The sequence below is a fragment of the Lepisosteus platostomus genome, unplaced genomic scaffold (genome assembly GCF_059453375.1).
Source record: "Lepisosteus platostomus isolate fLepPlt1 unplaced genomic scaffold, fLepPlt1.hap1 Scaffold_32_H1, whole genome shotgun sequence".
Lineage (NCBI taxonomy): Eukaryota > Metazoa > Chordata > Actinopteri > Semionotiformes > Lepisosteidae > Lepisosteus > Lepisosteus platostomus.
This window is the reverse complement of record NW_028291660.1, coordinates 306,887-367,834: the sequence shown is the minus strand read 5'-3', so window position 1 is coordinate 367,834 and position 60,948 is coordinate 306,887. Positions and strand designations below refer to the sequence as shown.

The window sequence follows — 60,948 nt, the reverse complement described above, 5'->3', positions numbered from 1 at the left end:
GCAAAAAATCGAACTCAGGGAATTTCTTTTGTCCTCCTTTGAATAGAAAGCTGTGTAATTCAGTGTACGGGCTTTCTCATGCAGTTTCATGGTTCTTGTAACCCAAATCCTACACTGGCCTGAAGTGCCCCCCCATTTCACAGCATTTTTCAGCTGATTTAAAATGTACCTAAAGGAGGAGCATTATTGAAGACCATCAATTACCAAGAGCTTTTGTCAAAGGTTTTGGTGGTCATTTTTAATGACCACAGAGCGCTGTGACCTCGGTTTTACATCTCATCCAAAGGACAGCACCCTTTTACAACACAGCGTCTCCGTCACTATGCATTGGGACCCGCACAGACCTCAGGGTGAGCGCCCCCCCGCCGGCACTGTTACGTCCCAGTGTGTGTTCTGTGTGTTTTTCTGTTATGTCCACACTGCTGACCCTTGATTGTTCTCCCTTCCCCATTGGCCAACCATCACACCACTGTTTCAATATGATGTCATCATCAATCAGCCTTCAGCCAATCAGAACACATTTTATTCACTATATAACATGGAGGCTTTCAGAAAGAAAAGGCCTTTTGTTTGACTTCGGTCCCGTTCGGTTTTGGTTTTCGCTTCGCTTCGCTTCGCTTCTTGTTATTGCTTCGGCTTCGTTTGTTGGTTTGTTTTGCTTTGTGTTTGTGTATTTTCGTATAGCTTCGGCTTTGTTGTTTTGTTGGTTTTACGTTAGTTTCTTTGTACTTTTGTTTGTTTGTGTGTTCATCCTTGATTTGTCTTTACCTTGCCCAAGTGTTACATGTTCAACTTACAGATGCAGCCATTCAAAGTGCGCGGTACAGACACCGCAGTACAGATACCGCAGGTAAGATGACACGCGATACCACGGTGCGTGATTGGTTGACCGACAGGGGCACTCGTGGTCCGTTGGTCTGTCGTAGAAAGACTTACTGTACTGTAAACGTCTTTACTGTGCCCGTTGTAGATATTGAATTTTACCACTGAAGGGAAATCTTAGTAGCTGAGCATAAAAAGAATAGGAGCATACTGTAATGCGTGTGAAGGCCATAAACGATATTAATTTTGGAACGTAAACATACAGTATATGGCTGGTCTTGGTACTTTAAAGAAAAAAATACGCACCAGTATTCCATTTCTCCCTAAACATTGTAAGCTTCGAAGTCTTTAACTAACGTGATACCGGAGTCAACCAGCATACTTTTAGAATTTGATTAAAAGGGAATATAATATGGAATCGCGTATCTAAAGAATTTAATAACGGTATGATTATATCCGTGTACTGCGGCAGGACTGTGTAAGGCTGTTTCGCCTGCCTGATCATGCGAGCTGTCTTGTAGCCTACTGGTCTAGGTGCGTGACTACCAGCTGGCAGGTTGTGTGTTTGAATCCAGCTGGTGCTGGACTTTTCATTTTTATTTATTTATTTTTTAATCGCGTAACATAAACATATTACCGTATGCAAACTGTACTGTATACAGTATGTATATGTATATTTAATGTCTTAACTGTGCCCGTTTAATTGAATTTAAAAAAAATATTTAACACGAACATGAAGCTGTTTACATGTTCCGCCTGAGAACAGTCACCCGTTGCTACCCAACGCAGAATGGTGATTGGCTGACACCATCTGACACCCCTCTGATTGGAGAAAAAAGACGTGCTGGTGTGCTATACCAGGAAGAGGATTTCTTTCAATTCTAAACGTGTATTTTAAAAGTTTAAGAAGTAAAAACCTTACAGCGTACACAGATTTCTAAACTGATCAGGATCGTTATCTTTGTCTCATGCATAATAATGTTCACCGCTCTGTCCAGCAAATTAATAATAAACTTTATTTTATATAGCTTTTTAAACGAATAAGTAATTAGATTGCTCATAAACCTAATCACTTGCTTTTTCTTTTTATTTATGCTCAGATTTCAACTATAGATCGTATTATTAATAACCTGCTCAGGCAGGCGCCCTTGCCACATCTGGTCGGCCCAAAGTATAGGTGGCTCAAACCCGGGACTTCCGCATCTCTCTGCAGAGACCTAGCCCCGTGAGCTAGAGAGAGATCTCTCCACAGCCCAGTAGCTGTGGTCCTGCTATCACAGGGAAGGGCGGTGACGTCACCCGCTCTGGTACGCCGGCTCTTACACAGTGCCTGTCGGCCGTAAGCGTTACATTACTGCGCCCCATAAGAAATCGTTTGTCCCCGTTCAAAAGAGATTGTGCGATGTCCTGCAGCGTTCGCAAAGCAAACCTTTGACAGTTTGAAAAGAGAAATTTATTCTGCTTCCTGTGCGTGCAGTAGTTACAAAGTTGAACGTCTTTACACGATCTGCTGCACTTTTCAGTGGGCGGGCTTTGTCAAACGGCTTGGAAAAACGCACTGTTTCGGCTCGGGAAACATCCCAGTGGGCATTGATTCGTCGAATATACGTATATTTACGGCGAAAATACGGCTATACGTATATATACGTCGCCTCGACGTATAATCAACGTCGAATTGCAACTGTAAAATCGACGACATGAATAAACGCATATATAACGTCGAAAACACATCTAACACAGTGCCTGAGGCTTTTTACTGTATGTATCGTGTGTGCCGCAACTAGGAGTATACGGCACTCTGCACAGTGTACGAAGTAAATTATTTTCGCAGTAATTAATTTATTATATTTACTATATTTATTATACACGTGTAAATTAATTACTGCGAAAATAATTTACTTCGTACACTGTGCAGTATCAGCGGTATTGCAACAACAATATTGTATTTCGTTGCACTTTGAAAACCAAGTAATAACTTAACTATACAGTACGTGCAAACGTTTCGTATGTTGCTGTCGTGAATGCCTGCGTACCCATAAGTATCTTATTTGCCTTGAGTCTGTCTACAGTATATCTGTCCCACTACCCCCCTCCCTCCCTCAATTCAATTCAAGGTGTTTTATTTGCATGACAGATGGGTACAAGCAGTTTTGGGTATGTATATTGTAACGCTTACTGCTGACAGGCACTGTGTAAGACCCGGCGTACCAGAGCAGCGCACCGAGGAAGCGTTTGCATTTATAACTTAGTTTTTAAAATTAGTCAAGCAATATGAACTCCCGGAGTGCTGGCTGTGACGAATTAAACCGGTCTCACAGGTATTCAAAGTAGGAAGTACAGTGTTAAGTGGTAGCTGGGCTACTCCCTCAATAGAATCGCTTTAAGGAAAAGCATTTTCAGAGAGCAATCACGCTGTGTTTATGTAGAAAAAGCGATTAGGTTTATGATCAATCTAATTACCTATTCGCTTAAAACGCTATATAAAATAAAGTTTATTTAGAGATGAATGATCAGTGTCGCAGTTTAAATAATGGGAGTCAGGAAACTAATACACAGCGCCACCGGATTTAATAACGCAATAAAAACGCTATAAAATAATGTGACTAGGCACAGAAAAAGTTTACAGCACAGTACAATAATAAATGCTGACCATGACTTTAGAAGCATAAATTACCTTACACTCAATTTAAACACAAGCTGTCTTTCTGTATGAACCTCTAAGCTGGTTCATACAGAAAATGTAGAAATGCATTAGCCTGATTATGATTAAAAAACACATAATTAAACACGCGTTTGCGATTTAAATCACAACACGATTTAAATCAATATAAATGTTTATATTGTAACGCATACTGTCCAGCCTCCATTTCTCTATAAAAATTTACTCTGTTGCACACACACACACTAGAAGCAGGAACCGCTGTCAGAAGGGAAGATATGTTCAAAATATCGCAAATATCGATCATGTTGCGATATTTTGAAATATAAAAGTCAATTGATTGTCCATAATATCGCTTACCTATTTTTTCGAAGAAATGTTTGTTAAAAGAAAAGTCCAGCACCAGCTGGATTTGAACACACAACCTGACAGTTGGTAGTCATGCACCTAGACCAGTCGGCTACAAGACAGCTCACATGAACAGGCAGGCGAAACAGCCCTACACAGCCCTACACAGCCCTGTCGCAGTACACGGATATAATCATACCGTTATTAAATTCTTTAGATACGCGATTCCGTATTATATTCCCTTTTAATCAAATTCTAAAAGTATGCTTGTTGACTCCGGTATCACGTTAGTTAAAGACTTCGAAGCTTACAATGTTTAGGGAGAAATGGAATACTGGTGTGTATTTTTTTCTTTAAAGTACCAAGACCAGCTATATACTGTATGTTTATGTTCCAAAATTAATATCGTTTATGGCCTTCACACGCGTTACAGTATGCTCCTATTCTTTTTATGCTCAGCTACTAAGATTTCCCTTCAGTGGTAAAATTCAATATCTACAACGGGCACAGTAAAGACGTTTACAGTAAGTCTTTCTACGACAGACCAACGGACCACGAGTGCCCCTGTCGGTCAACCAATCACGCACCGCGGTACCCCGTGTCATCTTACCTGCGGTACGTGTCTGTACCGCTCACTTTGAATGGCTGCATCTGTAGCTGATCACTGTCAGTCAGGGAGCTCAGAGCTGAAAAGCCTGTTTGAGAGACAATTCGCTGTCGATCAGTTCAATATGTTCCGTACCAGCTCGGCACACCTGAGATCATCTTGGTAGCTGTGTAGCTCAGATGAGTGAGAGCGTGTGTGTGTGTATCACCGTGATTGGATGCCGGTCCTTCTCAGGTCACAGTAAACCTTCTGCTGCCTAACTTCCCTAATTTTGGGGATCCCTTTGAAAAAGCAAAGGAAAACTAAACTGGCTCTTCATCAGCGTGATCGACCCCACCCAGTGTGCCCCAGTGGCCTAATGGCTAAGACACTGGCCTCCTAAGCCAGGGATTGTGGGTTCGAGTCCCATCTGGGGTGCTCCTGTCCCATTTTGAGTGTACAAATGTCCTTGTGATTTGCAAAGCTACAACCCCACCTTACTCAGTGAGCGTCTCTGCTTTTCTCTCACATACAGTTGGGAGAAATAATTTTGTAAACAGCCCTTCGGAATGATGTGGATTTCTGCATGAATGGCTCCTAACATGTGATCTTATCTTTATCTAAGTCATAATAATTAATAAAGAGAGTCTGATTTAACAAACAACACACGCCCAACATTTGACATTGCTGTTTCTTTATTGACCAAATGGTTTAAACAATCAAGGTCATTGATGGAAAAAGTACGTGAACCCTTATATTAAGGAGCTAGTGGAACCTCCTTTATGACAAAAACCTCAACCCCCACTTTCTGTAGCGGCTGGTCAGACCTGAGCAGCGGTTAGGAGGTATTTTGGCCTATTCCTCTATGCAAAACTGTTTCAGTTCATGTATATTTTTGGGATGTCTTGCGCTGAACGGCCTGCTTCAGATCATGCCACAGCACTTCAATGGGATTGGGGTCAGGACTCTTACTTGGCCATCCCAAAATACGGAATTTCTTCTGTTTCAGCCACTCTGTTGTTGATGTACTCCTTTGTTTTTGTCATGCTGCATGACCCAGCGTCTTTCGAGTTTTAGATCACAGGCAGACACCCTGACATTCTGCTGTAGAATTTCCTGATACATCTTGGAATTCATCGGTCCCTCGATGATTGCAAGCTGTACAGCCTCCGCCATGCTTCCCAGGTGGGATGAGGTTTTGGAGTTGGTGTGCAGTGTTTTGTTATCTCCAAACATAACGCTGTGCACATTTACCAACAAGTTCAACTTTTGTCACGTCTGTCCACAGAACATTGTTCCAGGAGTTGCTGTGGAACATCCATGTGGTCTTTAACAAACTTGAAAGGGGCAGTGGTGGTTTTTTTGGGGGGGAGAGCAGTGGTTTCCTCCATGGTGACCTCGCATGATCACCACTCCTGTTCAGATTTCTTCTTATGGTGGACTCATGAACACAGACGTAAGACAAAGTCAACCACCTGTTCGCTAGATCCCATCCCCACTCAGCTAGTCAAAGATTCCCTCGAAGGACTGGCAGGACCTATAATTAGTATGATGAATGCATCGCTTGCATCAGGCGTTGTACCTGATCAATTTAAGGTAGCGGTTGTTAGACCGCTCCTTAAGAAGTCAAATTTGGATCCACAAGTTCTTAACAACTACAGGCCTTTCTCAAAGGTCCCATTTCAATCTAAAAGTCTTGAGAGAATAGTTGTTGCCCAACGTCAATCGTATCTGGATTCAAATAATATACTTGAGAAATTTCAGTCTGCTTTCTGAAACTGCATTAACAAGAGTCGTAAATGATATTCTCTTAGCTACTGATGCGGGGAATGCAACAGTGCTTGTGCTTCTAGATCTTAGAGCTGCCTTTGACACGGTTGACCTCTCTGTTTTGTTACACAGGCTTGAGTTTGAGGTTGGCTTATTTGGAACCGTCCTTAAGTGGTTTACTTCACATTTAACTCATCGTTTTCATTATGTTCAAATATCTAATAATTGTACTGCTTCATCAACGTCACCAGTTCAATTTGGGGTACCAGAGGGATCAGTGCCGGGACCAATATTGCTCTCTCTCTCTACATGCTGCTGCTAGGTAGGATAATCCGAAAAAATAATATGAACTTTCATTCATATGCTGATGACACTCAAATAAACATTTTGTTTACACCAAACGACAACTCTTCTATTATCACTTTAGTTAAATGCATTAATGAAGGAAATACTTGGATGTGTGAAAACGTTTTGTTACTCAACTCTGAGAAAACTGAGGATCTGTTGATCGGAGGCAACAATACTGATAGGACTACTATAACTTCAGCACTTAACTCAGAGGATTTAAACATTTGCCTCAAAGAGACAGCACGTTACCTAGGCGGCATATTAGACACAAGGCTCTTAACAACTTGCATTGTTAAGTGCCTTGGGAAGCCCTTGTTGTGAAAGGCGCTATATAGAAATACATTGATTTGAACTGAATTGACAATGTAAAATGTTGTGTGTGTTGTTTGTTAAACAAGACTGTCTTTATTTATAAAAAAATAAAAGGAATTTGCTAGGAATGCAAACGTTAGGTTGCGCTTCTTCATGCTGCATCGTCGGCATGAGTGGAGCTTTTTAAACGTCTGTACTTACTGCGCCCCATAAGAAATCGTTTGTCCCCGTTCAAAAGCGATTGTGCGATGTCCTGCAGTGTTCGCAAAGCAAACCTTTGACAGTTTGAAAAGAGGAATTTATTCTGCTTCCTGTGCGTGCGTGCAGTAGTTACAAAGTTGAACGTCTTTACACGATCTGCTGCAGTTTTCAGTGGGCGGGCTTTGTCAGATGGCTTGGAAAAATGCACTGTGTTTCGGCTCGGGAAACATCATGAGAAGTGTCCTGCATGTTTTCTGTGTATAGCTGTCTTTTAACGCATACAGAATTCATTCGAAATCATTGGATTCTCCAATTAACAAGGGTCCCTTAAAGGATGAGTCAAAGTAACGTCTAATCGGATTAGTTTCCTTAGAGCTGGTTCAGAGTTTGCTCAAGAGTTTACCTTTCACAGATGCGCAAAGAAGTATGTTGGGGGCGCACGCTTCAAGGTGCCTTACAGCTGTAGGGAGTGATTCGAGACGATTCGTGGCATGTGCTCGTTCCCATATACCATACGCCCCGGGGTGCAGTGCTAGGATGACGTACAATACCGCTTGGGCACGTAACGGCGTTATATGCAAGTGCGGGACGTGAGGGTTTTCGTTTGTTCGTTTTGTTTTGCTCTGCTTTGCTTTGTTTCGTGGTCAAGAGGCGTAAGGTAAGTCGTAATCCAGGGAGAACACTGGTGGCAAACAGTCCGAGGTGAGAGGCGAGGTCTAAAGTCGAAAAGGCAGAAGGGGAGTCCAATATCCAGAATAAACGAGGTAATGGAAAAAACGCCAGGTAGAGCTCTCAAGGAGTAGACTCAATACCAGCGGGAAGCAGGTAAAGATGGTAAAAATAGCACTGTGTACCGCACGGTGGAGTGTGTGCAGGTGGGTTAACTCGTGCGGCGGCGTTTGTTAATAATCACCCACTGCTGGTGCTGATTAGATCGCTTAAGAGTTGGTCTTAACTGCCTGGCGGTCATGACAAGCTCCTCTTTAAGCTGTGGTTTAGTTTTGCATTCATGTGTTTCTAGAGCAGTTATTTATGGGGGTGGGTGGGTCTTTCACAGAGGCTCAGGACAAATCCCCTGCATGAAAGTCTACTGTGTGCGTTCAAACAGGTCAAGAGCCAGGCAGGAGGACAATGGACAGAAGAAGCAACGAACTAAAAATAAAAGAACGAATATGAAAAAGCCACCATCTTTTTCTTTTTGACATTTTCCGACTTTCATGCAAGCCAGGACAAAGTTGCTCGTAGCTACTTGTGGATTCAAATACTCTATCGAGTGCTTTGATGAGTTTTTGCAATTTGATTGTCGTCCTGTCAGCCTGTTTCTGTTTTTTTTTTCAATCTAGTGATGGAAAGTAAGAGGGAAATGATGGAGTAATCAATAACCGCTCCGGAAAAATGGCAGAAAGAAATGGCCCGTCACTAAGGACATTTGTGAAGCAGAGGAGTGACATCACCACAAAGGCGACTTATTCTGCTGATCGTTTTGGTGCATAATGATTGAGGCGTGTTAAGAGAAAGGTAGCTGCGTCAGCATGCTTAGGCTGCAAAGGATAAAGCAAAGGTTTACTCCATGCTGAAAAGAGAAGAAATTCAAAATCAATCGGAATTTCAGCACGACACAACACTTTTTTCTGTTTTAAGGAGATGATATTTTAAACCTGATAAAAATAGTAGGAAACACAAGTTTCTTGCTGTGAAAATTTAGATGGGGAAGTGTACTACTAGTAGCAGTGTAGAGCTCTCTGTGGTGGAGTGCAAGCGCATGTTCTATGGGCCAGTGGCGTAATGCATAACGCGCCTGACTTTGGATCAGAAGATTGTAGGTCTGAGTCCTGCCTGGCTCGTGAGGCTTTTAAACCTCTCAGGTTCCTCGGTAACAGGTTGCCGTCATGTATATGAACTATAGAAAAGCATTTGCCACAACCCGTAAATTAGCACGCAAGTGCGGGCTAGTTAACACAGAACTGTATGGAGATCATCTCCAGCTCCGAGCTCAATTGCAATGAAAAAACACGCAGAACAGAACTGGAGAGCAGCTGAATTTGTGCTCAGTAGGGTGGGGAGGACTCAGCATTGCTATTGTTCTAATTGGCATGAACTGCAGGGGATCTGAATCAGAACATGTCAGTTAGTTCGATCATTGCGTCAATATGTAGGCCACGTTAATACAGAATTATTACTTTGTCTGTCTCGTCTTTGTATATAGCTGAATGTCCCTGACAATTTCATGTTAGTTTTTAAGAACGACATTGGTGCTAATATATACATATATAGCATATAAGGAACACGTAAAAGTTTAGTCCATGCTGAAAAGATAAGAAAACCGCCACAACGTTTCATCTTGGAATAAATCTTTACTTGTTGTTTTGCAGCCTACCCATTCTGACCTAACTCCTCCCTTGAAATTCCCTAACAGATAAGGGTACGTAACGGCTCATGCGATGCTCAGTTGCAATTTGTCCCAAAACAAACAAGAACAGCAGCTGAGTGTTTGAGTTTGAACATGCACTGTATTAAAGCAGCTTTTATTTCCATTGATAAATGCTAGATATTCCTACAGAGATTCTCCAGGTGAGTAAGCGATTCCTGTTTCTGTTTCTATTTCTGTTTCATATATATATACAGTATATATATATATGTTACATGTGTCTCTGCAATAGTATAAATGTGTTATACACTATCAGGGGCTGCTTTTTTGTGCACCTCATCTACAACAAGGGTTTTTTTCATTTATGTTTGTGGACCTTCACCATTTGAGGAAGTGAGTTAGATAAGAAAGTTACAGGTATGGTGAGCAATGACTGACAAAGGCACGTACTGCGTATTCCTTACAGAAAAGTAAGCAATTTGTTCTAAAAAACACCGGCTAAAGTCCAACATCGTTAGCAATCTTATTACTTAAATAGAATTAACATCAATAAACTGTAAGGTGCTGGTACATGCGAGTAGATTTGATCTTCTATTAAACAAAAATGCAATTACAGCTCTAAAAAGGTCAACCTAGACTTCTGTAACAGATCTGTTCAGGTCATCGCTGTTCCTCTGACCTTGTGAGTCTTTGGAATTTTAAACGTGTATTTTGCTTGCCTTTTATGTGGTCTGTGTACAAGTCACTGTGGCGTATGCGGTCCTACACAGCCTTGCTATAGACGTGACGAGCCTCCGCTATGTTGCAATGGAGAACAGGTTCAGTATGGAGCTGCCGAGAAAATTCAGCTGGAAAGCTCGTTGCAGAAAAGCATCGTTATCTGCGTCCAGCTGCAAAGCGTCACTCGTGGGTGCTGAAGAATCGATTTCCAAGGCAGTGGGTCTAGGCGATTTAGAGTGTTAAAGGTCCCAGCGAAAACAAAACAGCGCTGGTCCTTTTTCATGCACGCACGAGAGCAAATGCAAAGGACACCGTAGTCGGCAGGATTTGAGCCTGCGCAGGGAGACCCAAACATATTTCAAGTTTGTTGCCTTAACCACTCGGCCACGATTACAGCGAATACGCCAGCTGTTGGCTTCTTGCTACAATCGAACAGGGAGTGCGAGGCGGCGGCGGCGGCAACTTTTTTCAAGTTCGCTCTCCGTTTAAGAAACCTTTTACGCCATACGTGTAAGCAGACACACACCTCAGAGTACTTAAGGGTGGCTTCAAGTTGGAATGATAAAGTCTCCCCGTTCGGACATGAAAATAGAACTTTCTTAGACAGAAAGAAATCAACAACGGAGAGATGTGGACGACGATTTCAGTCACTGCACTTTGAATAGCATTTTTACTCGAGTTACAGGAGATGCACGAATGGCCCTTAACCTACGCTCTTACGAATGCCTTGGAACATTCAAAGAGAACAGCCCTCAAGTCCTGCGGTTTATTATAATGCTGTTGCGTGTCGATGCAGTATTTGACTCCGTCCTACCGTTGAGACACGGGGCGTACTGTAAATGAACTGCACCTGACAGCTTTAGAAAAACACCTGGGCTCAGTACGGTGCTGAGAGCTCAGCGTTGCTGTTGTTCTAATTAGCACGCGCTGTATCGGCTATGACCCGAACTTTTCAATTATTCCGATCAGTAAGTCAACACGTAGTCCACATGAAAGGTAGAAATATTCTCTTGTCTGTCTCTTCCCAGTGGGCAAAAGACGTATAATATACGTCTATTAAACGTATACCTTAGACGTCTAAATGTGGTCTACAATTCGTCTAGAATGAAATTCTAATATACGTCTAAAGTTATACGTCAATTATACGTCTATGTTTAGACGTTCATTATACATAAATGGTTGGAGTTCTATTATACGGATAAATTTAGAGGACTATAATACATATATGGTTGGAGTTCCGGATAACTTTAGAGGTCTATTATACGGATAACTTTAGAGGACTATTATACGTATATGGTTAGAGGTCTATTATACGGATAACTTTAGACGTCTATTATACGTATATGGTTAGAGGTCTATTATACGGATAACTTTAGACGTCTATTATACGTATATGGTTAGAGGTCTATTATACGGATAACATTAGAGGTCTATTATACATCAAAGATAGATTTTATAGGTGTAGAAACAAGTAAACCAAGCCAATGATTAGGTTTAGAAATTTATTCTGAAAATACACATTCACACCTGAAACATACGTATTTCAAATTATACATTGTATACAATCAATCAACAATCAACATATGGGCAATAATCATAAAAAACACAACTAGTCTTAAACTTCAGCTACAAATTCTGGTAACATGGCAATATACAGTATAGTAATGACAAACACAAAACTAATTACATTAACACACTAACTCAAAACCACATTTTGATTCAAATATACATTTTAAAATGTACAACTTCTATATTTCCAAGAAAAAAAAATATTACAATGGAAGTTAAGACGATTTTTGTCCACTATTTGCAAACCCTGTCTAATTGTCCTAACAGTTAGAACCAAAAACCTATTATTTTCAGAGTCCAGATCTCCTGGCCCCCTGCCTTGCATATGCATTCTTCAAGTAACACATTGCGTGCTCCTTTATTTCTTTTTCTGTTGATGTAGGGTGGGACTTCAGCACCACAGCTAGGAGAAAATTATATAATATTACTTCCCAAATAAATGATGATTAATATCTTCTTTAGTATAATCTAAAAAATGAACGGTTTACTAAGCTCAAAGCTGAAATAAATGTATAAAATTTGGCTTGCATCATAGCAGTTGAGCAATAAAGTCTGTCCTAATTACCCAAAGTTTGAAAGTACAACATAGAATAAGAATAAGAGAAACGGCAAAACGATTTTGTGTCATCTTCCCCATTCACACTATTTTATGTGCCATTTTTTTGCTTATTCACGTACTATTTTAATCAAAATAATATTAAGAAAGATCTGTATGTATTCAGATAGTATTATTATTGTTCATACTTACTCGTCAAAAGAGGATTGCTGAGATATTTGCAGATATACTTCTACGTTTGAAAAACGTGTCCAAAATGGTGACCAACGAATACTAGCAATGCATTGTGGTATATAACCGGAAAATATGCTGGGTTCGATATTTTCTCAACGTATGCGTTTATTAATGTTGTCGATATTATGGTTGAAATTTAACATTGATAATACATCGCGGCTATGTGCCCCCTGCTATGAGCTGATGTGCAATTTTAACGCATGCAGTTAGTAAGGATCGGTCACTGTTGTATGGTATTATATATAATGACATTATGGAATAGGATGGGGACAGGCCTGGCATCATGGGGGGAGGGGGGAATGTCGCCCCTTCAGTTTTGGGCAAAAAGATTTACCTAACTTAATTTGCGCCCTAAAAAAATAGTTGTACTTTGTCAATGGTCAGACAACACTAAATGACACGAACAGTCACTCAGTCTGTTTGATGGGCAGGAGGGCTATCCGTCCAGGAACTGCACATATCAGTGTCGTTATTGAGTGTCAACATTACGATCCTGTTTGCTCAGGTGGACCGATTCCTTGCAGTAGTTTATCATTATACTTAAAATCGTTATATAACTAGGACTAGTTATAGCAGTCTGTGCTTTCTGTTGGTTTTACAACATTTTTTTCTTAACGATTCAGAACGTCCATGTAGCTGCAAAAATGAACGCTTATGGTACTTTTCGCTCCAGGCAATACAAACCGTGAGAGTGACGAAAAATGTGAAACTGAACTTCATCGCAAATACCAGATTGCTAGTCGTTATCTTCTATCATGAAGCACTAATCAATGGCATAGCTGCGAGATTTCATTTGGGTAGCTGCACCGTACAGCTCCGTTTCAACCGAAATATCACTCCCCCCTCAGAATTTCAGACGCCCCCCTACAGATTTTTCCCCGGGCACCGCGCACTGATGGGGGACGGGGTGTCCAGGAAATGGTATCAACTTTTGTCAAGAAAATAAAAATAGAAACTCTATAGGCACTCAAACATTTTACTGTTTTTTTTCAGGCAGGTGGCAAGACCCCCTCAGCAAAACCCTTGTATGCCAAGCTGTGGGCATTGATTCGTCGAATATACGTATATTTACGGCGAAATTACGTCTATACGTATATATACATCGCCTCGACGTATAATCAACGTCGAATTGCAACCGTAAAATCGACGACATGAATAAACGCATATATTCAGAGACTGTGTTTGGAGTCTCTGACACTGCCCTCAAATGGTTTAAGTCTTACCTCACTGATCGCTGTCACTTTGTCTCTCTCAATGGGTACAGGTCTGAAATTGGTCTTGTCAAGTCTGGTGTCCCTCAGGGCTCAATACTGGGCCCCTTGCTCTTCAGCATTTACATGTTCCCACTTGGTCAGCTTTTAAGATCACATGGCCTCAGCTTTCATTTTTACGCTGACGATACTCAAATATACATCCATACCAAACCCGACACTGATGTGGCTGTCTCTATTCTATCTAATTGCATCTCTGACATAAAAATTTGGATGACTCAAAACTTCCTTCATCTTAACTGTGACAAGACTGAAGTCATGCTTATTGGTACCCCCCATCAACTTCGTAAAGCCAGTCCTGTAACCCTGTCTGTAGATGGCTCTGTACTTGAGCTCCAATCAAAATTGAAAAACCTTGGGGTTATATTCGATTCTGGCTTAACATTCGACCCACATGTACAGCATACTGTCAAAACATCTTTTTTTCACCTTAGAAATATTGCAAGACTACGCCCTATGCTATCATTAACTGTGGCTGAAAAGCTGATCAACATATTTGTATTCTCTCGAATTGACTACTGCAATGCTCTGCTCCCTGGGGTATCTAAATCTACTCTGAACAAGCTGCAGTATGTCCAAAATTCAGCAGCCAGAATCCTGACCAGATCTAGTGCAAGTGTTCACATTACTCCTATCCTGGAGTCCTTGCACTGGCTTCCGATCAAATTCCGCGTAGACTTTAAAATCCTCATGCTCACCTACAAGGCTTTACATGGCTTGGCACCTCAATACCTGTCTGAACTTTTATCGCCCTACTCCCCACCTCGCAACCTCCGCTCTTCAAATTCTGCCCTCCTTACTGTCCCCCAAGCCCGTCTACATTGTATGGGCGACAGGGCCTTCTCCTGCTATGCCCCCAAGCTCTGGAACTCCTTGCCCAAGGATATTAGAGAGTCACCTTCTCTAAACTCCTTCAAATCCAGACTCAAAACCCTCCTTTTCAGAAAAGCCTTTACTTAACTGGTTCCATTCTTCACCCCTCTGCTCTTCTTAATACCATCTTCCACGGTCTCCTCTATTGTTATTGTTGTATTGTTGTAATTATAATTGTGTCCTGTCTTGTGAAATTTTCTTATTTATTGTTGTAGTCTTTTTATTTATTGTTATTGTCATCCTGTAAAGCGCTTTGAGAAGCCACCTTTAAAGGCACTATATAAAATAAAGTTTATTATTATTATTATTATATAACGTCGAAACCACATCTAACACAGTGCCTGAGGCTTTTTACTGTATGTATCGTGTGTGCCGCAACTAGGAGTATACGGCACTCTGCACGGTGCACAAAGTAAATTATTTTGGCAGTAATTAATTTATTATATTTACTATATGTATTATACACGTGTAAATTAATTACTGCCAAAATAATTTACTTCGTAATTTACAATAAAAAGCCTCAGGCACTGTGTTAGATGTGTTTTCGACGTTATATATGCGTTTATTCATGTCGTCGATTTTACGGTTGCAATTCGACGTTGATTATACGTCTAGGCGACGTATATATACGTATAGACGTAATTTCGCCGTAAATATACGTATATTCGATGAATCAATGCCCACTGGGTTGTTTTTATAGAACTGAATGTCCCTGACAATGTACTGTTAGTTTTAATTGAAGAACGGCATCTGTGTTCAAATATACCAGACAAGTTTACGTAACTGCTCATGCAACACTCAGTTGTAATTAGTCAAGAAATAAAGTCGAACAACAGCTGCGAGTTTGATTCTGAACGTATGAGATTGCAGCGCCTTTTACTTCCATTGACAAATGACAGAGATTCGAAGAGAGATCCTTCAGACCAGCAAGCAAACCCACGGCTATTTCGGTTTTCTATCTAGGCAACGTTGGTGTCTGCAATAGCATACATGAAAGCGTGATGCAATTTCTGTGGCTACATTTGTTGCACGTCATGCGCAGTAAGAGTGTTTCTAACACCAAATACAAAGTCAACAATTAGCGATCACGCCTTCTCCTCAGTTAACCCACTGAAACCCTTGCTGTTAACAGTTCTTTACTGCGTGCTTTACGAGCACCTACATATTGTGTCGGTTCTTTCAGCTTTATTCATTAGGTTTTCAAAGGCATAAGCAGAGCACCAGAGGTGCGAAGGCAAAGTGTGTGGTTATCTGAAGAATTGATGTCCATGGCAGCGGGGCCAAGCGATTTAGCGTTGTTATAGTACCAGGAAAGGAGAAGCGGCACTTCGCCTCTGCCGCGCAGGCACAAGGCGACGTGCGGCAGACGCCGGAGTCGGCAGGTTTCGAACCTGCGCGGGGAAGCCCCAACGCATTTCGAGCCCATCGCCTTAACCACTCGACCACGACAAAAGCGAGCCCGCCGCCGCCGCATTCCTCCTATAATCAAACACGGACTGCGAGGTGGCTGCGGATACCTTTTTAAAGTTGCTCTCCGTTAAAAAAAAAATACCTTTCACAAGATACGTGCCGGCAGACAGACACGCCTCAGAGGGTTTAAGGCTGGCTTCACGTTCAAATGATAAAGTCCCCCCGTCCGGATGTCAAAATGCAACTTTGGCAGACAGAACAAACATCAACAAACCACAAATGTGGACAAGGATTTTACAAGCTGCACCACACTGCACTTTCAAAAGCATTTACGTTCGTGTTAGACGCAGGACTTGCCTTTGATTTGCGCGCTTACGAACGCCATGGAAAACGAAACAAAACTAAAGCCCTCAGCTCCTGCACGTGATTATAATGCCGTTACGTGTCGAAGCAGTAATTTACGTCATCCTACCACTGCAACACGGGGAATAGAGAGAAATGAGCACACGCTACGAATCGTCTCAATCACTCCCTAGAGTCGTAAGGCGCATTGAAGGGTGCACCCCATCATTAATCGTTGCGCCTCTGTGAAAGGAAAGCTCTTGGGCAGTCTTTGAAACAGCTCGGATGAAACACTTGATTGCTTCCATGTGCATCTGGAGCCCACTTCTTATTTTCACTTCACGCCGCCCAAAGCATTTCTAAAACAGGAGATTCGCGTTTGGGAATGCGCCCTGCCCTACAAATAAAACAGGTCTACGGGTCTGAAACCTGCTCCACGGAAAACAGCTCTGTTGCGCTTTTGATCAAAGGGAGATTCGCTGTTCTTACTTTTTGATGACATAACACCCAAAGGGGCTTCTTTGGAGCTGGATTCCAACCAGCATCCTTAAGTTTCTTGGCGGTATCCTTTACAGTCCTCTGTTCGGTCGACAAGGGACTGAAGGGGGCAGCTTTCCTCACACATACAGTGCAATGTACTGTAGTGTTCCCCTTCATTGAATTCGCAGTTCTGCATCAGACCTCTAACTCGTTTCCTTAGCTTGGATTTAAGCCACGAAGCAGGCTTCTACTGTATAAGGAATCACAAACTATTTGAGAGGCCACCATCCCAGGGGGAACTGACAAAGTCTATCCCTAAACACCTAGCGCGGTCTCTCGAGAGACTGTCAAAAATCGCTTTCTCCGTTTGCGTTGCAAGTAAGTGAAAACGCGGTCTCAACCCAGAGCCACTTGGCAGCAGCGACACGTAAATACCGTTACTGTTACTGCTCGATACCGACGTTAGCCTACTATACCATGTTCAGCCACCGCTAGAAAATGCACGGCTCTAGAACCGGAGCAAACGACAGGAGGGCCAACGCCGAACGGGCACACGTGTCAGACATGGAGCGCGACGAGAATGGGATTCGAACCCATGCGTGCAGAGCACAATGGATTAGCAGTCCATCGCCTTAACCACTCGGCCACCTCGTCGAGGGATCTGCGCTGTCCGGACATGGGTTGGCGCGCTCCAGATGATCTTTTTCTTTTTTTTCCCCCGTACTCGAGGGTCATTTTCCTGTTCCACATGCAATTTCAACATTTTCCTTGGGAGATGTCAAGCCAGCAAGCCACTGCTGTGGTTCAGTGGCCAGTGTGGAGTTCAGTGGCCCTGTTGTACACAGAAAGCACATTGAGCTCCTTGGACATGAAAAGTTCCAGATAAAAGCCATTTGTCACCCTTTCTCTTGGTGTTGATGTTGCTATTATATGTAAAGGTGGCAACTTGCTCAGCGAGCAGGCGGAGCACACACCGAATGCAGATGTGTCTGAGTGGTGTGTCCAAGTGGCTGTCAAAGGACAGCTCTCCTGGGGCGCCGTGGCTTAGTTGCTTAAGGTGCCTGTCTAGTACACAGGAGACCCTGGCTCCGAATCCCAGCGGTGCCTTTTTTGTTCTGTCTTCTCGAACAGAACTGGTCATTATGGACAACCGCCTACGGCTAGACTTAATTAAATGCAAGCATTCATTTCCTGTCTTGAACAACTTGTTTTTCTTATAATGGATGCAACTTGCAAAACATGAAATACAAACCTTGCTAATCAGCACTCGTGGCTGGCAAAAAAAAAAAGAAGTCAGCAATGTTTTTTTCTTTAACCTTAACCCTTCTAATGGAGAAGAGTTAAACGACCGAGTCTATGCAGCTTAAACGGTGCGCACGTCGGGTTCTTAGCTGAAAGGGTGGTAAATCACGCTCACCCCAGTCCTTAATCTTTTAAAGAGGATACAAAATTGAACCTAGTCGCCACATCACATACATCCTGTTCAATGATAAAAAGGTAACGTCTATCCTCACTCCAGAGTCAATCTCACGTTGAGGGCATATTTTTTTCCACTTTACCATGAGTCGGGCTCGGCTGCACAGAGGCGAGAGCAGAGCAATGAGGTCACGGGGACAGGGGAGTCACACGCTGGCTGTTTGAACACGCGGAAGATCACTGAGGGATCCACAGTATGTGGACCCTCCGTGCGCCATCAGTCCGCACTCCGGACTCTGAATCCTGCCATCCGAGTTAAGATCTCGGCGGAACCTGAGGCGCAGTTCCTTCTTAAAACGTAATCTGGTGAGCATTTCTAGAATCGTACTTGTATAGATGCAGCCTTTAATGTGTTGCTAGGTTAAAACTGATGACTTCTTGAACTTCAGTAGGCAACTGCCCTCTTGATTTCGGATTTAATTTCTTTATTACAGGGGCACTTTTATGAAGACAGAGTCATGTTCAGGTACTTTGCTTGATGGAGGAAGCTCATTTCGGACTCTGTGACCTGCTCACCTGGAAAGGTCTGCTGTACTACTACAAGAGAGAAGTAGAGTCTGGAAGAAGGGACAATTTTATGATGCTTTGGAAGATAATGTTTTTTTTTTCTTTGAAATCGAAATGAATCAGAATATCAGTGCAAAAGACAGACTCTTGGTTTGGTTTAAAGAGATATGGTTTTAAAACAGACAAAATGTAGAAAACAGGTGTTTCTCACTTTTGGAAAAGAATGGACCGGGGGTAATATTTTACTAGTTGCAGTGCTGATCTCACTGGGTTACAGTGGTGCAATGGATAATGTGTCTAACTACGGATCAGGAGATTGCAGGTTCGACTCTTGTCTGGCTCGGGTCGTTTTTAAACGCATCGGGCTACTCCCTAATTAGTCTGTGCTACTTACTGCATTGTAATCGTACCCAGTAAGAGATTTCCTTCATGTAAATGAACTGCACCTGACAGCTTTAGAAAAACACCTGGCCTCAGTACGGTGCTGAGAGCTCAGCGTTGCTGTTCTAATTAGCACGCACTGCATCGGCTATGAGCCTGAACTTTTCAATTATTCCGATCAGTAAGTCAACACGTAGTCCACATGAACGGTAGAAATATTCTCTTGTCTGTCTCTTGTTTGTATAGAACTGAATGTCCCTGACAATGTACTGTTAGTTTTAATTGAAGAACGGCATTTGTGTTCAAATATACCAGACAAGTTTATGTAACTGCTCATGCGACACTCAGATGTAATTAGTCAAGAAATAAAGTCGAACAACAGCTGCGGGTTTGATTCTGAATGTATGAGATTGCAGTGCCTTTTACTTCCATTGACAAATGATAGAGATTCGAAGAGAGATCCTTCAGACCAGCAAGCAAACCCACGGCTATTTCGGTTTTCTATCTAGGCAACGTTGGTGTCTGCAATAGCATACGTTGGTGCCGTAGGCTTTGGGAGGAAAACCTGCAGGATGGAAAGGTGATCTATAGCCTCATCTCTAGAGATGTTTTGTTGCTGTGGCATGTGTGTGACCCATATTAAAAAAAAAATATCGAAGCTGCCTCTAAATCTGCAAATGAAGATGAGTCGATATACCACTTGTTTTTCGTATAACTAGACATATATTCATTTGTTACTGATTTCATTCATTGAGCACGGGTACAATAGAGGTACAGCAATTCACTGTTTGACATGTCTGGTACAGAACCTACAGAACCTAGCAATTAAAAAAAGGGGTGAAACTGTCTTTAGACTCAGCATACAGTACCGAGGCCACCCATGACCAAATAAAGGCTAACCTCGATAATCAGCCTAAAGAACGCAGACTACAGCAAAACGACTGACTTTGAAAAGGGAATGAACGTCCGGAAGGAGTAGTGGAACTAGCTTGAGATGCTTCTCCGGACCCCTAACTAAAAGCCACCGAGAACCAGCAGCGGCGTCGACTCCTGTCGAACCGGGATCCTTCCGCAGCCACGCAGTTTGTGGTGTCCTAACCCTCCCGTATCTGATTTTGGACCAAGCACATCAGGGGAGAGCACGAACGCAGTCCCCCACTACCAGAAATTATGCAGTCGAGATTCCCACATTTGGGGAATTCGCAGGGGTCAGCACAGCCGGAGTGCAATGGCCGAGCCTCGCCCTGGGTGAACCGATTCGATTTCGATTTTTAAGAACTTTATTTTCTTTTCACAAAAAAATACAGGACATCACAAATCAGAAAGCTTTACATTAATATACATACTTAAAACAGTATATATGATCACATCTCATTACATTTTGACACGGTAACAGTTACATAGCAACAATTTTCTTTTTTTCTGGTGCAAATCACATTCTTTACTTAAACATGATAATGTTTTTCACAGTTTCTTGAGATATTGACCTATGCTCTCTATTTCCCACAGATTTTCTGCTTCCTCCCTCCCTTCTCTCCACAGATCTCTGAGGTAATAGTTCTCTCGGGTGATGAACAGGGCCAGGCTACCTGCTGCCTTGACTGGGACCTCGATGCCTTTGAACAGCCCCATGTTCCTCACTCTCCACAGGGCGTCTTTCCCACTGTTCACCACGGCCCAGATCCTGTCAAACACGTCGGGAGGAAGTTTGACAGGAGAGATGCCGTATATGACGAAAGCAGCGGTCAGGGTAAATTGGGGCAAGAGAGCCTGCAACCAATCTTCAAACTGTGCCCAGAAGGCCTTAGCAAAAAAACAGGACCACAGGAGATGGGTCACAGTCTCCTCCTCGCCGCAGCCCACCCTAATGCAGCGAGGGCTGGGGGTGAGGCCCCTACGGTACAAGAAAGTTCGTACCGGTAAGCACTGGTGGAAGACACTCCAGGCTAAATCTCTGTTAATGTTGCACAGAAATTTAGAGGATGTGTGTCTCCACACCTTCCTTGTTTGGGCTGATGTTAAAATGCCCACAGGGGTCTGCCTATTGTTCTGGGGTGCAACGAAATCTTCCAGTTTTTGGACGCTGACATCTCGGAGGGGAATATGGCCAATTGGGTGAGATCTTAGAAAACTTTTAACTGTCCCATAAATTGCAGGGCATGTGTCAGAGAGTGGGACGTCCAGCTTGGGTCTGACACCCCACACTCTGAACTCCTCCCTACCTACCCAGAGCCTGGAAAAATAAGTCCAGGTACGCGCTGCAGGTGCTGTTGCAAAGCCTCTCAGCACAGAGGCCAGGAAAATGCACAGCAGCTTCGTAGCAATATCTGGGACAGACTTCCCCCCTGAGGGTAGCGGCCTGTACATTATTTCCCTTCTGAGTCTTTCCTGCTTCCCACCCCATAGAAATTGAAACATCAATCTCCTCAGCACCGCTGCAACACGGTGTGGGATTGGGAAGGTAGAAGCCAGAAAATTCAAGACAGGCAAGAGCTCGGCTTTGATGACCAGCACCTTCCCTGTCATGGTGAGGTCTCGGTCCTTCCATTGCATCAGTTTTTTGTTTAAGATTGGCAATTTGTTCTGCCAATTTACTGTTCCCATCTCTTCTCCAAAATACACCCCCAGGACCTTAATTCTCTTCTCTTGCAGCCTGAGATCATGTCCTTCTTTTGGCTCCCTCCAGTTCTGATAAAAAATCTCACTCTTAGATTTGTTAATTTTTGCGGATGAAGCCAAAGAGAAACGATCACAGCACTGCAGAGCTCTGCTAATTGAGGCATTGTCAGAGAGGAGCAGGGTGACGTCATCCATGTATAGAGATGTCTTTACCTCTCCTCCCCCACTTCCAGGCACTGGTATCCGATTAATGGCCTGATCCTGGCGCAAGGCACAGGCTAAGGGCTCCATAGCCAAAACGAATAACAAGGGGGATAATGGGCAGGCCTGCCTCACCTCTGAACAGACTTCAAAGGGGCGTGATCTATTGCCATTAACCATTACTCTGCTGTTGCTACCTGTGTACAGCAGGTTAATCCACTTTCTCATGATGGGGCCAAAATTCATGTGCTCAAGTACCGATGTTAAGTACTGCCGGTTTAGGCGGTCAAAGGCCTTTTCTAGGTCTACACCTAAAATGCACAGAGGGAGGGAGCGATCCTCTGAGTACAGACAAACATCCCTCAACAAGGCCAGGTTGTCGCTCATCAGGCGTCCTGCTATCCCACAAGTCTGTTCTTTCCCTACCAGTGAGGCCACTACATTTTGTAGGCGCAGGATCTTAGTGTCCACGCCTAAGAGGCTGAGGGGTCTCCAGTTCTTTATGTCATTCTTTGCTCCTTTCTTAAACAAGAGAGAGATAGTGCCTTCTCTTAAGGAGTCAGGCAGCAATTCTGTCTTATAGCTTTCCTCGAATAGGAGCAGTAGCGGATCCTGAAGCAGATCCCAAAAGGTGCAATAAAATTCTTTAGGGAGCCCGTCAGCACCCGGAGTTTTCCCCTTCTGTAAGCTCTCCATACTCAGCTCTTCTACTGTCAAATCCCTCTCAAGTACTTCCCTATCTTCTTCACTCAAAACGTTTTCTAGCTTTGAGGTAAAAAAATGAAATTCTTCATCCTTTACCTCTGTAGAGCTGTACAGTCTTGAGTAGAAGGCCTCGGTGCAGGAGAGGATAGCACTCGGCTCTGTTCTCTCTCGTCCCTCCTCATCAACTACACTTTCCATGACAGACTTGGAGCCTACCACTTTCCTGAAAAAGAAGCGAGTACACTTCTCATTTTCTTCCAAGAACTGCACTCTGCTTCTTAACAGCACTCCTCGACTACTTTCTTCGGCTATGCTCCGGATGTCCTTTTTTAAAAGGGTGATATCCTCGAGCACATCGAAGCCACTGTGCAGCATCGTGTAGAGACGCTGCAGCTGCCTCTGTTTCCTGGCTAGCACTCCTCTCCGTCTGGCAGCAGCCTTCCTTCCCTCAGCCATGAAAAAGGCCTTTGTCCTCACCTTCACCTCCTCCCACCACTCTCCTACTGACCCGTACAGACACTGCAAGGACAGCCACTGTGATAGTTTCTCCTTGTAGCGGGATACTACCCCCTCGTTCTCTAGCAGCTTTGTGTTGAGTTTCCAGAGGCCTGGGCCAAAGACAGTCCCGCCCTGGAGTTCCACTCTACACCCTAAAGCCTGATGATCTGAGAAGAAGACAGGCTGAAGAGTGACCCCAACAACTTTCACTCTCTCTGAGACAAAGCAATAGTCAATTCTGGAGCTGCTATTCCTCCCTGACCATGTATATCCTGCTGTTGTGGGATATATACATCTATATGTGTCTGAGAGTTTAAAGTCTTGAACTAAGTTTTGCAGGGCCAGTGAGCTGGAATCCAATTTTATCGGAGAGCTAGACTGCCTGTCTGTGTGCTCTAAGATACAATTAAAATCCCCTCCCACTATCACGTCTGTGCTACTTAACAATAGGGGAGAGAGTGCCTTGAGTAGCTCCACCCTTCCTCCCACGTCAGTAGGACAATACACATTGATTAGCCGCAGGTTAACGGTCCCCCATTCCACATCCACACACAGCAACCTGCCATCTATGACCCTCTGAATACTTTTCAATTTGAAAGCCCATCCTTTGAAAAGAATGGCCACGCCAGAGGCTCTGTTTTTATTGTCCCCTGACCAAACAGAAGGCCCTTTATCCCACCTATCTTCAAAGCTTTTATACCTCTCTTGATAGGCTAAAGCACACTCCTGCAACATCAACACATCTCCCTCTCTCTGCTGGAGGTAATCAAAGACAGACTGGCATTTCACTCTGTCATTGATACCTCTGGTGTTAAGAGAAATTATGTTTAGAGCCATATTACATAAGAAAGTGGAACCAGTCTTTACAAAACACATTTCTCTTCGGTCTCACCTGTTACCTTCTTCTTTTTCTTTTTCTTCTTACCAATTTCCTGCCAGCCATCCTCTGAATGAGCCTTCATCAGGGTGGCAGCAGTAAAAGCGTTCACGGAGTCCATTTCAAGGAAGGGGGTAGAGGGAGGGGTGGAGGGGTTCCAGCTGTCCCCATCGCCATGCTCTCCTTCCTCCTCGCTCGGGGAGAAAACAGAGTCATTTTTGCACTCCGGCTGTGCTGACCCCTGTGAATTCCCCAAATGTGGGAATCTCGACTGCATAATTTCTGGTAGTGGGGGACTGGGTTCGCGCTCTCCCCTGATGTGCTTGGTCCAAAATCAGATACGGGAGGGTTAGGACACCACGAGCTGCGTGGCTGCGGAAGGATCCCGGTTCGACAGGAGTGGACGCCGCTGCTGGTTCTCGCTGGCTTTTAGTTAGGGGTCCGGAGAAGCATCTCAAGCTAGTTCCACTACTCCTTCCGGACGTTCATTCCCTTTTCAAAGTCAGTCGTTTTGCTGTAGTCTGCGTTCTTTAGGCTGATTATCGAGGTTAGCCTTTATTTGGTCATGGGGGGCCTCGGTACTGTATGCTGAGTCTAAAGACAGTTTCACCCGTTTTCTGATTGCTGGGTTCTGTACCAGTGCAGACATGTCAAACAGTGAATGGCTGTACCTCTATTGTATCCATGCTCAATGAATGAAATCGGTAACAAATGAATATATGTCTAGTTATACGAAAAACGAGTGGTTTATCGACTCATCTTCATTTGCAGATTTAGAGGCAGCTTCGATATTCGTTTTACAGACGGGTTTTTTTTTTTGAATATGGGTCACACACATGCCACAGCAACAAAACATCTCTAGAGATGAGGCTATAGATCACCTTTCCATCCTGCAGGTTTTCCTCCAAAAGCCTACGGCACCAACGGCGACCCCTGCTGGCCGGGAGAGGAAAAGCTTACAGCACCTGGTATTCCCAGGCAGTCCCCCATCCAAGTACTAACCAGGCCCAACGCTGCTTAGTTTCCGAGATCAGACGAGATGGGGTGTGTTCAGGGTGGTGTGGCCATAAGCGAAAGCCCCGGCGCCTGACTCGCTACTTGAAGCTGTGTGTGGCGGGGGTTCCGTGCCCCCCGAGCGGGACTGAAGGATCGTTCGTGTGCAACTCTTTGGAAAGGAGCTGCTTTCCAAATCGCATTGCGTGCCTGGATGTTGGCGAATGCGCTCCCTTGTGTTGGCTCGTCCCGCACTGGAGGAGGACAAACAATCTGCACGGAGGAGCACCAGGCAAGTCTTCACCAGACAAAAACCTCCAGTGCACAGCACTCTGGAAACATTTCGGGGCTTTCGCGTGTTTATTTCAGCACGTAAAGCGCACCGGTCCAACACGTCGGCCGGGCGCGCGGCGCCTCCGCCCTCTTGTGGCCTTGCGGCGTCAGAGCAAGAGGCTCCTTCTCGCTGCCCTTCCGCTGTGTTGCAGGGCCCCGAGAGGGAACCCGGAGCGCGCACTTTGTGGGGGGCGGGGGACCGCGTTCGCGCTCTGCCCCCGGTCTCTTGCGCGAGTACTAAATCTCACGGACAGGGAGGCCTCGTCATTAATTGTTACAGGTGAGACGGGGATTAGGAGGAGACCCCGACTGATGGGTAAAGGGGAGCACTAACACCAGAGGGACACCCCCGGCGTCTCTTTTTGAGAGACGCCCTGGGGTTTCCTAATGGCCAAAGAGGGTCGGGACCTCGGTTTGACGCCTCCCCCGAAGGACGGCGCCTGTTTGTGCAGCAGAGTGTCGCCATCAGGAGGCTGGGGCGTAAGAGAGCCACACAGCCCGCAGGGTGAGCGCTCCCTACTGGTCCCAGTCACACCTCTTGCAGGAGCAGCAGCAACCGGAGCTTTTCCGGGGTGGAATCTCCCATCCGGGTGCCGGCCAGGCTCACACCTGCTGGGCTGCCCCGGGGGTGAGCCCAGTCGAGAGTCGCAGGGCCAGATCTAGTCACCGGGGAGAACCGATACAAGTGAAGGATTGCTCGGCTCTCGGCACTTGAAAAGACCGACAAATGTCTCGTTCCCGCCGGAGCTGAATGTACCCGCATGTGTGGTGTCGTCTTCTTCCCCCGCCCCGCTGTGTTTGCTGTATTGTCTCTGAAGCCGGCCCCCCCGAGACGAGACGGGCTGTTCCTGTGCCCCAATTAACACTTTACAGGTGCCATTCCCCGGCATTGTGGCCATTGTCGGTGCTCACACGCGATAAGATAAGGCGGAGGAGAGCGGGGCATGCCCAGCGGCAGACATTCAAGGAGGGGGCAGTGCGAGGTGAGGTGAGGTGCGACACGCCGGAGCCCCGACGCAGCTAATGCGGAGCACTTGTTGGACTGGCATCGAAAGGACGTGTGCGAACGGAGCGAGCCTTCCCTGCGGCGGAGCGCGGGAACTTTCTCCCCCCCTCCCGCTGCAGGAGTTGTGTGCACTGCAGCGGTGCCGAGAGAAAAGCACAGAAGGCAGCAGGCTCTGGAGAGCAGGTAAGAGACGGAGCCTTGTGGGCAGGCGAGCAGGCCCGTTTTTTGGAAATTGCTGAAAAGGTTTGTTCGGTGTGTGGCAGGCGCACGTCGGGAGCTTGCGTGGCGATCTGCCGGTCTGGAGTTATGCAAATGAGGCCGAATTGCATCCCGGGACATGCTGCGAATGCGCAACGGCGACTGCAGATGTGTAGGAAACGGCGCGCTCGTTTCCTCGTTTTGCCCACACTTTTGAGTGTTAGTGTGGCGTGTGAGTGTGTGAAAGAGTGGGCCCAGCAGGAGGCGGTGGCGTGCGGGGCGAGGAGGTGGCCTAGGCTGCGTGATTTGTGCTGTGGGTGCGGGCCGCTTGCAGGGGCCTGTTTAACTCATACTTACCTGGCAGGGGAGATACCTTGATCAAGAAGGAGGTTCACCCAGGGCGAGGCTCGGCCATTGCACTCCGGCTGTGCTGACCCCTGCGAATTCCCCAAATGTGGGAATCTCGACTGCATAATTTCTGGTAGTGGGGGACTGCGTTCGCGCTCTCCCCTGATGTGCTTGGTCCAAAATCAGATACGGGAGGGTTAGGACACCACGAGCTGCGTGGCTGCGGAAGGATCCCGGTTCGACAGGAGTGGACGCCGCTGCTGGTTCTCGCTGGCTTTTAGTTAGGGGTCCGGAGAAGCATCTCAAGCTAGTTCCACTACTCCTTCCGGACGTTCATTCCCTTTTCAAAGTCAGTCGTTTTGCTGTAGTCTGCGTTCTTTAGGCTGATTATCGAGGTTAGCCTTTATTTGGTCATGGGGGGCCTCGGTACTGTATGCTGAGTCTAAAGATAGTTTCACCCGTTTCCTGATTGCTCGGTTCTGTACCAGTGCAGACATGTCAAACAGTGAATGGCTGTACCTCTATTGTATCCGTGCTCAATGAATGAAATCGGTAACAAATGAATATATGTCTAGTTATACGAAAAACGAGTGGTTTATCGACTCATCTTCATTTGCAGATTTAGAGGCAGCTTCGATATTCGTTTTACAGACGGGTTTTTTTTTTTGAATATGGGTCACACACATGCCACAGCAACAAAACATCTCTAGAGATGAGGCTATAGATCACCTTTCCATCCTGCAGGTTTTCCTCCCAAAGCCTACGGCACCAACGGCGACCCCTGCTGGCCGGGAGAGCAAAAGCTTACAGCACCTGGTATTCCCAGGCAGTCTCCCATCCAAGTACTAACCAGGCCCGACGCTGTTTAGCTCCCGAGATCAGACGAGATCGGGCGTGTTCAGGGTGGTGTGGCCGTAAGCGAAATCCCAGGCGCCTGACTCGCTACTTGAAGCTGTGTGTGGCGGGGGTTCCGTGCCCCCCGAGCGGGACTGAAGGATCGTTCGTGTGCAACTCTTTGGAAAGGAGCTGCTTTCCAAATCGCATTGCGTGCCTGGATGTTGGCGAATGCGCTCCCTTGTGTTGGCTCGTCCCGCACTGGAGGAGGACAAACAATCTGCACGGAGGAGCACCAGGCAAGTCTTCACCAGACAAAAACCTCCAGTGCACAGCACTCTGGAAACATTTCGGGGCTTTTGCGTGTTTATTTCAGCACGTAAAGCGCTCCGGTCCAACACGTCGGCCGGGCGCGCGGCGCCTCCGCCCTCTTGTGGCCTTGCGGCGTCAGAGCAAGAGGCTCCTTCTCGCTGCCCTTCCGCTGTGTTGCAGGGCCCCGAGAGGGAACCCGGAACGCGCACTTTGTGGGGGGCGGGGGACCGCGTTCGCGCTCTGCCCCCGGTCTCTTGCGCGAGTACTAAATCTCACGGACAGGGGGGCCTCGTCATTGATTGTTACAGGTGAGACGGGGATTAGGAGGAGACCCCGACTGATGGGTAAAGGGGAGCACTAACACCAGAGGGACACCCCCGGCGTCTCTTTTTGAGAGACGCCCTGGGGTTTCCTAATGGCCAAGGAGGGTCGGGACCTCGGTTTGACGCCTCCCCCGAAGGACGGCGCCTGTTTGTGCAGCAGAGTGTCGCCATCAGGAGGCTGGGGCGTAAGAGAGCCACACAGCCCGCAGGGTGAGCGCTCCCTACTGGTCCCAGTCACACCTCTTGCAGGAGCAGCAGCAACCGGAGCTTTTCCGGGGTGGAATCTCCCATCCGGGTGCCGGCCAGGCTCACACCTCCTGGGCTGCCCCGGGGGTGAGCCCAGTCGAGAGTCGCAGGGCCAGATCTAGTCACCGGGGAGAACCGATACAAGTGAAGGATTGCTCGGCTCTCGGCACTTGAAAAGACCGACAAATGTCTCGTTCCCGCCGGAGCTGAATGTACCCGCATGTGTGGTGTCGTCTTCTTCCCCCGCCCCGCTGTGTTTGCTGTATTGTCTCTGAAGCCGGCCCCCCCGAGACGAGACGGGCTGTTCCTGTGCCCCAATTAACACTTTACAGGTGCCATTCCCCGGCATTGTGGCCATTGTCGGTGCTCACACGCGATAAGATAAGGCGGAGGAGAGCGGGGCATACCCAGCGGCAGACATTCAAGGAGGGGGCAGTGCGAGGTGAGGTGAGGTGAGACACGCCGGAGCCCCGACGCAGCTAATGCGGAGCACTTGTTGGACTGGCATCGAAAGGACGTGTGCGCACGGAGCGAGCCTTCCCTGCGGCGGAGAGCGGGAACTTTCTCCCCCCCTCCCGCTGCAGGAGTTGTGTGCACTGCAGCGGTGCCGAGAGAAAAGCACAGAAGGCAGCAGGCTCTGGAGTGCAGGTAAGAGACGGAGCCTTGTGGGCAGGCGAGCAGGCCCGTTTTTTGGAAATTGCTGAAAAGGTTTGTGCGGTGTGTGGCAGGCGCACGTCGCGAGCTTGCGTGGCGATCTGCCGGTCTGGAGTTATGCAAATGAGGCCGAATTGCATCCCGGGACATGCTGCGAATGCGCAACGGCGACTGCAGATGTGTAGGAAACGGCGCGCTCGTTTTCTCGTTTTGCCCACACTTTTGAGTGTTAGTGTGGCGTGTGAGTGTGTGAAAGAGTGGGCCCAGCAGGAGGCGGTGGCGTGCGGGGCGAGGAGGTGGCCTAGGCTGCGCGATTTGTGCTATGGGTGCGGGCCGCTTGCAGGGGCCTGTTTAACTCATACTTACCTGGCAGGGGAGATACCTTGATCAAGAAGGAGGTTCACCCAGGGCGAGGCTCGGCCATTGCACTCCGGCTGTGCTGACCCCTGCGAATTCCCCAAATGTGGGAATCTCGACTGCATAATTTCTGGTAGTGGGGGACTGCGTTCGCGCTCTCCCCTGATGTGCTTGGTCCAAAATCAGATACGGGAGGGATAGGACACCACGAGCTGCGTGGCTGCGGAAGGATCCCGGTTCGACAGGAGTGGACGCCGCTGCTGGTTCTCGCTGGCTTTTAGTTAGGGGTCCGGAGAAGCATCTCAAGCTAGTTCCACTACTCCTTCCGGACGTTCAATCCCTTTTCAAAGTCAGTCGTTTTGCTGTAGTCTGCGTTCTTTAGGCTGATTATCGAGGTTAGCCTTTATTTGGTCATGGGGGGCCTCGGTACTGTATGCTGAGTCTAAAGACAGTTTCACCCGTTTTCTGATTGCTGGGTTCTGTACCAGTGCAGACATGTCAAACAGTGAATGGCTGTACCTCTATTGTATCCGTGCTCAATGAATGAAATCGGTAACAAATGAATATATGTCTAGTTATACGAAAAACGAGTGGTTTATCGACTCATCTTCATTTGCAGATTTAGAGGCAGCTTCGATATTCGTTTTACAGACGGGTTTTTTTTTGTGAATATGGGTCACACACATGCCACAGCAACAAAACATCTCTAGAGATGAGGCTATAGATCACCTTTCCATCCTGCAGGTTTTCCTCCCAAAGCCTACGGCACCAACGGCGACCCCTGCTGGCCGGGAGAGCAAAAGCTTACAGCACCTGGTATTCCCAGGCAGTCTCCCATCCAAGTACTAACCAGGCCCGACACTGCTTAGCTTCCAAGATCAGACAAGATCGGGCGTGTTCCGGGTGGTGTGGCTGTAAGCGAAAGCCCTAGCGCCTGACTCGCTACTTGAAGCTGTGTGTGGCGGGGGTTCCGTGCCCCCCGAGCAGGACTGAAGGATCGTTCGTGTGCAACTCTTTGGAAAGGAGCTGCTTTCCAAATCGCATTGCGTGCCTGGATGTTGGCGAATGCGCTCCCTTGTGTTGGCTCGTCCTGCACTGGAGGAGGACAAACAATCTGCACGGAGGAGCACCAGGCAAGTCTTCAGTGCACAGCACTCTGGAAACATTTCGGGGCTGTCGCGTGTTTATTTCAGCACGTAAAGCGCACCGGTCCAACACGTCGGCCGGGCGCGCGGCGCCTCCGCCCTCTTGCTGCCCCTGCAGCTGCTTCACTTTTCCCTTTAGTTGCCATCGATTTTTTTGTAGTGCTATACATATACGATTGAGGTATCTTAGAGTTCTCCTTCGAAGACCCAGCACTCTCTTTTCTTTTCCCAGTGTTACTCATATCGGACTTTTTAAACCTAAAAAAAAATCGTTTTTTTTTTCTTTCAATTATAACTGAAGTTTAAACAACTAGTGTTAAGTCCTTATTTTTCTGTAGTCAAAAAAAGCAAAAATTAACATTCAGGTCATGAAAAACTCAAAAAAACTCCCCAACCACTAAACTTTACCTCCCACCTGAGCGCCATCTTGAACGCCCCTACCACCAGAGAATGCTCACGATTTCGGAAGCTGTCTCCGGGACGTGCTGATTCCACACATCCTGAATAAATCATGATATTGTTAGTTGTTGTAGCTAGACGTTCAAATGAGTTTCATGGCCAGATGGACTGTTTCCTCCAGCGGTATAATATTGCAGTGAGACAGCACGATGCCTGCAAGACTATGTCACGCTAAACGCCACAGATTGCGTTTGTCCGTTCGTGTCAGTCGTCCCGCAGCCACGGGAAGTGGGACACAAACATGCCGCAATGCTTTCAAGACGTTAGGATTTGTTTGTGCAACATCCAAGAAGAGTACTTGTGGCTTGAATGTGAACTGTACGTGCCCGCCCCCTTTCCTCTGTAGTGCATGAGTTCCTCCCGGCACGCCCTTCGTCATTGTTCTGTCATCTTGTATTTAAAGGGTTGTATTTCTGCTGCTGAAAATAAGCAACGGTTTTCTCACAACGCCCTTTGTTCCCAACGGAGCCCTTGTCTGTCATGAAATTCTTCAAAACCTCAAGCTAGAAGAAGAAGAAGACGACAAATATGAAGCGTTATAGCAACGACATGCCATGAGACGATCGATAACGATTTCCATAGGATCCCCGCGGTTGCCTGGCAACCGTCAGCTTTGCGCAGTGGCAGTATCGTAAGCTGTGAGGTTTAGCCGAGGCGCGATTATTGCTAGTTGAAAACTTTTCCCAATACCCCGCTTCCGCCGGTTTGCAATACAATCGGCGAAAGCAATTTTTGACAGTCTCGTTAGAGACTGAGCAAGGTGTTTAAAGACAGATTTGGTCACGGTGATATCATGGTAGAAAGAAACGAGCTTGTTACGTGTCAACAGAAACGCTCTTTAGCTCTTTCAGCTTTATGCAGAGAACAGCGTCTGTCGAGATTACTTTTGTGTCAGCGCGAAACGCCGTGTGCTGTCAGTATGATTTCATATTGCTCGTAGCGGCGTCTGGCTTTTGTCTGTCAAACGTTAGGTTGCGCTTCTTCATGCTGCATCGTCGGCATGAGTGGAGCATTTTAAACGTCTGTACTTACTGCGCCCCATAAGAAATCGTTTGTCCCCATTCAAAAGAGATTGTGCGATGTCCTGCAGCGTTCGCAAAGCAAACCTTTGACAGTTTGAAAAGAGGAATTTATTCTGCTTCCTGTGCGTGCAGTAGTTACAAAGTTGAACGTCTTTACACGATCTGCTGCAGTTTTCAGTGGGTGGGCTTTGTCAAATGGCTTGGAAAAACGCACTGTGTTTCGGCTCGGGAAACATCATGAGCAGTGTCCTGCATGTTTTCTGTGTATAGCTGTCTTTTAACGCATACAGAATTCATTCGAAATCATTGATTTCTCCAATTAACAAGGGTCCCTTTTTGAACCTGCCAGAAGCATTCTTTCAATGTAACAGATTTACTCCGGGGAAGGGCAGCATGACATTGAGAGTAGCTCAAGCTTTCAGCACCTTTATCTGACTGCATGTATGCAGACACTGCTCAGAATCCCCTGTAAGATTCTCCTTCAATTCCGTTTTGCAGTGCTTTAGCTCTTTCAAAAGGCTTCGCTTTGCTAGTCACAATCCAAGGCTCATGACAGCATTTGAAAACATTCGCAACTGCGTTGGCCGGGAATCGAACCTGGGTTAACTGCTTTGAAAGCAGCTATGCGCAACACTGGCTCGCTCCAGAATAAATCTCACGTCGAGGGAATATTTTTTTCCATTTTACCGTGAGTCGGGCTCAGCTGCACAGAGGAGAGAGCAGAGCAAAGAGGTCACGGGGACAGGGGAGTCACACGCTGGCGGTTTGAATACGCGGAAGATCACTGAGGGATCCACAGTATATGGACCCTCCGTGCGCCATCAGTCCGCACTCCGGACTCTGAATCCTGCCATCCGAGTTAAGATCTCGGCGGAACCTGAGGCGCAGTTCCTTCTTAAAACGTAATCTGGTGAGCATTTCTAGAATCGTACTTGTATAGATGCAGCCTTTAATGTGTTGCTAGGTTAAAATTGATGACTTCTTGTATTTCAGTAGGCAACTGCCCTCTTGATTTCGGATTTAATTTCTTTATTACAGGGGCGCTTTTATGAAGACAGAGTCATGTTCAGGTACTTTGCTTGATGGAGGAAGCTCATTTCGGACTCTGTGATCTGCTCACCTGGAAAGGTCTGCTATACTACTACAAGAGAGAAGTAGAGTCTGGAAGAAGGGACAATTTTATGATGCTTTGGAAGATAATGTTTTTTTTTCTTATACTGAAAATGAAAGGTAGTTGTTTCTATATGGACTCAGTCTTTGGAATTTGTATATATATATTTCAGTGATCCCTCAGCCATTCCTTCTGTATTGTAATTCAATTTCTCTTTTAAAATTCCTTCCCCACTTCTAGGACCTGCAGTTGCTGAACTCCACAATGGCTTCTATTGGAAAGTCTGTGACTGAGACCAAGTAAGTGTTCACTTTTTTATGAAACCATTATTTATTTAGGAGCAATGAGCAATTCTTATATAAATGCAATAAAATCATTATGCTCAAACTATGAGAGAGAAAATTAAGGATAATTTAAGAAATCAGTCTTAGCTTGTTTCTATACACAGATGGTATTATTTATTTTCAAAGGAAACCCGCGAGGATTCCCCTGGTGTGCAAGATGTGCCTGAATACTCTTGATCAGCTTCCTGCTCACTTGAAGAGGGCGTGTATGAAGCACGCCACGGCAGAAAAGATCAGGATGGCCTCTCAACAGGCGAGGGAGGACATGATGAATCACCTGAAGAACGGGGTCATCGTGGATTACCACAGAATAGAGATCGTGTCTGGTGAGGCAAACAGGATAGTGGTTGTAAGACTGCTAGAGTCCTTGGGCCTTTTTGTACATGGGAAGCCTGAAGACACATTGGCAAGGTGAGATATTTTTAATCTGTAAGGCTTCTGTAGTTTCTTTTTGAAATCATTGTTACAACATATTATGTAAAAGCATGTTGAAAAGAATCTACCTGCATTCCAGCGGCCCTGAGCAAGAGGCCGCTGTCCAGGAGGAAGAGATGCCAGAGGCTGCTCTAGAAACTGAAACAGAAGCGGATAAGGAAGGGGAAGATGTGAGCTCTGAAGAACTCTATCAGCAGTAAGACTTTTTATTTTTCAGATGTATCTATTTTTTACTAAAATTCTAATTTGTCTTATAGGTATAAAATGTTTAAACCGGTGTTTTATATCCTTACAGGCCCTGAGTAGTTAAAAAGTATCAGCAGGCCGGAAGAGAGTGGCCCAAGCTGGACTCTATAGAAAGCACTCCCTGGATGCTCCTCTCCTGATTGGATTCAAACAGTACCTTACCAAGGATCTGGGAGTGGCAAATTATTCTCAGGAGGTATTTATTTTTTAAAGGCATTTAAAATTAAGCAATGGTATCTTCATTGTAAATGTTTTTATTTCTTAGCTTAAAATTCACCCATGTGAAATGATGTCAGCCATAAACATCATGACTCTATATTTCCTACCTGAATCTATTCTACTTAAATTATTACATTATACACAATTTGAGTTCATTTTAAAAAGTAAAAGGTAATGAAAGGAATGCATTTTCATAAGAAAGATAATACCGATATGCATGTGATAATCTTCCTTATATCATGTAGTGCATCATTTGGACACTTTGTGGGCTTCAAATACAAAGAAAATCATGTTCTATGGTACAAGATAAATACAAAACTTAAGCTTTTATTTTAATTAGATTTCTTTATAAAGCATAAGCAATCATTTATTACATCGCTTCTTGAATTAAATCTTTTGACAAGAGGTAAGACTTCTGTTACATTTAAACCCATGTTTAGCTGTGTTTTTTAGATTTAACTGAACCAATTTCTGTGTGTGATAATGTCCTTGAATTCTGACAACATCACACTAAATTACATGATATAAAACAGCTAATGTTTCTAGAGATAAAGTTTCTGAGATGCTTCTAATTACTTTTTATTACCAGGGACAGTTTAATTCACCTTGTACAGTACTGTAAGACCAAGATGCTTTTTTTAAAAGTTATTTAACATTTTATAGAACTTTGTCTACTATGGCAACATGATGTGCTTGGTGAAACTTGGAAAAATACTGCTTGGCCACTTATCTTAAGATAAAGATAGGATAAAGGTTTATCTTTTGCACCTACCTGACCCCCAGGGAAGGCCAATGCTTTCTAAGTTGATGGTTCCCTACAGTAGACTGTACTTTAATTTCAAAGGTAATGTATATTGACCCAAATCAGTTTTGGAATCCAATCTACTGACGAGATGGAGCACATCCTTTTTTCAGGATTTTAGCATCATATGTTTGGTATATTTAGTCCCTAATGCTGAAAGAAATGATCATAGAACATTTGGACACTTTGTGGGCTTGAAATACAAAGCAAATCATGTTCTATGGTACAAGATAAATACAAAACTTAAGCTTTTATTTTAATTAGATTTGTTTATAAAGCATAAGCAATCATTTATTACATTAATATATGTAAAAATAACATTTTAGCATCATACGTTTAGTATATTTAGTCCCTAATGCTGAAAGAAATGATCATAGAACATGACATCTAACCTTACCTGCGGTGTTTTTAATCCCTATTGCTCAATGCACGGTGAAAGCATTCCATACATGTGTCTGACAATGAGGAATGGGCCCCTGAGACAGTCATTTGCCTGTTTCACAAATGATCGTATTTTACTAGAGATTCTGTTTGGGATTCAGATGTGCATTCGGACAGCAATCCCTTTCAAGAAATGATATGTTCTGGATGAGGTCAAAGGTGCTGGAACACTGTATCTAGGATGTGTTTGCAGAGACTGTGTGTCTCCTGCTTCAACGCAGTGATAAACAGATGTGCTCCTTTAATTTATTGGTACATGCCCAGGGCAGTAAGCAGTCTGAGGATTTATTTCCAGATGGCATAGAGCAGTGAAGCAGTGAAGTAGTGCAAAACACTGGATCATTATATTATTAGAATCTATTCTACTTAAATTATTACATTATACTCAATTTGAGTTCATTTTAAAAAGTAAAAGGTAATGAAAGGAATGCATTTTCATAAGAAAGATAATACCGATATGCATGTGATAATCTTCCTTATATCATGTAGTGCGTCATTTGGACACTTTGTGGGCTTGAAATACAAAGAAAATCATGTTCTATGGTACAAGATAAATACAAAACTTAAGCTTTTATTTTAATTAGATTTGTTTATAAAGCATAAGCAATCATTTATTACATTAATATATGTGAAAATAACATTTTAGCATCATATGTTTAGTATATTTAGTCCCTAATGCCGAAAGAAATGATCATTTGTTTAACATGCACGGGTCGGTCTCAAAGGATGCAGTACTCCTGAAGGGTCTCAAACCCTCCATTTCGGATGCCTAGCTGTATCCCTCAGATGTGGCACCTCAGAATGACTTCTAACCTTACCTTTGGTGTATTCAGTCCCTATTGCTCAATGCACGGTGTACATACTGCATACATGTGTCTTGAGAATGAGGAATGGGCCCCTGAGACAATCATTTGCCTGTTTCACAAACAGGGACCTGGACCGTACAGGGCTCAAACCCGCGACCTTGGCGTTATTATCACCACGCTCTAACCAACTGAGCTAACCGGCCTCAAGACAGTGCTCCTCTCTGTGCTGCAAAAAATCAAACTCAGGGAATTTCTTTTGTCCTCCTTTGAATAGAAAGCCGTGTAATTCAGTGTACGGGCTTTTTCGTGCAGTTTCATGGTTCTTGTAACCCAAATCCTACACTGGCCTGAAGTGCCCCCCCATTTCACAGCATTTTTCAGCTGATTTAAAATGTACCTAAAGGAGAAGCATTATTGAAGACCATCAATTACCAAGAGCATTTGTCAAAGGTTTTGGTGGTCATTTTAAATGACCACAGAGCACTGAGACCTCGGTTTTACATCTCATCCAAGAGACAGCGCCCTTTTACAACACAGCGTCTCCGTCACTATGCTGGGGCATTGGGACCCGCACAGACCTCAGGGTGAGCGCCCCCCTCACCCTGAAGACGGAACGGTTTAAAGACGGTTTTCAGGTGGCCGAGTGGTTAAGGCGATGGACTGCTGATCCATTGTGCTCTGCATGCATTGGTTCGAATCCCTTTCTCGTCGCTCTCCATGTCTGACACGTTTGACGTTGGCCATCCTGTCGTTTGCTCGGCGAGCAAGTTGCCACCTTTACATACAATAGCAACATCAACACCAAGAGAAAGGGTGACAAATGGCTTTTATCTGGAACTTTTCATGTCCAAGGAGCTCAATGTGCTTTCTGTGTACAACAGGGCCACTGAACTGCACACTGGCCACTGAACCACAGCAGTGGCTTGCTGGCTTGACATCTCCCAAGGAAAATGTTGAAATCGCATGTGGAACAGGAAAATGACCCTCGAGTACGAGGGAAAAAAAAGAAAAAGATCATCTGGAGTGCGCCAAGCCATGTCCGGACAGCCTAGCTTCCTCGACGAGGTGGCCGAGTGGTTAAGGCGATGGACTGCTGATCCATTGTGCTCTGCACGCATTGGTTCGAATCCCTTTCTCGTCGCTCTCCATGTCTGACACGTTTGACGTTGGCCATCCTGTCATTTGCTCTGGTTGTAGAGCCGTACATTTTCTAGCAGTGGCTGAACATGGTATAGTAGGCTAACGTTGGTATCGAGCAGTGACAGTATTTACGTGCCGCTGCTGCCAAGTGGCTCTGGGTTGAGACCGCGTTTTCACTTACTTGCAACGCAAACGGAGAAAGCGATTTTTGACAGTCTCTCGAGAGACTGCGCTAGGTGTTTAGGGATAGACTTTGTCAGTTCCCCCTGGGATGATGGCCTCTCAAATAGTTTGTGATTCCCCTAGACGTTTATACAGTAGAAGCCTGCTTCGTGGCTTAAATCCAAGCTAAGGAAACGAGTTAGAGGTCTGATGCAGAACTGCGAATTCGATGAACGGGAACACTACAGTACATTGCACTGTATGTGTGAGGAAAGCTGCCCCCTTCTGTCCCTTGTCGACCGAACAGAGGACTGTAAAGGATACCGCCAAGAAACTTTAGGATGCTGGTTGGAATCCAGCTCCAACGAAGCCCCTTTGGGTGTTATGTCATCAAAAAGTAAGAACAGCGAATCTCCCGTTGATCAAAAGCGCAACAGAACTGTTTTCCGTGGAGCAGGTTTCAGACCCGTAGACCTGTTTTATTTGTAGGGCAGGGCGCATTCCCAAACGCGAATCTCCTGTTTTAGAAATGCTTTGGGCGGCGTGAAGTGAAAATAAGAAATGGGCTCCAGGTGCACATGGAAGCAATCAAGTGTTTCATCCGAGCTGTTTCAAAGACTGCCCAAGAGCTTTCCTTTCACAGAGGCGCAACGATTAATGATGGGGGTGCACCCTTCAATGCGCCTAACGACTCTAGGGAGTGATTGAGACGATTCGTAGCGTGTTCTCATTTCCCTCTATTCCCCGTGTTGCAGTGGTAGGATGACGTAAATTACTGCTTCGACACGTAATGGCATTATAATCAAGTGCAGGAGCTGAGGGCTTTTGTTTTGTTTCGTTTTCCATGGCGTTCGTAAGCGCGCAAATCAAAGGAAATTCCTGCGTCTAATAGGAATGTAAATGCTTTTGAAAGTGCAGTGTGGTGCAGCTTGTAAAATCCTTGTCCACATTTGTGGTTTGTTGATGTTTTTTCTGTCTGCCAAAGTTGCATTTTGACATCCGGACGGGGAGACTTTAGCATTTGAACGTGAAGCCAGCCTTAAACCCTCTGAGGCGTGTCTGTCTGCCGGCACGTATTTTGTGAAAGGTATTTATTTTTTTTAACGGAGAGCGACTTTGAAAAAGTTTCCGCAGCCACCTCGCACTCCGTGTTAGATTATAGGAGGAATGCGGCGGCGGCGAGCTCGCTGTAGTCGTGGCCGAGTGGTTAAGGCGATGGACTCGAAATCCGTTGGGGACTCCCTGCGCAGGTTCGAATCCTGCCGACTACGGCGTCTGCCGCACGTCGCCTTGTGCCTGCGCGGCAAAGGCGAAGTGTCGCTTCTCCTTTCCTGGTACTATAGAAATGCTAAATCGCTTGGCCCCGCTGCCATGGAAATCAATTCTTCAGATAACCACACATTTTGCGTTCGCACCTCTGGTGCTCTACTTATGCCTTTGAAAACCTAATGAATAAAGCTGAAAGAACCGACATGATATGTAGGTGCTCGTAAAGCACGCAGTAAAGAACTGTTAACAGCAAGGGTTTCAGTGGGTTAACTGAGGAGAAGGCGTGTTCGCTAATTGTTGACTTTTTATTTGGTGTTAGAAACACTCTTACTGTGCATGACGTGCAACAAATGTAGCCACAGAAATTGCATCACGCTTTCATGACGTTAGGATTTGTTTGTGCAACATCCGAGAAGAGTACTTGTGGCTTGAATGTGAACTGTACGTGCCCGCCCCCTTTCCTCTGTAGTGCATGAGTTCCTCCCGGCATGCCCTTCGTCATTGTTCTGTCATCTTGTATTTAAAGGGTTGTATTTCTGCTGCTGAAAATAAGCAACGGTTTTCTCACAACGCCCTTTGTTCCCGACGGAGACCTTGTCTGTCATGAAATTCTTCAAAACCTCAAGCTAGAAGAAGAAGACGACAAATATGAAGCGTTACAGCAACGACATGCCATGAGACGATCGATAACGATTTCCATAGGATCCCCGCGGTTGCCTGGCAACCGTCAGCTTTGCGCAGTGGCAGTATCGTAGCCTGTGAGGTTTAGCCGAGGCGCGATTATTGCTAGTTGAAAACTTTTCCCAATACCCCGCTTCCACCGGTTTGCAATACAATCGGCGAAAGCAATTTTTGACAGTCTCGTCAGAGACTGAGCAAGGTGTTTAAAGACAGATTTTGTCATGGTGACATCATGGTAGAAAGAAAGAGCTTGTTACGTCTCAACAGAAACGCTCTTTAGCTCTTTCAGCGTTATGCAGAGAACAGCGTCTGTCGAGATCACTTTTGAGTCAGCGCGAAACGCCGTGTGCTGTCAGTTTGGTTTCGTATTGCTCGTAGCGGCGCCCGGCTTTTGTCTGTCAAACGTTAGGTTGCGCTTCTTCATGCTGCATCGTCGGCATGAGTGGAGCTTTTTAAACGTCTGTACTTACTGCGCCCCCTAAGAAATCGTTTGTCCCCGTTCAAAAGAGATTGTGCGATGTCCTGCAGCGTTCGCAAAGCAAACCTTTGACAATTTGAAAAGAGTGTTTCGGCTCGGGAAACATCATGACCAGTGTCCTGCATGTTTTCTGTGTATAGCTGTCTTTTAAAGCATACAGAATTCATTCGAAATCATTGATTTCTCCAATTAACAAGGGTCCCTCTTTTAACCTGCGAGAAGCATTCTTTCAATGTAACAGATTTACTCCGGGGAAAGGATTCAGAGTCCGGAGTGCGGACTGATGGCGCACAGAGGGTCCATATACTGTGGATCCCTCAGTGATCTTCCGCGTATTCAAACCGCCAGCGTGTGACTCCCCTGTCCCCGTGACCTCATTGCTCTGCTCTGTCCTCTGTGCAGCCGAGCCCGACTCACGGTTTAAGTGAAAAAAAATATGCCCTCAACGTGAGATTTACTCTGGAGCGAGGATAGATGTTACCTTTTTATCATTGAACAGGATGTATGTGATGTGGCGACTAGGTTCAATTTTGTATCCTCTTTAAAAGATTAAGGACTGGGGTGAGCGTGATTTACCACCCTTTCAGCTAAGAACCCGACTTGCGCACCGTTTAAGCTGCATAGACTCGGTCGATTAACTCGTCTCCGTTAGCAGGGTTAAGGTTAAAGAAAAAAAACATTGCTGACTTCTTTTTTTTTTGCCAGCCGCTAGCGCTGATTAGCAAGGTTTGTATTTCATGTTTTGCAAGTTGCATCCATTTTAAGAAAAACAAGTCGTTCACGACAGGAAATGAATGCTTGCATTTAATTAAGTCTAGCCGTAGGCAGTTGTCCATAATGACCAGTTCTGTTCGAGAAGACAGAACAAAAAAGGCACCACTGGGAATCGGAGCCAGGGTCGCCTGTTTACTAGACAGGCGCCTTAAGCAACTAAGCCACGGCGTCCCGGGAGGGCTGTCCTTTTGCAGCCACTTGGACACACCACTCAGACACATCTGCATTCGGTGTGTGCTCCGCCTGCTCGCTGAGCAAGTTGCCACCTTTACATACAATAGCAACATCAACACCAAGAGAAAGGGTGACAAATGGCTTTTATCTGGAACTTTTCATGTCCAAGGAGCTCAATGTGCTTTCTGTGTACAACAGGGCCACTGAACTCCACACTGGCCACTGAACCACAGCAGTGGCTTGCTGGCTTGACATCTCCCAAGGAAAATGTTGAAATCGCATGTGGAACAGGAAAATGACCCTCGAGTATGAGGGAAAAAAAAGAAAAAGATCATCTGGAGTGCGCCAACCCATGTCTGGACAGCCCAGTGTCGTCGACGAGGTGGCCGAGTGTTTAAGGCAATGGACTGCTAATCCATTGTGCTCTTCACGCATGGGTTCGAATCCCATCCTCGTCGCGCTCCATGTCTGACACGTGTGCCTGTTCGGCGTTGGCCCTTCTGTCGTTTGCTCTGGTTCTAGAGCCGTACATTTTCTAGCGGTGGCTGAACATGGTATAGTAGGCTAACGTCGGTATCGAGCAGTAACAGTAACGGTATTTACGTGCCGTTGCTGCCAAGTAGCTCTGGTTTGAGACTGCGTTTTCACTTACTTGCAACGCAAACAGAGAAAGCGATTTTTGACAGTCTCTCGAGAGACTGCGCTAGGTGTTTAGGGATAGACTTTGTCAGGTCCCCCTGGGATGGTGGCCTCTCAAATAGTTTGTGATTCCTCTAGAAGTTTATACAGTAGAAGCCTGCTTCGTGACTTAAATCCAAGCTAAGGAAACGAGTTAGAGGTCTGATGCAGAACTGCGAATTCAATGAAGGGGAACACTACAGTACATTGCACTGTATGTGTGAGGAAAGCTGCCCCCTTCAGTCCCTTGTCGACCGAACAGAGGACTGTAAAGGATACCGCCAAGAAACTTAAGGTTGCTGGTTGGAATCCAGCTCCAAAGAAGCCCCTTTGGGTGTTATGTCATCAAAAAGTAAGAACAGTGAATCTCCCTTTGATCAAAAGCGCAACAGAGCTGTTTTCCGTGGAGCAGGTTTCAGACCCGTAGACCTGTTTTATTTGTAGGGCAGGGCGCATTCCCAAACGCGAATCTCCTGTTTTAGAAATGCTTTGGGCGGCGTGAAGTGAAAATAAGAAGTGGGCTCCAGATGCACATGGAAGCAATCAAGTGTTTCATCCGAGCTGTTTCAAAGACTGCCCAAGAGCTTTCCTTTCACAGAGGCGCAACGATTAATGATGGGGGTGCACCCTTCAATGCGCCTTACGACTCTAGGGAGTGATTGAGACGATTCGTAGCGTGTGCTCATTTCTCTCTATTCCCCGTGTTGCAGTGGTAGGATGACGTAAATTACTGCTTCGACACGTAACGGCATTATAATCAAGTGCAGGAGCTGAGCCACGGCGCCCCAGGAGTGTTGTCCTTTTGCAGCCACTTAGACACACCTTTAGAAAAACATTTTGTTAACAGGCATTCTGCCTCAGCCTAAACACCTATAGCTTGCAAAGCGCATGCTATTAGACAGGCACCTCTGCAAGACCTTAAGAGTCTCTTAAACTAGTGATAGTAAGGTGTTCCCAATGGGCGATGTTCGGCTTTCAAATCATCTCTCCGTGGAAGCGCCGAGATGCAGCTGTTTAAGGCTTAGAAGCAGCTGACTGTTTCACTACCTAGCTGATCACTGTCAGTCAGGGAGCTTAGAGGTGAAAAGCCTGTCTGAGAGACAATTCGCCGTCGATCAGTTCAATATGTTCCGTACCAGCTCGGCGCACCCGAGATCATCTTGGTAGCCGTGTAGCTCAGATGAGTGAGAGCGTGTGTGTGTACCACCGTGATTGGATGCCGGCCCTTCTCAGGTCACAGTAAACCTTCTGCTCAAAAAAAGTGAGGTAAAACCTCACTCTGCACAGTAAAACCTCAAAAAAAGTGAGGTTTTATTTAATCTCTGACCAAGGGAAACGTTTCATTTTTTCAAAGAAATGTTTGTTAAATAATGAAGTCATAGTTCTATGGGATTCAATCATAGACCGTGTGACATGGAAGTCAGGAACCTAACCCACAGCACCACCAGCACAGTCACATGCTGAGTGCTGAAAAAGCACTACAGAAACATTATCGACAGACAATGTACAGTGTGTACTATTCTTGTGTTGCGGTACATGAATATAATTATATCGTTATTAATTTCTAATTTATAACTTTACTTTATAAATTTATTAACGTTATTAATTAATTTCACGACGCACAGACAGGGCGCGGGGAGCCGCCGCCTGCAAACACAGCTCCAGGCAGGACTCCACTCCGCAGGAGGCGCAGAGCAGAGGAGATGGGCAGAGACCTGAGCTGCTGTTGCTGCAGACGCTGTCTTTTCTGCACTCGGGGTAGGAGTGAATGTTGAGTTGCCCTTAGAAATGAAGCAGAGCACTTCAACGGCACGGGTGTGTGTGTGTGCGTGCACCTGGTGAGTCTGGGAGACAGATCGAACCTGGGCTAAAAGAGAGGGGGCTTAGCCCTCTTCCATTTGCTACTTCAAAGTTGTACAACCCATTTGTATCTGCTAGGCGGCGCAGTCGTCGTGCACAAAGAACGCTTTGAAAAGCGTCAAAGGCAAGTCATTCCGAGTTGGTCGTTTGTGTTTTCCGTTCAGACGCGAAATGCTGAAATGATCTCTCGGCTCCTCGGTTGTCATTTCTGCTCCGTAAAGGAATCACAGCACGCGTCGCCTTCCAGCACGCTGGGTCGGGACACGATGCCGGGGGTCGGAACGTGCGATGTCTTCCTCGTTAGTATAGTGGCAAATATCCCCGCCTGTCATGCAGGAGACCGGGGTTCGATTTCTCCGACGAGGAGTAGCTTTTCTTTTACCTCCTTAGAGAAAGAACTGCCTTTCACTTCTCTATTTTCTAACACAGCGTCGTGCACCTTTTCATTGCTCTCGCTTTCAGAGCCTCCGCACGGCACACGACTCGACATCAGGAAGCACATTGAAGTGAAAGCAGGGAGCGCTGCGACATGCACTGTGCAGATCCCGCCACACTAAGAGGTGAGTGGGTCTGTTCGATGCACAAAGAACGCTTTGATAAGCGTCAAAGGAAGTCATTCCGAGTTGGTCGTTTGTGTTTTCCGTTCAGACGTGAAATGCTGAAATGATCTCTCGGCTCCTCGGTTGTCATTTCTGCTCCGTAAAGGAATCACAGCACGAGTCGGCTTCCAGCACGGTGGGTCGGGCCACGATGCCGGGGGTCGGAGAGAGCGATGTCTTCCTCGTTAGTATAGGACCTGTCACGCGGACCTGTCACCTGTCTCCACCTGTCACGTGCGAGACCGGGGTACATCAGGACGTGCATTGAAGTGAAAGAAGGATGCGCTGCGACATGCACTGTGCAGATCCCGCCACACTAAGAGGTGAGTGGGTCTGTTCGATCACAGCGCTAGGTGAATCCCCAATCCCCTTTTGTGCGTGGCGACAAAAGAAGTCTGTTTCCACCCGGGGACTTTTCGCGTGTGAGGCGAACGTGATAACCACTACACTACGGAAACTGTGGTAAGATGTGCTCAGCGGCCCAGCGCTGAGCTTCGCCAATGCGATTCAGCTGCTTCCAGTGCCTTTATTGGAGTGCGCTGATAGACCGTGCTCTCTCTCCAGAGACCAGCACGCCTGTCATGGACGGAGCAGGAAAGGCGGCGTCACATTCTACAGCCCTCTCCACGCAATCGACGAAATCGGGCTACTGAAGTGGAGAAAATCGCCTCTCCAGAAAGTGCAAATATCATCTTGGAGAGTATAAATCCTATTGCCGAAGGTCAGCCCTGTCTACCAGAGTGACCCTCCCACCTCCTGCAGCGATGGTCAGCTCGTCTCACACGCGAGAAGTTTCGGCTGGAAACAAGCGCCCCCTCTTCTCGCACGTTTTGCACGTTGAGTAGTTTTAATGCGGCTCCTTCGTACACAGTGCTGATCTTTTGGAAAGCAGGAGGCAAAATTGACACGTTCCCATACCGGGAGTCGAACCCGGGCCGCCTGGGTGAAAACCAGGAATCCTAACCGCTAGACCATATGGGAGTGCACAACCCTGCTGTTCCGGGCATCATGCAAGCAAACTACATAAATATGAGAAAACACGCAAGAGAGTTGTCACTCAGAGTGTCGAAGGGTCGATGTATACTGGGGCTCAGTTGAAATGCAACGTCAGGACTTTCCCGAATTATGTCACACGAAGAGAGCACAGCCTTTTCCGCCCTGCCACGTGTGTATCGGTAACTCGCCGTGATCGTATAGTGGTCAGTACTTTGCGTTGTGGCCGCAACAACCCCGGTTCGAATCCGGGTCACGGCAGAATAGGGGCGTCTGCTTTTACTACTTGCACGAATGAAGGCAAAAAAAAGCCAATTGATGTGAACGAACGGCGCTTTACAGAGGAGTACTGCCTGACTGGATCGTTGATGAACGACAGGGACCACTCCGACCTCTTCTCGGGTTTCTTCAATGACTTACTAAGGATCTTCTTCACATTCGCCCATGCAGGGGAAGCCAGTTACACCAAAGCAAACGCAGGAAAGTGCAATTCAAGCAGAGACCAGGAGGGACTTGTTTACACCGAGAGTGGTCGGAGAATGGAACAATGCGTCCAGCCCTGTTGCTGGAGCCGATTCTTGATGAGATCTTGGGCTCACTAAGAAGCCCCCACTGGATGCTAATCTTTCTGTTGTTCTTGCAGGTCCTGCGCTGCTTTTGAGCCGACAGAGCTCGTCCTGATCTGTCGGCACAGCCCAATTGCAAATGATCGGCTCCGCATACAGAAGGAACGTGCGTTTGGTACAAGAGTGCATGAAGGCACCGGAAATACATTGGGAACAAATGACTGGTGGTTCAAAACCTCTGTGAAGTGCAGGAGCGTGCAAGAAGGGGCTGTTTTCACCCGGTCTCGAACCTGGGACCTTTCACATGTTAGGCAAACGTGATAACCACTACACTACGGAAACCTGTAGGGTTTGTTGCTGGTGTATCGCTTGCGTTTCGGGCTGAGAAAGGGACGCGTCATTTTAGGCAGGGGGCGCTGGAGAGAGGAACAAAGGGAGCGATGAAACAAAATGCCGAAACCCGGGATCGAGCCAGGGACCTTTAGAACATACTCTCACGAATCGTTAGAATATGTGCGTTTGATCATCAATTGCATAACAACCACATTCGTTCGACTTGAGCCCTCAAGCTCATAGTTTTCAAATCTTGAAAGCTGTCATTGAGCACATCATAGTCTGCAGTACGCCCCGTAACTTGCGTACTTCAACAGAAAGAAGAGCAGACAGCTCCATAAATATGCGAGGCGCAGAGAGTGCAAGGCGAGCCGCACACGTTTCGGTGGCTGAGAGAGGGCAGTTTTTGCTTCTGCATTTCCCAAGTAAGGACGCCTGACAACAAGCGATCGCGGTGCTCATTTACGACATAGTGGTGATGAGTTTTCAGTACGTGTTCTTTTGAACGAGCAATGAGGTTGCTGCCTTGGACAGCTGACTGCACGCTCTCATTGTGCCACGTGATGAGTATTCACCAGGCTCGTTCAGTCATTAGTCACATTCCATCGTTTGCCATAAGCAGATGCTGCAAGGTGATGTGGATATCAGTTCCCAGTCTTGTGGACGAGGACAAAAAGAGCACACAAGGGCTCAGCTGGGAATTGAACCCGGGACCTCCCACACCCTAAGCAAGAATCATACCCCTAAACCAATGAGCCACGGCAGCACTTTCTATTTTATTCTGTCAGCGAGCTTGAGGACGGGGGAGAGGCGTCATTCGCTCGTCCAGTCAGACCTTCATCAATAAGTCAAGAAAGCCGCAATTACAAGACTGCCTTGCAGACGAAGGGCAGTGAACTGCACCCGGTAAGAGGGGAACAAGCGGCACTAGGCGACACCGAGGCATGAGCTCCAGCGAGGGGGGTTAGCTTGCATGGTACAGCGCTCGCTTTGCATGCGTGAGGTAGCGGGATCATTTCCCACGTCCTCCAGGTGTGTGCTTAGAGCTTGATGTGCCGAAAGGTGTCCTTTAGCCTGTGGTCACACCTTGCATGGAGAGCGTCATGCAGCTGTCAATCATTTCGCAGCCACGCCCCCTCTTCATCTTCTCTCTGCCTTAAGCGTCTCCGCCACTCTCTCTTGACATTTCATGTCAGCATGTCAGAAGTCCGAGTGACGTTTTTAATGGCTGAGTGAGGGCACGATGCTGAAGCAGAGAGGCCACTTCAGCCAGAGAGACTTGTGCTAGGTGAGATCTGAAAAACGGACTCGCAACAGAAACAGACCAAAAAAGTATCGGTGAGATCAAAAGGCAAATGCAACATCCAGCAGAGGGCGTCTAAAGATTAGGGAACGGGCGACTGAAATCCATATGAGGCAAACTTTCCGGCTGTGCACCGCAGCTGGCCTCGTTGGCGTAGTTGGTAGCGTGTCAGTCTCATCATCTGAAGGTCCTGAGTTTGATCCTCACACGGGGCAGGGCTGCTTCCTCTCTTGCTCTTTTCAAACACTTGCGGCAACTGTTCGCTCATAACCACGTCTGGAATGCGTGACCTTTACACGGGGGAGAAGCAACGCCGCATCCCTTTTCTAAAGAACATTCACATTCAGAAATAAGTCAAGAAATTTGACATTACTTTTGCTGTCAGCCTGCCTATGTTGCCAAAGAAAGATTCACTCGGCGTCAACATGACAGAACAGCGATCACTTGAAAACACTGTTCCACACTCCGTAAGCAAGAACTTCAGTGTTTGCAGTCACCCGATATGCCGATAGTCAAAGGAGCACAAAACACGAAGCGTCAAAAGACAAGATGAGTTGATGGAAAGAGCGTTGAATTGATGAGCACAAAAGTTCAGCTCATACAATAGGCAACGAAGGTCCCGGCGTCATCATTGCACTTGAAAGGACTGCCTTGCAGACTAAGGGCAGTGGGAGGTTGCTGTTTTGAGATGGAGGCATTGGGATGGTGGGCCGAGATCTATTCTTCTTAAGGAATTCTTCATCGTGAAAGATCGGTCCACAGGTCATCCAAAGAACTTACAAATTTTTGGGACTCTTCCGGAAGGGAGTGAAGTGCTCAAACACATGACATGCCCCCTTGATCTCACATGCACAATTCTGCTGCAACATGCACAGCTACCGTCCACACCAGGCAGTGGGGCTTCAGCAGAATTTGCTACGCCACCTGCAATTACATATCCAGCTGCACACATATACATGGCCCCTCTGTCCTTTTCAGGATCTCAAAAAAAAGCATAGCGTGGTTTTCCTGCAACCTGATTGACTGCATCTCCCTCAGAATGTGCCCCGTTGCATTCATTGCTGAAGCAGGACGGAGGCTAACGGGCATGCCAGAACAGTTAGGCTCAGCGAAAATAGGCTCTCCAAAATATTGTGGTTGTAGTGGAAGAAATATGGTTTAAATTGTACCTTGGTATTTCAAACTCTCTCTAGAATGTTATCCATTTCTATTTTATTTTGACAGGAACTGGCTAATGACACTAGATGAAAAGAGAAGAAAGAAAACACAACGTTTCGGCCGTGGAGCCTTCTTCAGGTGTGAGGGCTCCACGGCTGAAATGTTGTGTTTTCTTTCTTCTCTTTTAAGCATGGAATAGACCTATTACTTGTTCCTTTGCAGCCTATGCATGCTGACACAGCTCCCCACCTGAACTGCTAATGATGCCTGGTAGTTTGTGGTACTTGGGTATTGTCTTATGTTTGCTCAAACTGCATATGTGTGATTGCATATTTTTGGGTATTTTCATATGTCAATATTTAATTCACTGACATTCCTGTATGCTTGGAAGAAAGGTAGATTGGATTTGGCACAGGATGCCTGCCCATATTTGTTGATCATTGTTGGGCTGGAAAAACAATGATAAAAAGTGTATGAAAAAAGCTCTCTCCAATATTTCCCTTCTCTTCGCCATGGTTACACTGCCCATTCTTTCCATCTTTTGTCCTTCTACAAAGATTCCAGGGCTCTTTTTCCACCATAATATCAGAATTTTTTTTTTCTCTTTTAAAGGCTGTAGGTGGGGTGTGATGGACTGTACCACTATCATAGAATATTTTTTCAGGACACATCGCAGTTCCATAGTAGAATTTATCAATAGTAGAATTCCATAGGACATTATTTACCAACATATTACCCAGTGTGAGACTCTGCCAGTAAACCTCAGAGCATTGAGTTCTCCACTGATAAAGATGGCTGTCTGAAGTCATGAAATCCACTGCTGGGATGCCTGAGAGACAGTAATTGAATCTTGGCTGGAATTAGGCTTTCTATTAGTGTTGATCTTTGGGAATTATGTGGTAAAAAGGGAAAACTCCTTTACTTTAGTCACTTTGAATGTTCAAATGTACAGAACCTGCAAAACTAAGCAATGAAAAAAATCCATCACCACTCTCATGATAGCATAACTCATAGTCTCTGCTGTTATGTAACTGTTAGGAATCCCTGGTGGGAAGATACACGGATCATGTGCAGACGCAGGCACGGGTGATAGATGAGGCAGGCGAACAAACCAAAACGAGAGGCAAGGTCGTAGTCAAAAGGCGAAAGGCAAGTCGTAATCCAGGAAGTTCTCCGGTAGCAGACAGTCCGAGGCGAGAGGCGAGGTGCAAAGTTGAAAAGGCAGAAGGGGAATCCAAAATCCAGAATAAACGAGGTACGGGGAAAAACGCCAGGTAGAGCTCTCAAGGAGTAGACTCAATACCGAGCAGTGGGAAGCAGGTGAAGATGGTTTAAATAGCAGTGCGCACCGCACAGTGAGTGTGCGGAGGTGGTTTAACTCGTGCGGCGGCGTTTGTTAATAATCACCCGCTGCTGGGGCTGATTAGCTTGCTTACGCTTTGGTCTTGACTGCCTGGTGGTCGTGACAGTAACAATACACACTTTCAATTTTCTTATCGCCTGTCTCCAGAGAGAATGTTGTTAGTGCTGATGACCTTGAATTAGACCTTGTTGACTCTGTAAAACAATCTTCCTCTGCTTAGATTTTCACTCAGATTGATTTTGTTCTCAGATTATTCCTGGCAGGACTGAGTTTCTTGGAAATGAAAAGTGAAAGAAAAAGTACAGAAGATCAGCCCTTGAATATACAACATTGTGCAGTGAGATTTTTAAATGTATTAGCTGCTATCCTGTGCTAGAGCCTGTCATGGTAAGCAGTGGATGACAGGATCTAGCACAGATACTAATGAAACACTGTTAATGAAAGATAAAACACTTGAGTCTTATTTTAGTTTTCCATTTCCCTTTCATTTGTGATGTACTGTACAACAGGCCACAGAACATGCACAAAAACAGATATGCACACATTCACACCAGGCAATGACAGTCTGCCCAGTCAGAATCTGAGCTGAGGTATCAGAATTCTGAATTCCCTGAATTCTGTCATGGATCATCCACAATAAGGGCAATGTTTGAACACGAGGATCCCCAGGAGAGAGCCTAGTAACATAAATCTTGGAGCAAAAGCAGATGATTAACTTCATAGTTTGTGTGGTTGAGCCAAAGTTGAGCATGAGGATATGTGAGTCACCATTCTTAGAAATGGATCCAACTTCAGACAGGCGTCAAAAGTAAGAGTATACAGTGCTGGGGCAATGACACTTCAATGATCAGAAGGATAACAAGAGTTTTAATGCATTGAAATTGATTTTCTGGTGATGCACACTGTCATGGAACTATTAATTTTTTAAGGATCACTTACTGACGTCAGACAGCTGCCAATTCTCCAGACTGGAAGGATGAACAGTTTATCCCCCTAGGTACCATATTTCCATATTTCGAAGCATTGGAATAATACATGTCATACAGCAACATAAAAACAGGAAGACAAGTATCACAGCCCCTATAATCGGTGTTAGTAACTTAAAAGAAAAACATTCCCCCTGGCCCAAACAGTGATTCTAACCAGGAGAGAAAAGCCGGTGTATCTTTTATGCCTCTCTCTTTATTCACCTTGTCTTTTAGTTCTTTCAAATGCTGAATAGCGAGGGTAAGATTTCCGTAATCATAGTCATTAGCTGGAATATATGTACAACAGGAGTCTCCTACTAAAGCATAGACTCCTCCAGATGCTGCATTTTGAAGGTCCAGCACGAACCTGTTCTGAAGTACCATTAATCTAACTCCCCTTAATTCTTGTTTGATAGCGTCTAAGCCTTCTAACGTGATATTAATAAAAGAGTACATTTCATAAAAAGTCGCATGGGTGAGGCTGTAGAATGAGGCATTAAAGCACATATATAACAAGATGCATTAAATTTCTTTAACTTTACAGTATGATTTATAAATTTATACCACAAATTACTCATATCCCCCTCATTATCAGTTTCATTTAGCCAGTTTGTATACAAAGAGGCTTCGTGTTTAGATTCTTCCTCTTTTGGGGTGGTGACAGGCTTCTACATAAAAAGGAAAAAGGCTGTGCACATCAGTCCCAAGCAGGTTATCCCCATCTGTCCTTGTGGAGACATCACTCCTGCGCTTTGCTCAGTTCGTTTGTGACCTTTTTACAGTGGGAAGCATGAATCCAGGGCACCATTTCTGTGACCTTCACAGCAGTGGCAGTGGTCAGCAGCACCTGGTACAGCCCCCTCCACCTGAGTGAACACCATTTCTTTTTCCTGAAGTCTTTCACCAGAATCCAGTCTCCTTATTCACTCATTAGTTCTTACAGCACAGGTAAATCCCTGTGGGCTGGAGCCCAGCATAATCTTAGGCTTTTTTGGTCAACATTGGTCAACAGATTGGTCAACAACTGGGTAATAACTCTTAGAAAAATCTACACATTGTTCCCCTGCCTCAGCTGTGACGTTTTGCAGAACAATTCTAGCTGAAGTTGTAAAATTTCTCTTTGTTCCGTTCCTGCAAAACATCTTATTATGAACAAACAAACCACAAAAATCATTTGCATCTAGGGGAATCACTCCCAAGGGTAACCCCCCTTAAAACTATATTGTTCTACCCATCAGGTTCTGCCACTAGATAAGAGAACCTTTCCCATGAAACCATTTTTTGACCTTCATGATCCCTTCAGGGCGTACAATTAGCACAGAAGCAGCAGCTTTAGTCCACATGTTTTTCAAACAGGATATTAACGATATGATCATAACGAATAATACCAGACCCACAAATATGTATTGAACCAGAGACCCTCTCCATGTTCCTAGCACAGACTGTAGCCATGCACCAATGCCCCAATCATCTGGATTGCAGGATTTACGAAGAAAATTATTTTCGCAGTAATTAATTTATTATATTTACTATATTTATTATACACGTGTAAATTAATTACTGCGAAAATAATTTACTTCGTACACTGTGCAGAGAGCCGTATACTCCTAGTTGCGGCACACATGATACGTACAGTAAAAAGCCTCAGGCACTGTGTTAGATGTGTTTTCGACGTTATATATGCGTTTATTAATGTCGTCGATTTTACGGTTGCAATTCGACGTTGATTATACGTCGAGGCGACGTATATACGTATAGCCGTATTTTCGCCGTGAATATACGTATATTCGACGAATCAATGCGCACTGGGTAAACTCTTGAGCAAACTCTGAACCAGCTCTAAGGAAACGAATCCGATTAGACGTTACTTTGACTCATCTTTTTACGCTCAGTGCTGGATTGCTCAAACTCCAGCTAGGGTTAGGGTTAGCATTCCCACGCTACTTAGACACTTTGTTAACGCTCAGTGCTGGATTTTGGGAACTTCAGGACGAGTGGGAATTTTCTCCTATCTGTCAATTCTGTATTGTTTTGGAGACTCTTGGCTGCCTATGTTGTACACTGCAGCGTGAAGGAAACATTTTCCAAAACTGTGTCAGCTCAAAAGTTGTAAGAAAACCTCTCCAGCTGCTTTAACTCTCTTCATTTTTGTCATTTAATGTGACACTCGATGTATAACTGGAGCCTCACATATGCAAATGGTGAGGCTCCAGTTCGACACCCAGTTCGACACCACTTTACAGTATATGACAAAAGCATGGCAGACTGTTGCGGACCGGCAGATAACTTCCGCTTATTTTTACCATATTAAACATTGGAAATCCTCCCACTTGCATTTGTGACACTTGATTTTGGCTCCACCTAAGACACTCTTAAATCTTCAAACACTTTTCTCTTCTCCCGCAACACTCTTGTCTGTCGGCACTATGTGGCAGCGTTGCATGACAACCCCTCTCACCACGGAAAGGAACCTAAAAGCTTTGGTAAGAGAGGAGAAAAGAACCTGGCCCGTACGGGGCTCGAACCCGCGACCTTGGCGTTATTAGCACCACACTCTAACCAACTGAGCTAACCGGCCTCATGACAGCAGTCCTCTCTGTGCTGCAAAAAATCGAACTCAGGGAATTTCTTTTGCCCTCCTTTGAATAAAAAGCCGTGTAATTCCGTGTACGGGCTTTCTCGTGCAGTTTCATGGTTCTTGTAACCCAAATCCTACACTGGCCTGAAGTGCCCCCCCATTTCACAGCATTTTTCAGCTGATTTAAAATGTACCTAAAGGAGAAGCATTATTGAAGACCATCAATTACCAAGAGCTTTTGTCAAAGGTTTTGGTGGTCATTTTTAATGACCACAGAGCACTATGACCTCGGTTTTACATCTCATCCAAAAGACAGCGCCCTTTTACAACACAGCTTCTCCGTCACTATACTGGGGCATTGGGACCCGCACAGACCTCAGGGTGAGCGCCCCCCCGCTGGCACCATTAACACCGCTTCCAGCTGGAAGCTTTGTTTTTCCCTGTAGCTCACCCTCATCCGGGTACTGACCTGGCTCACACCTGCTTAGCTTCAGTGGGTTTTCAGTTGCGAGTTGCAAGGGGATGCAAGTGATGGAGCCGCTCGCTGCAAAAGCCACTGTATTGGCCGGGAGTCGAACCCGAGCCTCCTGCGTGGCAGGTGAGAATTCTACCACTGAACCACCAATGCTCGGTGCCTGGGCCATCAAAAAAGACGCTTTTATGGTGCTCTGTGCAAAACGCGTCGACATCTGCTTCCAGCTGCAAAATGCCATTCGCGGACGCTGAATAATTTATTTCCAAGGCAGCGGGTACAAGCGATTGGGCGTTTTAAAACCACCAGGAACAGCAAAGAGGCGCGCTTCTTTGCTTGCACCGGAACACACCAACTGGAGGCGGACAACGTAGTCGGCAGGATTCGAACCTGCGCGGGGAGACCCCAATGGATTTCTAGTCCATCGCCTTAACCACTCGGCCACGACTACGGCAAGCCCTCCCCCCGCTGCGTTCTTGCTACAATCTTACCTGGATCGCGAGGCGCCGGCGGAAGCCTATTTCAAAGTCGTTCTCCGTTTCCAAAAAACATTTCCAAAATACAAGCCTTGCAGACAGACACACCTCAGAGGACTTAAGGGTGGCTTCATGTCGGAATGATAAAGTCTCCCCGTCCGGACATGAAAATGCCACTTTGTTACACACAAAAAAAGAATCAACAACAGAGAAATGCCCACAACAGCTATACACAGAAAACATGCAGGACACTGCTCATGATGTTTCCCGAGCCGAAACACAGTGCGTTTTTCCAAGCCATTTGACAAAGCCCGCCCACTGAAAACTGCAGCAGATCGTGTAAAGACGTTCAACTTTGTAACTACTGCACGCACAGGAAGCAGAATAAATTCCTCTTTTCAAACTGTCAAAGGTTTGCTTTGCGAACGCTGCAGGACATCGCACAATCTCTTTTGAACGGGGACAAACGATTTCTTATGGGGCGCAGTAAGTACAGACGTTTAAAAAGCTCCACTCATGCCTACGATGCAGCATGAAGAAGCGCAACCTAACGTTTGACAGACAAAAGCCGGGCGCCGCTACGAGCAATATGAAATCAAACTGACAGCACACGGCGTTTCGCGCTGACTCAAAAGTGATCTCGACAGACGCTGTTCTCTGCATAACGCTGAAAGAGCTAAAGAGCGTTTCTGTTGAGACGTAACAAGCTCGTTTCTTTCTACCATGATGTTACCATGACAAAATCTGTCTTTAAACACCTTGCTCAGTCTCTGACGAGACTGTCAAAAATTGCTTTCGCCAATTGCATTGCAAACCAGCGGAAGCGGGGTATTGGGAAAAGTTTTCAACTAGCAATAATCGCGCCTCGGCTAAACCTCACAGGCTACGATACTGCCACTGCGCAAAGCTGACGGTTGCCAGGCAACCGCGGGGATCCTATGGAAATCGTTATCAATCGTCTCATGGCATGTCGTTGCTGAAATGCTTCATATTTGTGTTTTCTCTCTTTGACCAGCCCAGCTGCGCTCCACCCGAAGGCAGGGAAGCACAAAAATTGCATGGAACTCATTCATGCTCCTCTCCACGGAAATCTTTAGTAAAAGGCAAAAGATTTGTACGAGATGAAGAAAAACCAGAGTGCGTGGCTGCACAGCTGCAGGAGCCCAGGCCTCCTTCAAGGCCTCTGCCCTGCCGGTCGTGGTTGGCAATGCACCTGGCCTTACAAACGAGCCAGTGGGGCCCGTTCAGCTCCGGGCTCATCGCCTGCGGCTCTCGGCTTGCGGGCGTGCCCAATCCGTGCAATAACTCGGAAAACACCCGGCCACAGTGTACAGGAAACGACGCACTCTGGGAAGCCGCTATGCAAAGCGAGGTCCCAAGATCCCCTGCGGCCGGATACTTTCCGCCCCCCAAAGAAAAGAGCACCAATCAGACGGCCGGAGACCGAGGACTCGCAGAGCAGACGGCCACAATCGCCATAATAAGAGCCTAACCCTAACCCTATCCCTCGGAAATCTGTGGCGTTTAGCGTGACATAGTCTTGCAGGCATCGTGCTGTCTCACTGCAATACTATACCGCTGGAGGAAACAGTCCATCTGGCCATGAAACTAATTTGAACGTCTAGCTACAGCAACTAACTATATCATGATTTATTCAGGATGTGCGGAATCAGAACGTCCCGGAGACAGCTTCCGAAATCGTGAGCATTCTCTGGTGGTAGGGGCTTTCAAGATGGCGCTCAGGTGGGAGGTAAAGTTTAGTGGTTGAGGAGTTTTTTTTGAGTTTTTCATGACCTGAATGTTAATTTTTGCTTTTTTTGACTACTGAAAAATAAGGACTTAACAGTAGTTGTTTAAACTTCAGTTATAACTGAAAGAAAAAAAAATGATTTTTTTTAGGTTTAAGAATTTCGATATGAGTAACACTGGGAAAAGAAAAGAGAGTGCTGGGTCTTCGAAGGAGAAATCTAAGATACCTCAATCGTATATGTATAGCACTACAAGAAAATTGATGGCAACTAAAGGGAAAAGTGAACCAGCTGGAGGGGACGTGGAAAGAGTGCTGGAGATGCGCTCGTACGCGAGCGCTCGCAGCCCAAGTGAGACTCAGCTGCCAGAGGAAGAGCCGGAGTCCCTGCCCAGCACACCTGTGAAAACCCCGGCAGCCAAGAGAGGAAGGGGCGACCTGACGCTGGAGGAGCTCCAGACCAACATCTTCAACATGATGGCACAGAGCATGGGTGAGCTGAAGGAAATGACTTGATCTAATACAGTCGCAATCGAAAGTCTTAAAAAGTCCATGGACTGTGTGTTTAAAGAGGTTGAAGACTTAAAGAGTGAAGTAAAAGTTCTTAAACAAGTAAATACCAAACAAGAAAAGCATATTAAAGAACTTGAATTGAAAGTGAACGATGTAGATAGATACCGTCGATGATGGAATTTAAAATTATTTGGAGTTAAAGAGGAACGTGATAAGGACCTTGTTGCAACAGTGAAGGGTATCTGTAAAAGGACCCTGCCGGACCAGGAGGACGTAATATCGGCCATTGACTTTGTTCACAAGCTCGGGAGAGCGAACATGTCTGGGCAAGTGCTCCCCAGATCGATTATAATACAGTTCACCAAGAGGACGGCGAGGGACATGCTGTGGCGAGCGGCGAGGGGGAATGAGTATTTGAATGGGAACAAACTGAGGTTTGCAGAGGACCTGTCTGCTGCGGACAGGAGTACCAGGAACCAGCTGTGGCCCCAGGTTGAAGCTGCCAGAAGAGAGGGGAGGAGAGCCTACTTTGTGGGAGCGAGGGCCTTTGTGGACGGGAAGGAGATTTGCTCCCAGTGACTGCTCAGTTAATGATTATGTTTGGTTTTATTTGTTATACCAGTATATACTAGTGTTTCTTTAGTGTTAGTTTGGAATGGTGTAGTTAAGTGTTAAGGACTGTTATAGTTCTGGTTCTTTGAAAAACTCAATAGTTTAGACAGTCTTAGAGTTAGTTATTTGCTTTTGTGTATGTCTTTTTCATGAATGCCAGAGGTACTCGAAATGTTGTTAAAAGAAAAACTGTGTGCTGAGTTTTATTTTTTACAGGAAACGCATGCATGTTGAAACTAAAGTTTATAAATAATTGAGAAATATTAAAGCAAGATATGATACGTGTAAAATATACAATTTGATCACATAATTACTTAATTACCTCTGGTAGTTAAATGCTTTTTTCTGCTGCATTTTTTTTCTCTTGTACATGACTCTGATCCTCTTGTTGTATTTGTATTTGTAAATTCTATGTTTAATAAAAAAAATTTAAAAAAAAGCATTCTCTGGTGGTGTCCTGCAGACTTCCTGTGGGCATGCGTTGGTGGTATAGTGGTGAGCATAGCTGCCTTCCAAGCAGTTGACCCGGGTTCGATTCCCGGCCAACGCAGTGGTGAAAGTTTTCAAATGCCATCATGAGCCTTGGATTGTGACTAGCAAAGCGAAGCCTTTTGAAAGAGCTAAAGCACTGAAAAACGGAATTGAGGGAGAATCTTACAGGGGATTCTGAGTGGTGTCTGCATACACGCAGTCCGATATGGGTGCTGAAAGCTTGAGCTATTCTCAATGTCATGCTGGCTTTCCCCGGAGTAAATCTGTTACATTGAAAGAATGCTTCTCGCAGGTTCAAAAAGGGACCCTTGTTAATTGGAGAAATCAATGATTTCAAATGAATTCTGTATGCGTTAAAAGACAGCTATACACAGAAAACATGCAGGACACTGCTCATGAGTGTGGAGTTCAGCCGAAACACAGTGCGTTTTTTCAAGCCATCTGACAAAGCCCGCCCACTGAAAACTGCAGCAGATCGTGTAAAGACGTTCAACTTTGTAACTACTGCACGCACAGGAAGCAGAATAAATTCCTCTTTTCAAACTGTCAAAGGTTTGCTTTCCGAACGCCGCAGGACATCGCACAATCTCTTTTGAACAGGGACAAACGATTTCTTATGGGGCGCAGTAAGTACTGTTACTGTCACTGCTCGATACCGACGTTGGCCTACTATACCATGTTCAGCCACCGCTAGAAAATGTACGGCTCTAGCACTGGAGCAAGCAACAGGAGTGCCGACGTCAAACAGGCACATGTGTCGGACATGGAGAGCGACGAGAATGAGATTTGAACCCATGACTGCAGAGCACAATGAATTAGCAGTCCATCACCTTAACCACTCAGCCACCTTGTCGACGAAACTGGGCTGTCCGGACATGGGTTGGCGCGCTCCAGATGATCTTTTTCTTTTTTTTCCCTCGTACTCGAGGGTCATTTTCCTGTTCCACATGTGATTTCAACATTTTCCTTGGGAGATGTCAAGCCAGCAAGCCACTGCTGTGGTTCAGTGGCCAGTGTGGAGTTCAGTGGCCCTGTTGTACACAGAAAGCACATTGAGCTCCTTGGACATGAAAAGTTCCAGATAAGAGCCATTTGTCATCCTTTCTCTTGGTGTCGATGTTGCTATTGTATGTAAAGGTGGCAACTTGCTCAGCAAGCAGGCGGAGCACACACCGAATGCAGATGTGTCTGAGTGGTGTGTCCAAGTGGCTGCAAAAGGACAGCACTCCTGGGGCGCCGTGGCTTAGTTGGTTAAAGCGCCTGCCTAGTAAACAGAAGATCCTGGGTTCGAATCCCAGCGGTGCCTTCTTTGTTGTGTCTTCTCAAACAGAACTGGTCCTTACAGACAACCGCCTACGGCTAGACTTAATTAAATGCAAGTATTCATTTCCTGTCTTTAACGCGACTTGTTTTTCTTAAAATGGATGCAACTTGCAAAACATGAAATACAAGCCTTGCTAATCAGCGCTAGCGGCTGGCAAAAAAAAAATAAGTCAGCAATGTTTTTTTCTTTAACCTTAACCCTGCTAATGGAGAAGAGTTAAACGACCGAGTCTATGCAGCTTAAATGATGCGCAAGTCGGGTTCTTAGCTGAAAGGGTGGTAAATCACACTCACCCCAGTCCTTAATCTTTTAAAGAGGATACAAAATTGAACCTAGTCGCCACATCACATACATCCTGTTCAATGATAAAAAGGTAACATCTATCCTCGCTCCAGAGTAAATCTCACGTTGAGGGCATCTTTTTTTTCACTTTACCGTGAGTCGGGCTCGGCTGCACAGAGGAGAGAGCAGACCAATGAGGTCACAGGGACAGGGGAGTCACACGCTGGCGGTTTGAATACGCGGAAGATCACTGAGGGATCCACAGTATGTGGACCCTCCGTTTGCCATCAGTCCGCACTCCGGACTCTGAATCCTGCCATCCGAGTTAAGATCTCAGCGGAACCTGAGGCGCAGTTCCTTCTTAAAACGTAATCTGGTGAGCATTTCTAGAATCGCACTTGTATAGATGCAGCCTTTAATGTGTTGCTAGGTTAAAATTGATGACTTCTTGTATTTCAGTAGGCAACTGCCCTCTTGATTTTGGATTTAATCTCTTTATTACAGGGGCGCTTTTATGAAGACAGAGTCATGTTCAGGTACTTTGTTTGATGGAGGAAGCTTATTTCGGACTCTGTGATCTGCTCACCTGGAAAGGTCTGCTGTACTACTACAAGAGAGAAGTAGAGTCTGGAAGAAGGGACAATTTTATGATGCTTTGGAAGATAATGTTTTTTTTTCTTATACTGAAAATGAAAAGTAGTTGTTTCTATATGGACTCAGTCTTTGGAATTTGTATATTTATATATTTCAGTGAACCCTCAGCCATTCCTTCTGTATTGTAATTCAATTTCTCTTTTAAAATTCCTTCCCCACTTCTAGGACCTGCAGTTGCTGAACTCCACAATGGCTTCTATTGGAAAGTCTGTGACTGAGACCAAGTAAGTGTTCACTTTTTTATGAAACCATTATTTATTTTGGAGCAATGAGCAATTCTTATATAAATGCAATAAAATCATTATGCTCAAACTATGAGAGAGAATTTTAAGGATAATTTAAGAAATCAGTCTTAGCTTGTTTCTATACACAGATGGTATTATTTATTTTCAAAGGAAACCCGCGAGGATTCCCCTGGTGTGCAAGATGTGCCTGAATACTTTTGATCAGCTTCCTGCTCACTTCAAGAGAGCGTGTATGAAGCATGCCACGGCAGAAGAGATCGGGATGGCCTCTCAACAGACGAGGGAGG

The 60,948-nt window shown here is 45.7% G+C and overlaps 17 non-coding genes and 3 pseudogenes across 17 annotated transcripts; 10 read left to right on the top strand and 10 right to left on the bottom strand.

Annotated features, from left to right (window-relative positions):
• The first annotated feature begins 4,780 nt into the window (after window positions 1–4,780).
• Window positions 4,781–4,853, top strand: trnar-ccu (transfer RNA arginine (anticodon CCU)). The gene has a single exon. It is a non-coding gene; the product is annotated as a tRNA-Arg (tRNA).
• Window positions 4,854–17,441: 12,588 nt separating this feature from the next.
• trnas-gcu (transfer RNA serine (anticodon GCU)) lies at window positions 17,442–17,523 on the bottom strand. The gene has a single exon. It is a non-coding gene; the product is annotated as a tRNA-Ser (tRNA).
• Window positions 17,524–20,363: 2,840 nt separating this feature from the next.
• LOC148634384 (U1 spliceosomal RNA) lies at window positions 20,364–20,504 on the bottom strand (annotated as a pseudogene).
• Window positions 20,505–25,086: 4,582 nt separating this feature from the next.
• LOC148634383 (5S ribosomal RNA) lies at window positions 25,087–25,205 on the bottom strand (annotated as a pseudogene).
• A 1,807-nt stretch (window positions 25,206–27,012) lies between these two features.
• LOC148634382 (U1 spliceosomal RNA) lies at window positions 27,013–27,176 on the top strand. Its single transcript, XR_015933566.1, has one exon. It is a non-coding gene; the product is annotated as a U1 spliceosomal RNA (small nuclear RNA).
• A 636-nt stretch (window positions 27,177–27,812) lies between these two features.
• Window positions 27,813–27,931, bottom strand: LOC148634381 (5S ribosomal RNA). Its single transcript, XR_015933521.1, has one exon. It is a non-coding gene; the product is annotated as a 5S ribosomal RNA (ribosomal RNA).
• A 1,807-nt stretch (window positions 27,932–29,738) lies between these two features.
• On the top strand, window positions 29,739–29,902 carry LOC148634380 (U1 spliceosomal RNA). The gene has a single exon (XR_015933555.1). It is a non-coding gene; the product is annotated as a U1 spliceosomal RNA (small nuclear RNA).
• A 636-nt stretch (window positions 29,903–30,538) lies between these two features.
• Window positions 30,539–30,657, bottom strand: LOC148634379 (5S ribosomal RNA; annotated as a pseudogene).
• A 1,293-nt stretch (window positions 30,658–31,950) lies between these two features.
• On the top strand, window positions 31,951–32,092 carry LOC148634378 (U4 spliceosomal RNA). Its single transcript, XR_015933622.1, has one exon. It is a non-coding gene; the product is annotated as a U4 spliceosomal RNA (small nuclear RNA).
• A 7,166-nt stretch (window positions 32,093–39,258) lies between these two features.
• On the top strand, window positions 39,259–39,340 carry trnas-cga (transfer RNA serine (anticodon CGA)). Its single transcript has one exon. It is a non-coding gene; the product is annotated as a tRNA-Ser (tRNA).
• Window positions 39,341–40,067: 727 nt separating this feature from the next.
• Window positions 40,068–40,209, top strand: LOC148634376 (U4 spliceosomal RNA). The gene has a single exon (XR_015933592.1). It is a non-coding gene; the product is annotated as a U4 spliceosomal RNA (small nuclear RNA).
• Window positions 40,210–45,491: 5,282 nt separating this feature from the next.
• On the bottom strand, window positions 45,492–45,563 carry trnae-uuc (transfer RNA glutamic acid (anticodon UUC)). The gene has a single exon. It is a non-coding gene; the product is annotated as a tRNA-Glu (tRNA).
• Window positions 45,564–45,764: 201 nt separating this feature from the next.
• trnah-gug (transfer RNA histidin (anticodon GUG)) lies at window positions 45,765–45,836 on the top strand. Its single transcript has one exon. It is a non-coding gene; the product is annotated as a tRNA-His (tRNA).
• Window positions 45,837–47,919: 2,083 nt separating this feature from the next.
• Window positions 47,920–47,992, top strand: trnam-cau (transfer RNA methionine (anticodon CAU)). Its single transcript has one exon. It is a non-coding gene; the product is annotated as a tRNA-Met (tRNA).
• A 5,778-nt stretch (window positions 47,993–53,770) lies between these two features.
• trnai-aau (transfer RNA isoleucine (anticodon AAU)) lies at window positions 53,771–53,844 on the bottom strand. The gene has a single exon. It is a non-coding gene; the product is annotated as a tRNA-Ile (tRNA).
• Window positions 53,845–54,685: 841 nt separating this feature from the next.
• On the bottom strand, window positions 54,686–54,767 carry trnas-aga (transfer RNA serine (anticodon AGA)). The gene has a single exon. It is a non-coding gene; the product is annotated as a tRNA-Ser (tRNA).
• Window positions 54,768–55,559: 792 nt separating this feature from the next.
• On the bottom strand, window positions 55,560–55,701 carry LOC148634370 (U4 spliceosomal RNA). The gene has a single exon (XR_015933593.1). It is a non-coding gene; the product is annotated as a U4 spliceosomal RNA (small nuclear RNA).
• A 115-nt stretch (window positions 55,702–55,816) lies between these two features.
• On the bottom strand, window positions 55,817–55,933 carry LOC148634369 (U5 spliceosomal RNA). Its single transcript, XR_015933535.1, has one exon. It is a non-coding gene; the product is annotated as a U5 spliceosomal RNA (small nuclear RNA).
• A 2,209-nt stretch (window positions 55,934–58,142) lies between these two features.
• trnag-ucc (transfer RNA glycine (anticodon UCC)) lies at window positions 58,143–58,214 on the top strand. The gene has a single exon. It is a non-coding gene; the product is annotated as a tRNA-Gly (tRNA).
• Window positions 58,215–59,388: 1,174 nt separating this feature from the next.
• On the top strand, window positions 59,389–59,462 carry trnat-agu (transfer RNA threonine (anticodon AGU)). The gene has a single exon. It is a non-coding gene; the product is annotated as a tRNA-Thr (tRNA).
• The last annotated feature ends 1,486 nt before the right edge of the window (window positions 59,463–60,948 follow it).